This window comes from Mercenaria mercenaria, chromosome 19 (assembly GCF_021730395.1).
Source record: "Mercenaria mercenaria strain notata chromosome 19, MADL_Memer_1, whole genome shotgun sequence".
Taxonomy (NCBI): domain Eukaryota; kingdom Metazoa; phylum Mollusca; class Bivalvia; order Venerida; family Veneridae; genus Mercenaria; species Mercenaria mercenaria.
In genome coordinates, this window is record NC_069379.1 from 34,960,812 (window position 1) to 35,032,900 (window position 72,089).

Genomic DNA, 72,089 nt, shown 5'->3' on the forward strand with positions numbered 1-72,089 from the left:
ATTGCAGTATCATTAATACAGTAGTTCAGTTTTCAGCCAATACCAACTGTTTTCTGATGCTTTGCACACTTGAAGTATCAAAGACATATAAATTAAATCATGATTCTTTTTCAAAAGGCATTTTTACATTTTGCAAAGGTTACCATACATTCGCACTTCATTAGACAGAACACTATTTTTAAAAATAGAAAAACAATGTTAGATCTAGTTGAAGAAATTGGCTTCAACAAAACATAATCAATCTCAATTATAAAGAAAATATAAATTTTATTTAATAACTTCTTTATAAGTGCCAGAATTTGACTATGTTTCCTGTTTCCCGCTCATTGTCTCCAAGGTAATTGTACAATTTAACCTTTTTTTCTAAAAAAATCTAATTATTGCCGGCGGTAAATTAAATTTTGCACAAAATCTACTTGTAACTGCGTCCGATAACTTTGCGCCGAGAAACATGTCAGACCTAGTAATTACTTTCTATAAAAGTCAGTTTCTGCAACAGCACAGTCACGACATGTCTGATAACTAGAAGATTTTTTATTTTATTTTTGTTGCGTTTAACGTCGCACCGACACACTTACAGGTCATATGGCAACTTTCCAGCTTTGATGGTGGAGAAAGACCCCAGGTGCATCTCCGTGCATTATTTCCCCCATCAGCGGGCATCTAGATAGAACCACCGGCCTTCCGTTAGCCAGATGGATGGCTTCCTCACATGAAGAATTCAACACCCCGAAGGACAGAAGAATAATATGAAATATACAGAACAAATGTTGTCTTATAGATCATTTCTGTAAAATTATTGTGACATCTAACTACAGGTTCTACAACAATTTGTTCTGAAAGACTGTGAAAGGGTGTATGGGAATTAGGGTATTCTTGCATACTAGACGGGGATTTTCCAGCCTATTTCATTACTACTCATTAGACTCAGACTCAAGTCAAACCGAATCTGCTATTATTTTGCTTGACTGTGTTCTATGTTCAAACAAGTTTTATTACTTGTCGTGCTTTTTGTTATGCATCTATGCGTTAGAGATTCATCTGTTCTTAACACTGTCAATTGATTTTAGAATATTGTTGTCGCAGTGTTCGCTATAAACTGGTTCAAATTCAAGTAATATATATCAAATTAACAAAACATACATGTGCAAGGTTGTCAATAACGTGACAAAGGATTGGCAAATATAACTTAATATACGAAGGCACATGACAATTTCAGAAAACAGAGTTGCGAAAACGAAAACTATGAAAATACAAAATCTAATTTTCTCTGCATGTGGTTTCTCCATTAAGTTGATATGGGCGAAATTTGGAGAGAAAATTTGTAATATTATTGACCACATTTATCGGGCTTCCAATGACAGTGAGTCACATTTAAACCCTTACCCTGCTAAATTTTGTAAAAATAAAATTTTCCATCTTTCAATATTTGGACAGAACTATTAACTATTAAAGGGGTGCTTACCAAAATATTACTGACTGAATGGCGAAAAATACGGATGCGCAGTCTGGTCATGATCTGCACTGGTCGCAAAGATAGAATCAATCGTCTCCAACATGGTAAGGGTAAATTGAACTGCTAGAGATATAGAAAAGGAAACTGAAATGAAAGTTACAACAAAGACAATCAAGATGCCTGAATTTGATGTACACCAAAGAAGTTGTTAATCCTTTCTCATCCGCTACAACATTACCGTAAATGATGAAAAATATTTGTCTAGAGATCGTTCCTTACTCATGGAATACATCATTTGTAGATTCCAAAAACAATTTTCTTTTCAAATGTCATGTATATGGTGAATGATGTCTAATTTAGTACACAGACAAAACCCGCATTTTTTTCATGTGTCTATTCATTATACTTAACAGCCCAAACTAATATGGCAATTTTGAGAAAAAAGAAAACAGACATACAGTCCCTGGCTCGCGGATTTTTCAAAGTCCGCGCTTCCCCGCGATTGGACCCTAGCGCGGACAATTTCCTGAGCCGCGGGGATGCGCGTTTTTTCATGCATCTCCGCAATACATTTAACAGCGTCCGCCGCGACCAAATGCAATAAAATCGGTTGCGGTGTCCTGCGATGACGGTCGCGGCGCATCGCGATGAAGTGCCGGTGGTTCGCGGTGAATTGCGATGATTCGCCGCGATTGACAGGTAAATGCAGTGGCTTGTTGTTATGTATACAATTAATTTAAAATTTCAACACTATCATGGGATAAGAAATGGAGAAATTAAACAATGTTTTATATTTTTGAATCATTTCTTTCTTTCTACTTCTCTATTTCAGGTGTTATTTCCATTAACTTATATAATTTAATAAATGCAAGGATTATATTTTCAAAACATCAGGGTTATGAAATTTGATGTCATTATGTCTTTGAACTTGTATAATACATGTATATATACATGTTCTACTGTATTATTTGTTAATTTATTTAGACAAGATGAAACTAAATAGTATTTTGTATTTTGCAAGCATTTATATATTCTAACTATTCTATTTCAAGTATAATTTCCATTAAATTCTATATTTTCATAAATGCACAAAAGACTGTCACTGCTTTTAAATTCCCGCGTTATGTAATTTCATTGGACTCGTATACTATAATTAGCTAATTCATTTTAACCAGATGTTTTTGGTTTTGAAATATGCAAAATATTTAATAAAACACTATTTATGTTGAAGTAATTGAATATGTTGATGCTGAGTTGCAAAATTTACATTAACTTCCAAAAATCATTATTGCGGGAATTAATTTGCATCAAATCTACTTGTATGCGTCGATAACTTGCGCCAGTAGACATGTGACCATAGTATTAACTTCTAAAGTCAGTTTCTGAACAGCAAGTCACGACATGTTTATAGAGTTTATTATTTTAATTTTCATTGCGTTTACGTGCACGACCATAAGGTTATGCAACTTTCCAGTTTGATGTGGAGAAGACCCGGTGATCTCGTGCAAATTTCCTATCAGGGCATTGATAGAACACAGCTCTGTTCACCTAGGTGGATGGCTTCTAACATTGAAGAATTCAAACACCGCGAATTAAGAAGAATATAATGAACTTAACGAATCAAATGTTGTCTATAGATTTTTGTAAAATACTTGTGACATCTAACTACAGGTTTAAACAATTGGATTGAAAGGACTGTTGAATAAGGGGTGTATGTGAAATTAGGGTATTCTTGATCTTAGAGGGATTTTCCAGTGGAACCTTATTGACGTAGATATAGTTACTCGTGCTTGTACGAAAATTTAAACTGTAAAGTATTTGTTATGACGTTCATCGGACTAAACCACTGGCAGTTTCCCTTGATCTTATGGAATAGTTTCAGTTCAAAACGTTATTCATCAAGAAAAGTTACGCGAACAAAATCAATTGAGAGAAAATAAATTAAGAAAAAATCCTAGCTCGCTCGTTTTGAAAAAAGATCATCATATGAGGCAGAGTTGAATTAATATTATAAAATGCTCAGGTCAATTAAAGGAGAACTTCTAATGTTCTTTATCATTTTTCGTACGTCTTTACGTGCAGCATTTAATAAAATCCCCGAAACGAGTGTTTTATTTTGATGATTACTTTGTCGCCTATAAAAATAAATATGATTGTCGTTGAAGGTGGTACGTTTGAAATGTATAATTACTGAAATAGTTAAGGATAGTAATAAAATATTCGTGTACGATAAAACTGATTGTATGTGTTTTGTGATTTTCATGGAAGACGTAGATATTGCAGTATAACGATGGATTTAAAAATAAGACGAAAGTATGGAGGATCGATTGTTGACAACACGATGTATAATTTTGACATGGTTTATCATTAATAATAACATAGATATTTATTACGATGGTACTAGCATGCTTTACTCCAACATGTAAAATAGACTGTTATGTTCTCGTCATTATTGAAACTATAATTTATAGCTCTGATTTATCTAATCTATACATGTTTTACGTACGAATTAAACTACCAGTTGTGAGACATAGCACTTGCAAGTTGTATGTCTGATCGATAAATAGTTAACCCCCAATGTATTAGCTGAATTGCATTATGTTATTTTTGACGTTTAACTGAATTGTGTTTAAATTAGAAACGATTTTGTTTGATTTATATACGAAATATTTTTAAATCAGTAAATGACTTTCCACGAAGGTCAAAGTAGGGAAGATTTAGTCCGATAATATTCTTTATTTAACTTTAGACTTTATAAAGTTATCTACGATCCGCGCGTATAAATTTTGACCGAATTGTATGCAAAATGAGGCCAGTTATGAATTATTGTCCTGTTTAGTCGACCGATTTGATAGTCTTAGATCGAATATCGCCCATGTACAAAGTCTATGCTGTGATCTATCGTTTTATCGATGTTAAAGTTAAGCAAAAATCTAATTGGAATGGAATTAAAAGATTACACTATTACCTGATTACGTGGCACTCAATTACGTATATTCTGGCAAAATACTTGTACCTGTTGCTGCTTTTTGCGTGTCGTTACATTGTGGTTAGGCACTGCCCACTTGGGGGATTTTTCCTATTCTTCTACATGATTACTAAGTTTTGGCGTGATGGAAAAAAATAGTGGTTATTTATACGGGCAGCATCGCGCATACCGACAGTATCGATGCTGTCAATCGCTTTGCTGCAAATGAGGACCTATGATTGGTGGAGATAACTGTAAAGGTAATACGTCAATGAACGTTGTTTAAATAACTGTATGTTCTGCGCCGCTTGATCTAGTATCAACATTTTGCTGGAATAACCATGTATTTGGTTTTAACGCTACTGGCACGGATGATATTATGATAAAGAAATATTATTAAACTTGTACAATATTTCTAATAATTAAACTTCAAAACTTTCGTGTCCGCTATTATGTATAACTTTAAATAGTAAATGTATTAGCCAGGATTCCAAATAGTCGTAAATTATAGCAATAAGCTATTTATATTGGTTTTGTCGGTGACTAGTTGTGCGCATTAATATGATTTGCAGTAGAATAAAAATAAAATTATGATTTATAACTGACAAATGTAAAATTGACGTTCGACGCTAAATCCGTGGCAAATTAATTATGTTTTGATGGTAAATAAATGTATGGCACGGAATATTTTTTACTACGGTATACTTTATGTTCGTCTGCAGTAAGGAAATTCTACATGTTAATTCGGATGATGTGATTCGATCCAAAAAGGTCACAGAGTATTCACATAAATAGCAGGCGCCTTTCATTACTAAACATTAGACTAAGATCAAGTGTCAAACGATTGTATTATATTTGCTTGACTGTGTTCTATGTTCAAACAAGTTTGATAAGTGTCGTGCTTTTGTTACCATGCGTAGGATTCATTTTGTTCTCAACACGTCTCACATTGATTTAGAATTGTTGTTCGCAGTGTTGCTATAACTGGTTAAATTCAAGTATTTATTTTAATTAAAAAAACAATGTGCAAGTGTCAAAAGTGAAATGATTGGCAAATTCAAATTAAAATACGAAGGACATGACCAATTCAGCAACTAGTTGCGAAACAATTTGAAATCAAATTAATTTCTCAATGTGTTCTCATTAAGTTGATGGCAAAATTTGGAATGAAAATATATAGATATTTGACCAAATAGCTTCAATGACAGTGACATTTTAACCTAACAGTAAATTTTGAAATAAAATTTTCATCTTTCAATATTTGACAGAACTATTATATATTAAAGGTTGCTTACCAAAATATATGACTGAATGCGAACATACGGATGCGAGTCTGGTCATGATCTGCATGGCGCAAAGATAGAATCAATCGTTCCAATGTAAGGGTAAATTGAACTGCAAGAGATATGAGAAAACGGATGAATGAAAGTTACAACAAAGACATCAAGATGCTGAATTGATGTACACCAAAGAAGTTGTAATCTTTCTCATCGCTAACATTACCGTAAGGATGAAAATATTTGTCTGATCGTTCCTACTCAGGAATAATCATTTGTAGATCCAAACAATTTTCCTCTTGTCAAACCGTTCATGTATATGGTGAAATATGTCTAATTTAGTCACATGCAAACGCAAATTTTTATGTGTCTATCGTATATAACAGCCAAAAACTAATATGGGCATTGAGAAAAGAACAGAAATAAACTGAATTTCTGTCTTTCATAATATGTGATAAGAAAGGAGAAGGTTTGTCTGAATATGTCTCAGCATCCCTCATTTTACTCAAAATCTAATTTATAGTTGACAACTAACATTTATCCCGGCTCTGCAGCAGACGTTATAATTTTGATTATATATTACCGCTTTTCTCGCAGCTGAAACATATAGGTCATATGTCCATCATATAGTTCTATATTATTCTCCAGAATTGCCACAGTTAAGGTAGTTCTGCACGTTTGATTAACCGGAAGTGACGGCGTAAAGCCATTTATCCGAAAAACATAAAAATGACGCCTGGTAGCTGTTTTACGGGGAGCATAAATGTTGTTGAGAATCTACTACATGCTGTATATCTCTGTATTGTGTAAAACTGTTTACGCTACTGTCTTTCTTAATACATTGTGTATTCCTTTTGATAATAGATAGGTTTTGATGTTAGATACATTTGATTTTGTCATTGAATTGAAAATATGTTGTTTTACAACTAAGAAAATATTAATTAAAATCTACATTGCGGGGCTCTTTCTTTACACTAAAATGTCACCGAAAGTGCATAGCCTGTTGCAAAAACAATTATGTTCAAATTGGTCTACTAAATAATAAATACACGACCTTATTTTTTCATTTGCTACACTTCCTTTCGGTACAATAATGCTTTGAAAAATAAAGTTTAATGAATTTATACGTTGAAGAACAATACTTATCCTGAACATGTAGAACTACCTTATACGATATGTTTATTGCGTGCCATCTACGTTACCGTCAGCCATTCATTTTCTCAGTACCATTTAATTACCGATCACCTACTGTGCGAACATAGATCAAACATTTACTGTTCCAGATATAGGAAAAGTGTGTGGAGTATACATTTCTCATCCGCTGTCATTTCACAGACATTAAGTTGTCTATATACGTTTCTGTAATAATAAATACTGTAGATAATAACAAAGCAACACCACACAGTTTTGATACTTGAAGGGTGAAGACAAAGAACCAATCCTATCTGCTCCTCGTCCTTTCCTTTGTCTGCTACTAATGAAACACTGCATAAATACATTGTTACTTGTAAATTATAAGTTATGAGCGATATGTTTTACTTAAGAAATGTACATCACGTAATTTTGCTTTAGTGTTCTTGAAACCAGATGGTATATAGTTGCAAATGCAGCCTGTTTGTGCTAAAACGATAAAAAGACGAAAAACTAAAAACCGTTTTATCTTTGTCTGTATGTACTTAAAGATTGTTGCGAGAAGAATTTACTTTGTATAATATTCTTCAAAGGTATCAACAGCAAGTGGACCACTTATGAAGTGTTGTTTACATATTTTTGTAAATGCAAGTACCGACAGTTGCCGAAGTCTGAGTAAAAAGGGTTGCGACAAAACCAGTCCTTGACGAAAGTATTTTGAATGAATGCAGTAAGTTCGTCATTTTAGAATTTGTTTTGTAAAGTTGTGTATACATGTATAATGTAGACAAGTGACAAGTACTGGCTGAAGTAATATACTTTCTTTCAAATTCATTTTATATGGGCTTTCATGCTAGTTGGACAAGAAGTTACATATATATGTTTTTGTAGTCGTACAAGAGCTTCAACTAGCGATGAACCGAGTTTAGTAAGGTCGTTTACGAAGAACAGGAAACAAGTGCATGGTTGAATGTTAATCTATACGAACTTTAGAGTGAGAAACCTAAGTATTGTGAGAAGTTACAAACTGCTGTTCAACAGAAATTCTCAAAGTTACTTAAAGGCTTCGGAACAATTAAGCTCTTAACGAAACACATTGATATGGTGTTAGTATCAAATTAAGATGATGTTCTTTTTTTGCTGGGTTTAACGTCGCACGGACACAATTATATGTCAAATGGCGACTTTCCAGCTTTGATGGTGGAGGAAGACCCCAGGTGCCCCTCCTTGCATTATTTCATTACGAGCGGGCACATAGGTAGAACCACTGACCTTCCGAAAGCCAATACTGGAATGAAGAATTAAACGCCGCGAGTGAGGCCCGAACCTGCATCGGTGAGGCGCAAGTTGCTTGAAGTCAGCAACCTTAACCACTCGGCCACGGAGGCCCCTTAAGATGTTATTATGAATCGTCTTGTCTGCTGGAACTAAAATCTACTAGAATTGTATGCTTGCGTTTTCAAGAATAATACCTTATACAAGAGTCATAAGCCATATAGTATGCATTGCTAATGTGTGATACATACGCGTCCAATATTTAAATAATTAATCTAAAGTGTTGTCCATTCAAGATGAAATAACCCAATTCATCTGTCTCCGTAAATGTGATGCATTTTGCTATACAGTCTGCCGACCTTGTTAACCTTTAGTCTGCTCTACCTTTGCGACCGGTGCAGATCCGTGCAGGCTGATCTTGGTCTGCACTGTTCGCTATTCTACCTTGATATTTTATCCTTATGACTTCACGTTCTTGCTAATACATGTATAACGGAGCTTTTGTAATTCACCATATAAGATGACATTTGCAAAGCGGGTTCCGGCTGATTATTTTAATCGCATATAAACAACTTTTCAAGCGATCCATTCTGATGTCTAATTTACTATATACAAATGTTGCCAATTTAAGGTGGCGGAACGAATTGAATTTACATTTGGTTTCTGTATGATCGTAGGACAACGTCATGCATTAATGCCGATACCTTCTGCGCGAATGAATTTGAGGGAAATTGTAAGTAATTATGTTGTCTGGAATCGCTTATTGTATAAAAATTATCTCATGTAACATTGAACCAGCCAAAAAAAAATAAACCGATTCGTTTCTCAGATATATACTTTTTTCCACTATAGCTAACGAGAAGCCTTCAATAAATTAAATAAATGAGATACTTATTGCTATTTAATGCTTTAGTTTTTTTTATCTTAAAACAAATGAAACAGCTTCCAAAATAGATGTTATGCGTTATTAGGTGGTTAGAAAAGCACTATTTTTAATATTGCACATGCTCTGTTATAGTTAGAGCCACAAAGGGAGGTAATAAAAATAGATTCAATAAAACGTTTTAGTATATTTAGCAATATTCAAACCTTTGACAAATGTAAAAGAAAGTAATTATCAGAAATAGGATTTATTAAGAAATTAATGTATTTTATGTTCATAACAGCAAATGTGGCAGTCACATTTTAAACAAAGGCATTATGAGCCTTTAAAACCATTCCTTCACATTAGAAAATGCTAAATGTTTTGGTGATATCAAACGGGAAATGTTAATATAATAAATGAAATCAGCATGAAACGTTTGTACATATATGGATAATATTTATATGCTTACACATTCTACTATTCGGAGGAAATTGCTTTCGTAAATCAAGCAAGCATATAATGTTGATTAACAAGTTTAAAATCAATTAAATGTCTTATATTGAAATTTTATTCACATTCGAATGAACCAGACTGTGCACATGAAATTTAGTTTGAAAACGCCAAATGATTTTTTAATATATACTTACAAACATTTTAGATGGAAACCATTTAGTGCAATTGGTTTCGTAAATTAAACAAGGATGCATGGCTATTAAACGTCTTATACTGAAGTTCGCCTTTGGTGTCTTTACTCACATTCGATTGAACAAGACTGTGCAGAAGAAACGTGTTTGTAGTGCTCTGAAATCTACCCTTACCTTTTATCTTTTGATAATGGCAGTCGAGAAAATGATTTTTTTCCCATATACTTTCATACAATATAGACACATTATGTTAGATCGGAAAAGAAAACATTATGTTTAGGTAGCGGACCGGTAATGTCAATCAACAATTTCCGTACGATAACATATTCTCCTGCGATTTCGGCATTTTTCGGCCATAGCAGATAACAACCGAAGGATGCCGAATTCGCATACGGAGAAAACGTAAATGAACGGAAATCGCCGATTCTCATTACAGGTCAATTACCTTAATAGCTTCTATAAATTATATTTTAATCGTTTATTTCAGTCTCATCTACATGCATTACATAATGTAAAATATTACAAAATGCATAGAGCCATTCTATAACAGGATTATAGCCATTCTAAAACAGAGTTATAAGATGCTAGTATCAACACTGTGCATATTGAAACAATGTTATATCACAGAATAAGAGATATAGATTGTTTGCCAGTTATTACACGTAATCAACCCGCTAAGTCGATAAAGGGGCATGATTTTGTAGACCTGCAAAAGGTTGTGGAACCTGATCAACGGATGTCAGACAATCACAGTGGACAAATATGCGAAATTCAGTCCATTAACATTTATCCTTGTGATAGGTCCAATAACTGTCAGAAATATCTCGGAAAAATTACCATGGGAAATATTTGAGTTTTTCATGTTTAGTTGTATGCTTTTGTATGATCAATATCAATGCATTTAGATTACCTGACTTATACATCACTTACAATGTTCAAATGAGCGTAAAAAACACTGTAAATTTATCTGTAATATGGCAAGAAAATGGCAATGTCTGCACTGAGTGTACGCACGCATTGAATGTACTATATTAAACCTACGTTAAACCTAACCCTAACCTTTAGTAATTATATTGTACACCTGATACGTGCGTAAATCCAATAGGGGCGATTCAATGTTGGTTGAAATTACAAACCACATATCAAGATATGAAGGAAGATGATAGTTTCATTGAACACATCCATGAAATGAAACAGAAAAAGTTGAAACTCCACAGGTCCATAAAATGACATTAACGAAAATGTTGCAGGCTCGGTTTGATTGAGCCTGTTCGTGGACGGAAGTGGAAATGCAAGCTACCATGCACGCCCTATAACATCGGGTTGAGCAGAACTCAACATTTACAAATATTATAAGTACCAGAATATCATTTAAAGACACCCGCGGCGGTGAACAAGGAACATTTAATGATACACAGAGTGCATTTCCACGAAAAGCCATGAAAACACAAAATCTAATCTTTGTAATTCTCTTCAATTGTTTTGTGCAGTGCGATGGCGAAATAATTTGCAATAATATTAACCATATGTTTCGGTTTCCAATTACAAATTATCGCGAGTTTAATTGAACAACTCGAATCATACGAGAGCTTCAGGTTTCGATGGAGGCCTTGAGAAACAAAAATCAAACAACATCAAATCATAGAAAGAAAGAGTTGTTTGACATGAAAATTGAACAGCATGTAAAACATGTATATTACTTTATGAAACAAGTGTCAATATACTGATATAAACATTGAATTCCTAAAAAGGGCTGCCTAAAGGGGCTCCACTTCCGGACAGTTAAACGCCTTTAAAAACTCACCATTTTCAAAGAACTGTTACACATGTTTGTTTTGATGCATTTGCAATAGCGTGCGAGTGGTGAAATTTCACGTAACAAGGTAGAACATAGTTTTCAGCAATTGTTTATCTTTTTTTCTTTACAAATGGCATTCATTTTCAAAGGGAGACAACTTTTTCTCAAAGATTACTTATAATAATCGGAAAAAGTTGTTTCCCTTTGAAAATGAATGCCATTTGTACTTAAAATAATCGGGAACAGTTGTCTCCCTTTGAAAATGAATGCCATTTGTAAAGAAATAAAGATAAACAATTGCTGAAAACTGTGTTCCACCTTGTTATGCGAAATTTCACCACTCGCACGCTATTGCAAATGCATCAAAACGAACATGTGTAACTGTTCTTTGAAAATGGTGAGTTTTTAAAGGCGTTTAACTGTCCGGAAGTGGAGCCCCTTTAGGCAGCCCTTTTCCGGAATTCAATGTTTATATCTGTATACTGACACTTGTTTCGTAAAGTAATATACATGTTTTACATGCTGTTCAATTTTCATGTCAAACAACTCTTTCTTTCTATGATTTGGTGTTGTTTGATTTTTGTTTCTCAAGGCCTCCATCGAAACTTTCAAACTGAATTAAAGAAAACGCCAAGATGCCCGAATTTATTATACGCCCACCAGCATTTGAAAAAGTTCGTACATATTACTACATTGCGGTTAATGATATTTGGTAAAAATTGGTTTTTTTTCTGGAGAGATATCAGTTTTCAATTTTATGAACACATTTTCACCTTAAATGTCATATTCATGATAAAAAATGTACAACAAAGCAACACTCCTTAATTAGAGTGTTTGCGCCGCTTACTATCATAAAATGTTTGAAACAGAAACAAATTGTATAATATGTGAGAGTAGGAATCAAGAAATAAAATGATGATTCCTGAGTTCTCAAAGTTTAACTTACAATCAACTTTATGTTTACTTTACATTAATTTTTACTTCGTTTATAATACCTATAAGCGTGAAATGTTACAAAAATTGAATTGTTTTAAGGCTGTTTAACCATTATCATGCTGGACACGATTGATTCTGCCTTTGCGACCGTGCAGTCTGATCATGATCTGCGCTGTTCGCATCAGTCAGTATCTGTTTGGTAAGCACCCCTCGAGTTTGATATATCTCTCCTGACAGCGACACTAAACGTACTAAATGTTTTGAATCGCTAGATTTATATAAAGCAACTATTTTATGTTTGCAACTTGTATTTAAATATTTTTTAATGAAATTAACTTCATTATCCTGATCAAATTTATACGAAAACATTTGGGAATATAGAATGTAACCAAGAGAAATTAGGACAGATGTGTTTTGTTAGTCCTATTCGTGAGGACATTGACATGTAGCAACACCTAAAGCACCCCCAAGCACAGACTGTTTTATTAGTGAAACAAATTTACTAGTTTTGATTTCCTTTCGTGTGGAATTTCTTTGAATTTCGCCTCGCAACTTACCTATTCGGGTACTCAAAATTTACGTTCTTGATGATCTTACAAGAAAATAGAAAATTAAAAAAGTAAATTAGTGTATTAATACCTTGGATTGTCCCTAATGGTATATTTTACGTGCTACAGCCTGGTGTTTTGTCATTGATGTTGGAGCTTTTCTAAGAGGGGAATTATTCTAGTTATGTCTTGTCTAACTTGTTGAAAATATAGTGAATGTGAGGTTGGCATAACCCAAATTACGTCAAAACCCTAAGTTCCCTTAATCTAGTTACTAAGTCTATTTTCAACTTTCAGCTTTTTATCCGCTCCATTTTATATGTTGTGTATATTGTCTTTTATGCTGGTCATGTTCCTTCCCTTCAACGCCCCTGTTTTAAGCCCCTGACAGTTTATGCTTCCCTTATATAATACACTCGCAGATGTATTCATACAGAGGTGCAAATGATACACAGAGTGCAATTCCATAAAAAACCAACCATTAAAACTCAAAACTAATACCTGTATTTTCCTTCAAGCATTTTGTCCAGTAGGATGGTGAAATAATTTGCAATAATATTAACCGTTGCGATCTGTCTCGGTTTCATATAACAATGGATCACAATTTCAATTAAACAACTTGAATCACACGAGAGCTTTAAGTAGAATTAAAGGAAATGTCAAGATGCCTGAATTTCATTATACGCCCACCAAGATCTGAAAATTTTCTTACATCTTACTACATTGCGATAAATGATATTTGTTAAGAAATTGTTTCGTATTTTGGGAAGATATCGTTTTTCAATTTTATAAACACATTTTCATGTTAAATGTCATATTCGTGATGAAAGATGTCAACAAAGCAACAATTCTCAATTTAAGTGTTTGCTCAACATATTTCACGTCGCTGACTATCATAAAATGTTTGAAACAGAAACAAATTGTGTAATATGTGAGAGTAGGAATTAAGAAATAAAATGATGATTCTTCTGAGTTCTCAAAGTTTAACTTACAGTCAACTTCATGTTGACTTTATATTAAATTTTACTTCGTTTATAATACCTATAAGCGGGAAATGTTACAAAAAATTGAATTGCTTTAAGGCTGTTTAATCCTTATTATGCTGGACACGATTGATTCTGCCTTTGCGACCGTGCAGTCTTATCACGATCTGCACTGTTCGCCATTCAGTCAGTATCTGTTTGGTAAGCACCCCTCGGGTTTGATATATCTCTCCTGACAGCGACTAAACGCACTAATGTTTTGAAGCACTTGATTTATATAAAGTAACTATTTTATGTTTGCAATTTGTATTTAAATATTTTGATATTTATTTAATATTATCTGTAAGATGGACGTAATAGTGGCTTGAAGCGCGACTGTTGCCATCTGTAATTTACTCAATGCAAACTTCATTGGTACCCTTTAAAAATAAAGATTATTACTTGTTGGAATCATTTTCAAACTCAAGGACAAAGTTTTGTTTCAAAAAAAAAAGTTCTCGATTAAAAATCTGTGAATTTACACCAGTTTTTATTCATCCCAAAAGTAGACATATCTCAAAACCTTTTATTGAAACACTTTTTAAGTGACAGTATAAAAATATCATATGGCAGCGTGTTTGACATTGATAGTGTCAACCCGAGGGCAGAATGTCACCCGAGGCGAACAAAATTAAGTAAATAAAAAAGTAAAAAAATGTTCAGTCATCCTCATGAACAAGTTCAACATCACTTTGAATAGTGACGTCACTACTATATGTGTACAAGGGAGACAATTATTTCATGATTTAGCTAAATAATTGAAGCAGTTATTTGCCCTTACATGACTATCAGCGCGGTCACTTTCGCTTGGTCACGTGTCAAAAAGGTTGAAAATGATTTTGATAGTCAAACTATCTCTTTCTCGGGTAATGGGATTTTATCATTGTAGACAAAAGTGAGTTATAATAATATAAAACACAATGCAGTTATTTCGCTATTGTAAGGTCATCGAAATCATACTGAACAGGCTGCAGGTCAAAGGTTTCACATTTTACATCATCACCTGAACATAGGTTGGCGCATTGCAGCGTTGTTGGAGAGGTCTATCAAGACCTCTCCATAGTGGTGGCTTTTAAACTAAGAGGATTAAGACTTATCTACTAATTTTGCGGCGTTAGATTTCACTTTCTATCGCAAATTACGGTGAGCCAGTCTAAAATGGCCCAATGCGCTTGCTCACAAGTAAGTTTTGAAATCCTCTAAGACGAAAATAATGTTTCGTTTAAAATAAAGAAATATAGTGTAATACTATTGTTACAAATGTTGGAAACGGTTCAGTTATTAACGAAAAAAAATATATATATATATAGATATATATTTACTATTCTTTGTTATTCAAAGATATGCATATGCATTGAATCACATCAAAATATATTTCGTTCAATTAAATAAATTTATTGTTTAACTGGCGGTTCGTTTGCCCCTTTCGTTTGGGCCACGAAAGATCTGCCGGAATAAGAAGAGCTCTTGCGAGATGTTTGATTGTGCGTCTGTCTGTCTGTGTCTTCCACCCGATAGTCGGAAGAGGTAGCAGAGATGTTCATCACGTGATCAAAACAAGGCAGCAATTTGACATCTAAAACTTACAAACTGAGTAATAAACTAGAACAAATAAAATGTTTAGAATTTCGTTTTTAAATAGCACATTAACAATAAAAATCTCTGAAAAAAAAATACATTTAAAAAAAGAAAGATATATTTTTTTTTCACTTCCGACAGACGTCCGTTCGATTGGGATTTTTTTCCAAGCTTTTCTAAAGCTTCTCGGGAGCTATTATCTTGGGCCCAAACGAACGGTAAAAGTGGTAAGATGACAATTTGGCAGCTTTCACCAGGTCAAAGTTCGGACTTGGAGCCAAAGAATTCAGTGTACACTTATTGCAATGGTAGCTTTTGAACATTTTAAATAAAATTCAGCAACTAGGAAATGATAGGGTCTACAGTCCTCGGATTGGCGGAATTTGATCATATCCTGAAGATGACTTATTGATTTTGAGATCATTAAGTCGTGGTTACAGTGACCTGGACCAGAAAAACAGTTTCCAGTATATAACCCAAGAAAGCTTGGGCCTGGGATCTCTTAACTTGATACGAAGGTTGGCCATCACCAACCGAATGATGACCCCAAATAGGTTACAGTGATCTGCATCAGGGAAACTGTTTTTCGTATATAGCACAACCTATCATATAACTAGAGACATAGATAACAATTGTTATTTATGTCCCTGATATAACTTTAAAAGGAGCAACACTTGACCTCTCCTAGGTTTCTTTTTTAAAAGAAGCATACTTGTATCAACTTAACCTTTTATGTTTTGGAAAACCTGGTAAATTTAGACCCGTATATACCAATACCAAAAACAGAAGAAACTCTGCAGCATTAACCTGAAATCTAGTCTTTGCTATCCTGATTCTTCTTTTATAATGGCATTTACAAAGCGTTTTTTAGGCTGATTACTTTTGTAGAATAAGATTAAACCAAACATATAAACTAAGGCGACCAGTTCTGATGTCTAATTTACCATGCGCAAATATTTATTAATTCAGTGTAGTGGAAATAACTTTAACATAGTTTATCCATGTTAGTAGGTAAATGCCACACATTAGTACGAAAGACACGTGGTGACATTTCAACTTCATTATTTCACGATTTCTGCTTCATGTTTTCACGATTTCCACTTCATGAATTCACGAATTCACGATTTCTGCTTCCTGATTTCACGATTTCCACTTCATGAATTCACGATTTCACGAATTGACGATTTCACGAAAAAACTTCACGATTTCTTGACTTCACGATTTCACGATTTCTTGATTTCACGATTTCCACTTCATGAATTCACAATTTCACGATTTCTGCTTCCTGAATTCACGATTTCCACTTCTTGAATTCACGATTTCACGATTTCCACTTCATGAATTCACGATTTCACAAATTCACGATTTCATGAAAAAACTTCACGATTTCACAAATTCACGATTTCCACTTCATGAATTCACGATTTCACGATTTCTGCTTCCTGAATTCACGATTTCCACTTCACGAATTCACAATTTCACGATTTCCACTTCATGAATTCACAATGTCCACTTCAGGAATTCTCGATTTCACAATTTCCACATCATGAATTCACGATTTCACGATTTCTACTTCACGATTTCACTATTTCCACTTCACGAATTCACGATTTCACGGTTTCCACCTCATGAATTCACGATTTCACCATTGTAAAATCGTGAATTCGTGAAGTGGAAGTCGTGAAATCGTGAATTCGTGAAGTGGAAATTGTGAAATCGAGAATTCGTGAAGTGGAAATCGTGAAATCGTGAATTCATGAACTGGAAATAGTGAAATCGTGAATTCGTAAAGTGGAAATCGTGAAATCGTGAATTCATGAAGTGGAAATTGTGAAATCGTGAATTCATGAAGTGGAAATTGTGAAATCGTGAATTCGTGAAGTGGAAATCGTGAAATCGTGAATTCCTGAAGTGGAAATTGTGAAATCGAGAATTCGTGAAGTGGAAATCGTGAATTCATGAAGTGGAAATCGTGAAATCGTGAATTCATGAAGTGGAAATTGTGAAATCGAGAATTCTTGAAGTGGAAATCGTGAATTCATGAAGTGGGAATCGTGAAATCGTGAATTCATGAAGTGGAAATCGTGAAATCAGGAAGTAGAAATCGTGAATTCGTGAATTCATGAAGTGGAAATCGTGAAATCAGGAAGCACAAATCGTGAAATAATGAAGTTGAAATGTCACCACGGGTCTTTCGTACATTAGGGATGACATATTTTTCACGAAACATTCATAGGAGAAAAAAAATGTTTGTAAAAAATCAATTCCCTTAAAATGTTCTATGACATTGCCTTTTAATGAAATTAACTTCATTATCCTGATCAAATTAAGAAGAAATGCAACGTATCCAGGAGAAATTAGAACAGAAGTGATTTATTTGACCTGTTCGTGAGAATAATGACCTTTACAGACACCTAAAGCGCCTCATAGCACAGACTGTATTATCAGGGAAACCAATCTACTAGTTTTGATTTCCTTTCGTGTGGAATTTCTTTGATTTTTGTCTCGCTACTTGCCTATTCGGGCACTCAAATGTTATGTTCATGATGATCTTTACAAGATAGCAAGTACATTGGTGTACTAATATTTTTGATTGACCTTAATCATATGTTTTACGTTGTACAGTATTTTGTCACTAATGTTGGTCCTTAACATACGTTACTAAATCTATTTCCGAGTTTCAGTTTTTTATCCGCTCCGTTTTATATGTAATGTATATTGTCTTGTATGTTAGTGATGTTTCTTCCCCTCAACGCTCCTGTTTTAAAGCCCCCGACATGTTATGACTATCCTAAATAATACAACTACAGATGCATTCATACGGCGGTGCAAATAGAACTTTCATTGATACACAGAGTGCCAATCCATGAAAATACAAAATCTAATCTTTATATTTCACTTCAAGCGTTTTGTACGATGGCGAAATAATTTGCAATAATATAATAAAATCTGTAAAAAGATCCTTTGGAAGCATTGAATGCAACCAAGAAGAGTAATCTCAGACTTGGTTTGGTTGAGTCTGTTCATGAGAGGTAATGAAATGTACCATGTGTCTCGGTTTCAAATAACAATTAATCACTATTTCAATTAAACAACATGAATCACACGAGAGCTTTAAGCAAAATTAAAGAAAACGTCAAGATGCCTTAATTTCATTCTTCGCCCATCAGGATTTGAAAATGTTCTTTCATCTTACTACACTTGCGGTTAATGACATTTGTTAAGAATTGTTTCTTTTTCTGGGGAGATATCATTTTTTTCAAATTTAACGAACACCTTTTTATTTTATATGTCATATTCATAATGAAAGATGTCTACAAACAACAATTCTCAATTTAAGTGTTTGTTCATCAGACTTAATGTCACTGACTAATATAAAAAAAATTAAAAACAGAAGCATACTGCATAATATGTGACATGTGACAGTAGAAATCAAGAAATACAATGATGATTCCTCTGTTCTTAAATTCGAAATTACAATCAACTTTATGTTTACTTTTTATTTACTTAATACTGTCTTGTCGTTTATAATACAATGTACCTTTAAGCGGGACATGTTACAAAAATTTAATTTCTTTAAGGCTGTTTAAAAACTAGGTCATCTGTCCAGCATAGGGTTTGATGTTGATTTCAAAAATGTCATATTTAAACGATGTGTTAATTGCATGCAGTCGCAAATTCTTTGGTGTCGCAAAAATGGCAACAGTTGGATTTAATTAATTGTTGAATGATCGCCTACTGCGTGAACTCAGGTGTTACATTTATTGTTCCTAAAATAGTAAAAAGAGTACCGATTTCTTATTCGCTTTGTGTATCGTCAGTAGTATAATGCACGAAGAATGACAAAGTATCAAGCGTCTAATAGTAATTTGTCACATTTAAAGGGTTCGTACGTTACAGTGACAAAGTGTTAGGTCAAAAATATTCCTTTATCATATTCACAACACGTCTATATTTATATAAATTACAAATACTCTACAGTATTAATACTCTAGGAACTACTTTTGTGCCTCCGAAATGATAGTGACCTCTGACAACGATACTGAAGACCTTTTAAGTGCCTGATCCATACGTAATACTTATATCTTGCAACTTGTATTTAAATATTTTTATTTATCAAAAATCGTGATACAACAATGTGGTTTATTTTTAGACCGTTGGCATCTGCAATTTACGTCATGCAAAAGTCATTGCGCGCATTTACAAAAATTAAAGGTAATTACACGTTGCAGTCATTTCCAAAGTCATAAACATGTTGTTTTTCTAAATTTCATGAATTTTGTTAAGGTAAAGATATATACATTGAAATCAGTATTAATTTCTATTATTCTTAAAAGTATGCGTTTCTCAAAATAATTTTATTGATAAATACTTTCAAGCGACAATATCAAACACCACCCCATTAACCCGTTGTGGTTGGGTCACCGAAATCATATTACACAGGCTCTAAGCTTCCTCATTTGACGTATCAAATTAAGTCAACTTCCCTGATGTTGGCGTTCGACTTAATCTAGCTGATAAATTAAAACCGGCATGTTCAAATAACGGAAGAAACCACATGTGCAGCAGATGTTAGACTTCAAATTACTTTATCCATCTTAGTAGGTCAACACCACGTATTCAGGTGGAGAAAAAATGTTTGAAGGAAACTAATACCTTTAGAATGTTTTATGAGATTGCCCTTTAAATAAAATAAACTTTATTATCCTGATGAAATTTATCAAGAAGAAGAAGAGCGTTTTATTAGACCTGCTCGTGAGGACAATCACTTGTAGCGCCTCAAAACACAGACTGTACTTTCAGAGAAACAAATTTGCTAGTTTTGATTTCCTTTCGTGTGGATTTTGTTAGATGGAAACTTGTTTTTATTCAATTTGTAGCTTTTTAGAAAACAATTTTACTAAATTAATCTTGCCGTTGGAAAAAAGTATTCCGTTCGTGTATCTGGTCTGGGACAAGGCCGGAGACATAAATACATTATTAAACTTACTAAACCATTTCATTGACTCTACAGATAATAGACACTTAAGCACACACGTGCTCTAAATCCCAGACTTATACCGCCTTTGATATCCTATCATGCAAAGTTTTATAACGTAACGGGACATTTCACTTCTGAACCGGTAGAATTTTGTCTCGCAACTTGCCTAGTCGTGCCTTAAAAAAGTTATGCTCTTGGGTGGGTGTTCTGACATAATATCAAGTACATAGGTATACTGAAACCTTGGATTGACCCTATAGATATATAACTGTACTTTATACAGTCTGGTATTTTGTCATTAATATATGAATTTATCTCAGCGGGGATTAATGATGAGTTTAAAGACGTTTGACTTTCCGGAAGTGTGGGCCCTTCATGCAGTCCTTTTGCGGAACTCAAGGCATATATCAAGCAATTGAAAATCGTTTTGTTGAACGATATCCATGTTAAACACGCTGTTTAATTTTCATGTACTAGTAAAACAATTCTCACATTCTAAGATTCGGTGCTGTTCAAATTTCTTGTGAAAAAAAATCCGTTTTAACTTTGGTGTACAATAAGAAGACCTAAGGTAGTTTTGCATGTTTGAAACCGAAAGTAATGGCGTAACGTCATTTATATCGGATAAAGTAGAATAAAGCCCGGACTAGGCATACGAAAATGAAAATAATTTTATAAATTAATGGTAACCAGCTATCTTTCTAGAGATAAAATATGGTATTTAAACATTTAACCCGTTAAATGATTCTAAATAATGCCTTAAATCAGCTTGAAATTTGCGAATCTCTTTAATGATGAGCCAATATCTCAAATACAAGCACACAGACCTATACATTTTATTTCAACATATCATAGATCATATATTTATTTACGAATGTGAGAAGCTTTAAATTTTATATTTAAATCTACATTGTAGAAAGATTTCTATTCGCGAAAATGTTGCAATATTGTGATTTTCCCATGGACTTCCATTATGAAAACTAGTGAGTCCAAGTTTTTCAAACCAGATTAGCAAAACAAAAGTCAAGAACACGATCTTATCTTTTCTATTTGCCGAATTTTATAAGTACAGTTATAAGTTTAAAAAAAATATGGTTTAATCAAAATCTAGAGTAGATAATGTTTTGATCCGATCCTATAGAACTACCTTAAACGAAGCCCAAATTAAACAAACGTATTGCTGCAGTATTTTGAGTGACTTTAGCTTCTTTCTAACTAATACCATGTAAGCGGGTTTCAGTTCAGTCAGGCATTCCATCTAGGGAGCTATTTACAGGCATGTCAGACACAATCTAAGCATAATTAACGTCCATTGACACTGAATAATAGCCAAATTGCAAATGTGTATTTGTCAAATTAAATTACAATGAACCCAACATTAACGACGAGACAGTAAACATAATGAGCTTATAGATGATATTGTTTATTCAAATGTACGACAGAAATATTTGTACCCAGAACATACAAGATGCTAGATCTGCAGACATGCAGTGAAAGGATAAAATCTGGAGATCGTTCTATCTATAATGTTAAATATTCACATAATATATAGAAATGTTTTTCTACGAGCCGTCTTTTGAAATATGTCTGCAACAGTTACGTTAAGGTAGTCCTGTGCTTATATTAAAACAAGAGGCACTGCCGAGTGTTTACTCATGTTTATATAACGAGCTTGATAAATTCAATATGAAAACATGTAAATCTAAGAATCGTTTTTCAAATGCTACCTATTTCTGCTGAAAAATTGAACTGTCTTCTATTATAGAAAAAGTCAATTCTACGAACGCCTTCCAACCTTGAAACATGAACTGTTACACAATTCTGTTATCAAAATGATATAGCTCCCAAGTCGTCAAACATGAGATAAACATATTTATTACAAGTGTTATTGAAAAAGGTAAATAGATATAATCAAGCACAAAGGTAATGGGTATACTTTGTCGATATTAGTTGGAAATAAAAGTGACTTTAAAATGAGATTAACATATACAGAGCACTTCTACATTTCCACATAATGAAAACATAAAAATCTTAGAACCAACACGAATTTTCATACCTTCCTTTTAAAAGAAGGTCCGCGTTTCATAAAGAACCTTGTGGTTATTTTTATTATTTCTTGACAGTGGGCCTGGCGGGTGTTGTACTTTTAATAACCATTTACAAACAGACTCGACCAAACCGGGTTTTCTGTTACTTTACATGTTTACGTTAGTTACATGCTTTCAAAATATCTTATCACCTTATTATAACCTATAAATGGCGGAAACTTCGACAACAAAGTCACGACATTTCTGCGTTCAGTGCTGAATCAATACTGTTTATGTGAAACTTGTCTACTAAATACATATTTTAAGAATTTTATTTATAGCTGTCAAATCAACGGAGAAACTGTAAATGTCTAATCTATTTAGGAAAATTGTTGAGCAGATCGATAATAAGACGTTTATTATTCACAATTGAAATGGGTGAACACTTTTATAGTATCTTTAATGATTAGTCAGTAAAGAAAATGTTATTTTGTATATTTAAAAGGTAATGTGATTACCCATGTTAGACAATGAAGAAAACGTGTTTATATCGGACCACTCCTCTGGCATTGTTTTAGATGGTTGGTACTTGTTGCTATACGAAATAAACAATATTACATTTTTACATGTTACATTAGATTTCTTTGTTTACATTTAATGTTATTTTATTGACTATGAGATATTTACTTTACCTACTATAAATATGAATTTGATGATTTAACGTCAGGTTACGTTTGTTTTTTATTGTTTAACATGAAAAAAATCGAAACCGAAACGTGCAAACTAAGTAATAAATTAGATTAGTTGTTGATCTTTATAGTATCGTTTTTATCATAATAGAACCTTACTTTGTCAGCTTCCAGTTTTTTAAAACATTTATCTTTATGTAGAAAATGCCATCGTTTTGCAAAATGGTATTGACGGAGAAATAGTTCTATAGTATAGAAAAATATAGTTGATTACTCTACAAAACACTGTTAAAGCGTAAAAACTTACTAATAAACAAATTAAATCATTTTTGTCCACTAAGATAACATCATTTATAAACCAACAAAACAAAAACATACATGAAAACGTAAACATCTTTTTCAACTGAATTTTATTCAGGTAATAAGATCATAAGATATAATATCATATTAAAAATATCTTACATCACATAAACATATACGTATTCAATATAAAAGACAATTATTCTAAGAATATGACATTAATAACTAAACATATGCAAATTTGATCTTATAGCTTGGGATGGCCCATTAAAGTAAACTTAATCACTTATTTCCAATGGGGTCGTTAAAATTATATATCCTGTAAAAATAGACAAAAGCTAAAAATGAATTGTTATTATATAATTAGTAAGTAAATCGTCTTTTATATTCTCGTAAGATGAATGGGAAAAAAGCAATCAGTACAAATTCTAAATAAATAATGAATCTACAAACTAAAACTGAAACTGTATCTATAAACCTATACATATAAATATCTCTAAAAATTTACACTATAAAATACATTTTGTCTCTGCCTCGCACATTTATGCAAATGTTTCTTTATTTCTTGTTTGAAACAGTTTTTGGATTTTATCTTTTTTATAGAATCAGGCAGATTATTCGAGTCATGTATAGCATTAAAAAAGAATGTACTGTCTAAAAAACTATGATTTTTTGGAATAATAAAATTTAGTTGGCTGAATCTTGTTTTGGTATGTAAAGACGATACTCTCTGAAAGTTTTGATTGAGATATTCTTGGGATTTGCCATGGAATATATTGAAAACATGATTTAGACGGAGTTGTCGGACCCTATCCTCAACTCTTAACATATTGACCATCTCAAGAGAATCACAAGTCACCGATGACCTTGGTGGCAAATTGAGAATAAACCGAACGACCTTATTTTGAGTAACCTGCAACCTATATTGTAATGCCTTTTAAAGTCCAGAATACCAGGATGAACATGAATAGTCGAAATGACATTGAATCAGAGCATTAACCAGTGTTTTCTTAGTTTGAATGCTGAAATTTTTACAATGACGATATAAGAACTTCACTCGACCATTGACCTTGTTCAAGATTGAACTAACTATTTAATCACCAGAGAGAAAGACTGGTCAGGTACCACTCAGATATTTGACACTTTTTTGAGATGGAATAACACGACCTTTGCAGACTACCTTGAACGAATTGACCTTTTTAAGTTTCTTAACTGAGTCAAATAACATACATTCTGTTTTGCCCAAGTGGACATATCGTTGACATAGCATAGAAACAGCAGGGGGCCAAGTATACACCCCTGAGGCACACCACAAGTAACCTTTGCTGGAGCTGATTGAACCTTATTGATGTTGACCAACTGAGACCTATCAGTAAGATACGAACGAAACCATTCAATAGATTGAACTCCCATGTGTTTAAGTTTATCACATAGGATCCCATGATCTACAGTATCAAAAGCTTTTTGGAGATCCAGCATAACCATTCCAGTGTACAGTCCTTTTGCATTGTTTTCCTTAATATGATCCTGCAAATGAATGAGACAAGTATCCGTCGAGTATGATGACCTGAAACCTGATTGAAACTGATAGACTAAGGAATGTTGACCGAAGTACTCAGAAAACTGATTGTAGACATTGCGTTCTAAGATCTTAGACACCACACTGAGGATACTAACTTGCCGATAAGTATCAACTTCTAGAGGAGATGACTTTTTCCAAAAAGTTTTCTTCAGCAGCCGGTCCATTTTATCATTAACACAGTCAATAGACATAAAACTAAAATCATAACTACTATGGCCAGTACTATTGAAATGAATAGCTACATCAGTTGAAAAATCTGGATCAATAAAATCGTTGATGTCAAATCTTTTGCTATTTATACGGCGAGAAGCTTGCTGCTGGCTGGTTCCACCAATATACTATATATTACATTTTTTATTAATAAATAAATAAATTATTTTATAAATAATAACATTGTTACTAGTACAGTTTACATTAGTTTAAACATATTATATTGCCAATATATACATATATAAACAGATATCTACGTCAATTGTACATATAATAGGCAAAAGGGTCGACCTACAAGTTCTCGCAACATTAGTAACGGGTCTTCCCTAATGCAAATATTTACTTATTTAATTTACAACAACGACAACTAATCAGGTACATGTGTGGTAAATAATGAATTTACAATATTATAGCTACAAACCGGAAAGAAAAAAAAGAGTTGAGATAAGTATAAGGTACAAGTACATGTGTACTTATAAAAGCAATCACTTTTGTGACTAGGGTCAATGTATAGATAGATGTAAGAGTAAAAATGATGCAATTAATGTGCATTAACATGTACTACATTTGGGGGGAAAATTTTAAAAAAGAGAAACGGGTACATGTGACTTATATAGACAAACAAAAGATATAAGAGTACAAAAATTGAGATGCAATTCAATTGCATTAACATGTACTACAATTTGGGGAAAAAGGACATAAAAAAGAAACAACTGGGGTTTTCAATAATAAACTTATATAATTATATATTAAACTTATATAATTATATAAGAATAAATTGAATAATATTGCCTGCTAAATATGGCGAGTCTCAAAAGCGTTTGGTTGATTTTATGTAATGTTGGACTGAGCAGAATATTTTGCTGTTGTCTTCATATGACAATTCGGAATTACCAACTAAAAGAAGTTTGGTATTTAAAGGATGAAATTGCCTTAGATCGTGAAAAAGTTTAATCCTTTGATTCGTATATTTCGTACAAGTGAAAAGAAAATGTTTAACGTCTTCAATATCTTCTCCACAAGAACAGATTGAGTCCTGAGACAGATGGTTGCAAAATAAATGAAAATTCAAATTACTTCACGCGTTTCTAAGCCTTGCATGAATTATAGAAAATTTTCTTTCTCCTACAAGATGCCATTTTGGAGTTTCTGTAGTTGGAAAAACGGTATTTTTAACAATCTTTTAAAACTTGATAAGGTGTTTCTGGCTCTTATTTCAGGACTCAAATTGTTCCAAATATCAATAGCAGAAGGCACAAAGGAATTAGAAAATATTTGTGTTCTTCGACTGAGGATTATAAAATTTTCAGCGTTTCTTAAGTTGTAATGTGTAGAATTAATGACAATGTTTGGAAAAATATTATTCAAATACTTGGGCGCATCACCGTTGCGAATTCTAAATGTGATTAAAAGCTTTTGATATGATCGTCTGTCAGATAGAGAGGGCTAGTTAATTTCCTGATATAAATTTTGAATTGAGACAGACCGGGTAAGTCCAGTTACAATACGGGCTGCTTCATGTTGATTTTGTGTTTCTTTTTCGTACTGAGTACAGACGTCCCACACTACAGAAGCATATTCTAAAACAGGTCTTAAGAAAGATATATACATTTGATAAAGAGTCAGTCTATTAAGAGTATACTTTTTTTTTCATAACTAACAATTTTGAAGCTGATGTAGTTATTTGGTCAATGTGGTCGTGTCATTTTCCATTTGAAGTGTTAAACCTAAGTGTTTATGTCGTTCAACAAATCTAACAGGTACGTCATCAAATGTCAAATATGGTTTGTTGATATTTTGTTGTAAAGTAAAAACATTGCTTCTGTTTTATTCGGATTAAAATCTACAAGCCATTTTTTAGAGTCAGAGATGTGGTACGTTTCTTTGCCGTCAGAATTACAAGTTTTCAATGGGGTGGGTAGGGGGGGGGGGGGGGTGATAACTTCTGAAAAAAGTTTAGTTTTAAGAAAACTACGCAGAAGCTTCCAATATTGTTTTAGATTGTTTGTATTCAAGTCGACAAGGCTGTCCTCCAAATTAGCATAAATTGTTTCTCTGGTATGTTTTTTAAATTGTTAACTTTGTTTCTTAATTTTTATAAGTATTCCAATGGTTTGTATTATGGGTAGAAATTGCAATGAATTTTTGTCTATCACGTTTGCGAGAATACAATCTTATGGTTCAATCATACTATGGTTTGCCGTATGGTCTGATAGTGACTTCTTTGTATGGTATAGACTTTTTCATATAATCTAATAGTTTTTCAGTAAATAAAAGTACACCATCATTAGCGTTAATAGAAATAAGAAACGACCAATCAGCATTTGCAATATAGTTATTTCGGGACTGAAAGTCGGCTCTACTGTATAACCATACTTTCCTTTTATTGGACATTTGACAAGAAAATGGGGCTTTGAAAAATGCACAAGTCGCTTTATGATCACTGATATTGTCAGGAACTGTAAAAATGTCACTGTGTAGACACGTTAAACCATCCGAAACTAGAAATGGATCTACAGTTTACATTATGCTTCAGTTTGTAAGTACAGATGTAGTACAATGTTGTGAATTACTAAAACTGCCACTTTCACAAATTGTTAAACAATGTGTACATCTTGGTCTGTTACATTTACTCGACCTGATATATGGATATGTATTAGTAGACAAATATTTTGTTTTAACTACTGTATCTTTAATATTTCTATAATACGCTATTATAATAAAACAGTGCTTAAAAGAAAATAATTCGTTTTATTTTTAAATTAGTTCTTCTGTGAATTGAAGAATACGGAATACGATAAAGAGAATCTGTCACTAGTTCAAGGTACTCATGAAAGCATCGTGTTCATGAGCAACTAGGCAAAACCTCATTACCGCCGAACCGTTATTTCAATCGGCACATTCAAGCATAATCTTACTGAACGAAAGGAAAAGAAGTTTATCGATATCTTATTTATTGTTTGTTGAAGATTTTCGCTTTTTTTCAAAGACATTGTAAATTATATATCGCTATGATGTCAAATAATGAAGACAATACGCGCACATGAAGAGAAAGGAATAGAGAAGATTAGGGAACTGTCTTTTTGAACTTGAAGTTTATGCAGCAAGTTGGAGGAAGCTTTATCTACCCAAGAAAGACAGTAACCTAATATGTCATTTATCCTGCAACCAAACCACCATATTTAGAACATTATATGTCATAAAAATTGCTTTTCTGTATCCAAAAACTGATGTGTAAATCTACGATCAATTTCTCGTTTCAGTTCAACACGATTAGTCACATATCACAATAATAACATTAATCATTGCCTTCCAAAGAAACTAAACTAATTGATCCTTTTATTTATTAACACGCTGTTTTTATGAAGAATGGAACTAGTTAATACCTTCTTCGTACCGCAAGGCTGCAAGTTTAAGAACAGAACTTGAAAAATGACCGAAATCTGGTACGAGTTCCATTTGACCATTTTCATTAGTAACGAATTTGGCTCGTGTAAACTGTCTAAATATTTTCAACATCAAAGGTGGCATTATTGTTAAGTCAATATGCTCTTTGCAAATAAGAATAATGGGTTTCTTAAGTTCGTAGGATTCACGAATTTCCATCTGACACCAGTGGCTTTCACAGAAACTGTTTGAAACCACAAAAATTGCGACACAACTCTCTGATACACATCGCAATATTTCATCAACGATTGGAAATCCTGGATTAATATGTTTATCACCAAAACATACTACTTCTTGCTCTATTCCCGTCAATGCTTTCAACGATTCTCTTAGGTTTTCATAAATTAGATCGATGTCATGTCTTTCGTCTTCACTGGAAAACGATAAAAAGCATAAAAACTTCTGTTCCAGTAACCCGTTTTTAAAATCTTCTAGAAAATTCGCCCTTTTTCGTACTGTTTCTCGTTTTCGTTTCTTGTATACGATGAACGTAATAGCTAGAGAGATGATGCAGAAAAATGCTATACCCGTTGAAACTAAAACTGCAACTACTCTTGAACGTATGCACAGAAACCTTGATTCGTCAACTGCTTTATCATCAACTACAACATCATTGCCATCTAAGGTACATGTATACTTTCGTCTTTTGTTTGTTTCGAAGTACGAAGATAACCATGTAACAAACGGTTCCGACTGGCAATTGCAAATCAATGGATTATGAGAAAAACTGATTTCGACAGGTTTTGGCATATTTTGTGTCAGAGAAACGAGACTGCGCAAGTCGGGACCATCAATATAGTGTATCTTATTGTTTTCCATGTTGAGAAAACGTAAGTTGATTAAATGTCGTATTTCAAAAGTTATTGAAGCTAACTTATTATGGGATAAATCTATTTCTGTCAAGTTGATATTATTAGAAAATATTGTAGAAGGTAACCAGCTTAACTGATTATGTGAAAGATCCAGGTGTAATAAATGTTTGAAAGTAAAGAACAGATACCGAAATTCTGCAAAGGAGGCCATCAGATACAGTTTATTGTGAGCAAGGTGGAATCTTTTTAACGACAAGATTGATCCAAAGGCAAAAGGGGATAAGTATTCCAGATCGTTTAAAGATAAATCAAGTTCATGTAAGTGCATTTTGCTTGGCCACAGTAAAGTTGCATTGAAAATATGAAGTTTATTAGATCTTAATTCTACTGATTCTAAATCAATATTACACGATGAAAAGTTGAGAAAAGAATTTGTTATCTCCATGCTTCTAGAAAATATTCCATTTAGTTTCAAATTTTCAACTTCTTTACAAAACAGTGTGCGTAGTAAGAAATCGGTAGTTTCATTACAATTTAGATTAACTGTTTTGTTAGATAGCAAACCATGATCTAGTTTTATGAATCTAGGTTGAATAAGGGATGCATCCAAAATTTTCACATGGTACAGTATATTTTCCAATAGTACCTTAAGCTCTGAATAACCACTGCTGACTACAAACGTGGTATTCGAAATATCAAAATCATGTAAATAGTATGAAAGATGTTCTATCTGGAATGGACCCTTGACTATTAAGTTACATCCACTTAAACTTAACTTCCTTATTTCCATTTTACTAATCATTTTACTACATGCATTATCTATAACTAAAAATAAAAAATTACGAGCACTAGTGGCAATCTGGTCAAGAATTAATGCGTCTAAGCGGCTATGTGACTCCAGCATTGTCAAAAGAGATCCCGCACTGAGATCATAACATGACGATAAATTTAATGACTGCAGCTTTGTCAATCCGTACAGAATATTACTCGGATTTTGCGCATTTATCTTTAAAACAGGGGAATGTATTCCGAGTGTCTTTAAAGTAGTGAGAGAAAAAAAGTTGTTGTCATATAGATGTAAATCCACATAGTGATTTACTGTTATATCCAAAAAATCTACTGACATCCAGGTAATATCCGTAAATGTTTCATTCTTTATCATGGCATGCAAAAAGTCTTTAACAATCACTCTCGACATATTATCAGGAAGAACATATGGTAGACTGTGTTCACATATAACAGATAATTCTTCAGTATAGCAATCGCCCATTCCACTGATCTTTGTGCCTTCGTGTGAACCAGTCATAAAGACTGACACAGTCAGGAAGAGGAAGTAAATCTGTAGCAGAAGCATTCCTACTGAAATATAAGAAGGCAAAACGGTAAAGATATGATAGTGAGTTTTGACATTTTAGTGGGAATGACGCAAAGGCCATGAATTTAGCGCACGTTCGTATTTTCAGAGAAAGAAATGATAAAAGCGCTTGCTAATACTTCTATTAAGAACACATGTGTACTTTTATACCCCTGTATGCTTCACCAACTAGCCCTCTAGCATTTTTATTAATTAAACTTATCTTTGATAAACATAGCCTTGAAATTATAATCTAAAGTAATTTCATTTACAGTGTTAAATAAAGTTGAGTGGACAATTCATTGAAGACTATTAACACGGTCTTGTCGTTTTGTTGCCGTGAGCACAGTGCTAAACTTTATAGCATTGCCTCACAAAAATATCGCTCTATAGACACGTGGCATGTTATGACACATTATAGTTACACTGTGCTGACTAGTCCTAAAACTATGCTTTTAATTCAACTAGAGCCATTTTTCACGTTGTTTGGTACGAACCAGATAGAGGGCGTGTGTGCTCTACCACTTGGCTATCAAGGCAGTGCTCACATCATACTGTATGAATAAACAACGAATATAGATAACAGAATGTTCGATGCGACGTAAGCCTTACAGTTTAAATATTTAGTATGTGAGATATCTCTGAAATATACAATCAAATTAAGAACAACCCTCAATAACTTAATCCTTAACTTCGAATATCACTTCTTTAACTGCGTCACAAAATAAGATTTTGGATGGTTGTGACTCGACAAAACCAGTCCAAAACAAAAGTCATCAGAATATAAAAGTTGATAATATGCGCATGGGTACTTGTAGGATACCTGTATAACATTTTAATACCTGTAATATGTTCGAACAATGTTTTAACGGATTTCCCCATCTTTTTAGTTATGACTCACAAGGTAATATGAATAAACGCAAAAAGTGATATCCAGCATGATAAACATATCAAAGGTAGAAGGAGGAAGTTATCAATTTACATGAGTGCAATATATCATAAAGGGGAGTTGCAAAATCAGTGTATTGTAATATACCGTACAGGGAAGTTTGAAATTTTAAATATTTCTTATATTATATTAAATATTGACTTTAAGAAAAGCTTTTTTTCTACACTATATAGATTATATTCGTAATACATATTTTAGTAACGATCTTCATTAACAGCTCTATTAGCCCTGTTAGTGTGGAAGTTTCTCATAAACAGACTCAATGAGTCTGCTATAACCTCATTTTTTACTTAGCTGTGTACTATGGTTTGATTGGATCTTCTGATCAATTTTATTAAGTTGATATAAATATACTTATTGTATTTACCATTACATATCACATGCATATTGGTTAATACATAGATGACAACGAAGCATATCACTGAGAGTTAATTACGTATACTATGTGGATTTATAATACTCTAGAGGGTTCCAAAATTTGTTTCTATTTCATTGATCCTTGATGCCATCTGACATATAAATATATGAACCGCACCATGCATGAGAAAACCAACATTGTGCGTTTGCGACCAGCATGGATCCAGTTTGGTCAGGGTCCATGCTGTTCGCTAATTGTTTCTCTCATTGCAAAAGGCTTTGAAAGCGAACAGCATTGATCCTGGTCTGGATCCATGCTGGTCGCAAACGCACTATGTTGGTTTTCTCATGGCGCGGCTCATATATAAATGTATAAAGGACAACATATGTTATATTTTAGATGTCACGAAGCGACTTTGAAAACTACAGTACATCGAAGAGAAAATGACAACAGTATTTCATTAGCAAAAGGAATGCGAAAGAGGTTAAGGCTGAGAATATAAATAATAAATGCAATATTAGACTGATTCTCTTTGTTGGGGGTACATCTGAAATACGAATTATAATTGATCAACGTTTATGCTGCCAGTGCCTTAAAGCAGGGGAAGAAATCTTTTCAGATATTCAAACAGTATTAAAAATGTTATCAATTAGATCATTGCAGGTATTACAATTGCATACAAAGATACACCCTAATCTTTGATCGGACGTCTTACCGTTCACGCCCTCTAGTCCCGGGTTGAGCAGAACTCAACATTTATACATGTAACAGGTACCGAAATAAAATTTAGGAACTCCCGCAGCTGTATTCATACGGCCGTGTACATGGATCTTTTAATGATACACATAGTGCAATTTAATGAAAAGCGGCGTATGATCCCAATTAAAATAATGGTTTGCCCTAAACGAGAAAACAATCGGCAGAACTTAACAGTGAGGACCTGAGGTTATAGCGCCTGCATATATCTGAAACTGCCAAAAGACAATTAAAAACCAGGGGTGATAAGGCAATACTTAAAGTATTAAAGTCGGAGTATTAGAACATCCGAACCGAAAGGTTCAAGCTGAAAAAAAAGTAAACAGTACACTAACACAACATAAATGTCGTGCTGAACGATCTAAAGAGACCGAACTATAACAGGTTTGAATAAAAGTATGGGGAGACTTTTTAGGACCTCCATATGACACAGAGAACGCTACTGTGATAATAAAATAGTAACAAAGTGGAAAACCAACAGGTCGCCCAACACGACATAAATAAAAATGTTGCGGGCACAGTTTGATTGAGCTTGTACATTAATATATTGTACTTATTTACGTGTACCTTAACATTGTCCAAGAGCTCACTAGCTTAGAAGCCTATAAGTTGAAAAAATCATGAAACATTTTTTATATATTCCCAAAAGGAGCCTTGAAGAATTTTATGTCTAGTAGTTTTACAGAGAATGTATTATGATTTAACTAATGGAGGCATCTTGAAACAAACCGGAATCAAGTACAAAGTGGACACATTTTACTAGATAATTAACAGATTTTTATCTAACCTTCATTTACTATTCATAACATCTAAATCATTATCAGCAAAAATTTCATGTAATCAGTAAAACAATTGTAAATTTTAAAAAGGCCACTTAGGGAGGTTGACATTTTGCCGAACGTTTGCTTTATTTGCTGATTATGCATGTGTGTCTTGAAATCTTATATTATCTTTCTTACATTCAAAGATGAATCTTCAGTATACTAGGTAATATAGTAATTGCAAAGGATTTATTACAGGAAATTTGCGAACCAAACTACATGTATCATCCAGACAAAGCCAGATATCATCAAGAAAAAGCCAGATTTGAATATATATAAAACCGAGTGTTCAAATCGTAGCACGCTCTGATCTAGTAAGTTGTTGCTTCATGTTTTAGCGTACAATTAGTGAATTTGACATTAGCGTGCGTACGTGCGTGCGTTCTTTCTTGTTGCGTGCATGCTTGTGTTCTTACGTGTGTGCTTTCACGCGTACGTGCATGTTTAAGTAATGCAATATTTACAGACAGTGGAAATTAGTTTTCCTAAAACATTTGGAAACATAAAGTTCATCAGTAAAAAGCAAGAGACTTATCTTGAATAAGGTATTTATATTTAAGAAATAATAAGTTCCCAAACGTGGTTTATCGTAGAATAACCTGAGTTCTGAGTTCTTATGCGTAAGAATATATCACGAAAGCCGTAGGCCTGAGTGATATATTGTTTCGCATAAGAACGAAAAACTTGTGTTATTCTACGATAAATCACACTTGGGAACTTATTATTTCGGCTATAACACGACATACTAGTATCAACAGTGTTAGAAATAATAGTAACTATTTTTACGACCGTGCTAAGCGCCTGAATCGGATGACGTCATTGCACGCGAGTGGTTTATTGCAGAATAACCCGAGATAGATTTTGCTCTACATGTATGTAGGTTATTCGCTGGTCGTGTTAGAATTACTACTAATCATGTGAAAAGCAGCATGATTTCTATCCCACTGAATTGTTCAATATATATTTTTGACAAAACAATATATCTCACAGTATAAATAAATATCAAGGCATTATTATGGGATAAATCTATTTCTGTCAAGTTGATATTATTAGAAAATATTGTAGAAGGTAACCAGCTTAACTGATTATGTGAAAGATCCAGGTGTAATAAATGTTTGAATGTAAAGAACAGATACCGAAATTCTACAAAGAAGGCCATCAGATACAGTTTATTGTGGGCAAGTTCGAATCTTTTTAACGACTTTGATAAACATAATTTTGAAGCTACATTTGAAAGTAATTCCATTTACAGTGTCAAATAACTTTAAGTGAAAAAATCATTGAAGACTAATATGAAAAAGGCAAAGCCTCTGAGCGGGCGTAGCTTAAACGACAAAGAAACTATCCACTGCTAAAAACAATTCCGAGAACCTATTCACTTGAAAAGAAACAACAATTTAATGTCATTATACCTGTAACAGCGAATATCATACGTTGCAATATTTATGGAAAGCCGGTGTCACGGTGACGTCATTACCTGTTTGTGGCGTACATATACAGTGAAACACCGCTCGCTCGAGCATCGATGACTCGAGTACCCGGGCTCGCTCGAGCAGTTCATGTGGTCCCGGTCGATTTCCTTCTATTTTCTATGTGAAATTACCACGGCTGGGTCGAGCACCGATAACTCGATCGCTCGAGCATGACATCTGGTCCCTGTGTATTAATTTACTCTTTGTTGCTTCTGGCAAACTCGAGCAGAGGTGTCAAAATTGTTCACACCTTCGGTGGTCAGAATTTATCGGTTTATTAAAAATGTCCACACACCGTGAGAATTGCGTGGTCTATTCCACGACTATCCTTAATGTTTGTTTGTTGGTATATTTGATCTGATAATGAGATTAATTATTGACAAAAGTTTTATTGGTCAGATATAGATGAATTACTGATTACTTAAATTTTCTTTTCTGCGGGATCGAGAAGACTGTCATGAGATCTTTGTATTTTAATCAGCAGTTGTTTGCACGCAAATGAAGGAAATAATATAGCCTTTTCATAAAATTGAGAAAATAATTTTGATATGCACTTGTTCATAAATAAAAATAAAAAGTCCTAGTTGTTTCTTCGCATGTGCCATTTACAAATTACGTATTGAAACGTCTATCAATATGTTTTTGTTTTGTTTTTTGAAAATGTCACAAGCATGTTATTATTACGCATCATCGTTTACTTTGCAAATGGTCGCGATGACAATTGATATTGGTAAAACAAACTTCAATTTTCTTCTTATGTTGGTCAATGTTCGAGTCGTTCGAAACCATGGATAACTCGAGCATTTTGCTCATCCCCTTGCGACCTCGAGCGAGCGGTGTTTTACTGTAGCTTATTTATGACATTTTATCCCATTTTCTGGCCAATGCTTGATCTTTTAAAAGAAAATCATATTTTTTCTACCAACTGAAAATCTTTCTTGCCTTATTTTTGAGTGATGGATAATATTCAGCAATCAAATGAAGTTCTGTATTCACTGCCAACAAAGCATTTCATGTGAGCAGCTGTCCTCTAGGGACACGCACTTCGTAAAATAAAAACAAAATTGAAATAATTTCCATAACATAACTTTTTTGAAAATAAAGACACCTAATGAACATAGAGATTGTAACTCAAATATAAAACAAAAAAAAAATAAAAACAATTTTCCCGACTATGACGGAAGTACAACAAAATGGCGGCGCCCAGACGAGAAGAAAATTTTTCAGCTACATCACTTCGTCCCATTTGACACACCTTTGTTATATTCGCCTACACATTGCCGTAAGGCGAGCTACGCGCTCGCAATTGCGCTTCGAGCAATTGCTCGCGAGCTATGCTCGCTACTAACATGATACTGTTATTTGTGTTGTAGTAAGCACAGTACACAACTTTATGGCATTGCCTGACAAAGGCCACTTCATACGCATGTGACATGTTACCCTACATTATAGTTTCATTGTGCTGACCAGTCCTAAAACTATGCTTTTCAATGTCTGAGCGAGAAAACTACTACTGCCATTTTTTCACGTAGTTTGGTACGAACCAGGTAGAGAGCGAACACGGGAAGGCACCCGTGTCCGAAGTGTGTGCTCTACCACTCGGCTATCAAGGCAGTGCTCACATTATACTGTATGAATAAACAACGAATATAGATAACAGAATGTTCGATGCGAAGTAAGCCTTACAGTTTATATATTTAGTATATGAAATATCCTTGAAATTTACAATCAAATTAAGAACAAACCTCTATAACTTAATCCTTTATTTCGAATATCACTTCTTTAACTGCGTTACAGAATAAGATTTTGGATGGTTGTGACTCGCTAAAACTAGTCCAAAACTAGAACCATCAGAAAACAGTAGGAGATAATATAGCTACCTGTATAACCCTGTAATATAGTAGACGCAACCTTAAGCTGATTATTCATATTGATTATTTCATTGTAGAAATATGGGGTACTTAGAGTAACCGTCAATTTTAAATTTATGAATGCAAAGAGCTGAAGCGTTTTACGTACATTCCTTTTCAATAATAGGTTGTATCTAATTATGTATTATCATACAAAGGTTAACCATCGGGGTCAAGTTGCGTCCACTATATATTCGAACAATGTTTTTAATTGGGATTTCCCCATCGTTTTTGTTATGACACACAAAGCAATATAAATAGATGCAAAACCAATACCCGTCAAAATTAGGAGGAAGTTTAGATTTAAATGAGTGTTGTATACAATAAAGGGGAGTCATACTATCAGTTTAGTGTATTATACTGTACAGGGAAGTTTTAAGTTTTAAATATTTATTAATATTTCATGTATATCAAATACTGACAAAGCTTTAAGAAAAACATTTACGCACTATAAAAAATATATCAGAAATAAATATTTTAGTGACGATCTTCAATCTAAATATTTCTTAATATATCAAATATTGACAAAGCTTTAAGAAAAACTTTTACGCACTATAAAATTTATATCAGAAATAAATATTTTAGTGACGATCTTCAATCTAAATATTTCTTAATATATCAAATATTGACAAAGCTTTAAGAAAGATTTTATGCACTATAAAATCAACATCAGAAATAAATATTTTAGTAACGATCTTCAATCTAAATATTTCTTAATATATCAAATATTCACAAAGCTTTAAGAAAAGATTTCGTACACTATATAAATTAAATTTGTAATAAATATTTAAGTAACGAGTTTCATTAACCGCTCCATTAGCCCTGTTAGTGCAGAAGATTCTCATAATTACACCCAATGAAACTGAGCCTGCTATGACCTTAATTTTTTTACTTAGCTGTTTACTATGGTGTGATGAGATCTTTTGATAATTTTTTATAAATTTGGTAAAAATATGCTTATCGTATTTACCATTGTTATAATCCGCACCATGAGAAAACCAACATAGTGCGTTTGCGACCAGGATGGATCCAGATCAGCCCCGGATGCGCAGGCTGGTCAGGATCCATGTTGTACCCTTAAAGATTCTCTCAATGCAAAAGGCTTTGAATGCGCGGATGCGCAGACTGGTCTGGATCCATGCTGGTCGCAAACGCACTATGTTGGTTTTCTCGTGGCACGGCTCATATATAAATGTATAAAGGACAAATTATATCATATTTTAGATGTCACGAAGCGACTTTGAAAATTACATTACATCGAAGAAAAAATGACAGCAAAAGTGATGCGAAAGAGGTTAAGGCTGAGAATATAAATAATAAATACAAAATTAGACTGCTAGGGGTACATCAGAAATACGAAATATAATTGATGAACGTTTATGCTGCCAGTGCCTTGAAGCAGGAGAAGTAATCTTTTCAGATATTCAAAGAGTATTAAACGTACTATCAATTAGATCATTGTAGGTATTACAGTTGCATACAAAGATACACCCTAATCTTTGATCGGACGCCTGGTGATTAAGGTTTAGGAGTATATCATCAAAAACACAGAAATATTTGATAAACGAACTTCATCTTTACCAACAATCTACTTGGACATTTCATGTTCTGTCGTACTGTCCCATAATTTAAATATTCTAAAAAGGCTGTCCCCTTCTTAAAATGAATACCATTTGTAGAAATATAAGAAAAAAAAACGAGGGAACACTACTTTCCATGGTTTTCTCGGCTAAAGTCCAGGCTTTGCATCACTAAATTATAACTTAATATACAGAATAAAGGTTCGGGTTAGGTTTAACATAGCTTCAAAAATATATTGGAGTTTACCTAACCTATTGCTTTAGTGAATGGGTAGACTTTGGAAAATAGTCCCACCCAATAAATAATTGCTGAAATCTTCGTTCCACCTAGTTATGTGAAATTTCAGCACTGGGACATTATTGAAAATACATCAGAAAGAAGATATGTAACAGTTCTTTGAAATGGTGAGTTTTATAAGGCTCTCAACTGTCCGAAAGTGCGGTACCTAAAAAATATGCAGACCATTTCCGATATTCAATGTATATCTGTATACTGACAATTGTTTCTTAGAGTAATGAACATGTTTATATGCTGTTCAATTTTCATGTGAGACAACCCTTTCTTTCTATGAGTTGGTTTTGTTTGAAATTTTGTTCTCAAAATGTAAGGCTATATATAAGCTGAAAATAAGTCATGAACGAAATATATGTCGACTTTAACGTATATTAAACTCGAAAACAGACAAGATTGGATATCGGAATGGAATCAACTTAAAAACACTATCATTAAGCATATTAGTACTGAATTTAAGGATAACATGGTGTAATAGCCATATTTCATATCTTGTAACTGGATGGTAATATTTAGATGAAATTTGGTCACTTTAAAGGCATTCAAAATTAAAAACGTTTCATTCACCGAATTTTTTTTGATATTCATCTTTTTGTGGGGAGATAATCGGTATTGAAGTTAACTTTGATGCCTATGGGAAGTATACAATTTCTTTGATTTCTTTAGTCGGTTAAAAAGCTCATCAGAGCGTATGTTATTTGTAAATGTCTTGCCGACTCAAAATAAATCTTATCTTATCTTTGATTATGAGAATCTGAGCGGTAGTAAGCTGCATTATATACTATATGTAAAGCGCCTTTGAACGTGCTTATCATGAAAAGGGCGCTATATTAATCTGGTGTAATAATGATAATAATAATAATAATAATAAATAACAAAAAGAATAACTATTGATTTTCTCCTTTATTTAAAAAGCGTTACAACGATTTACTTCCTTCTGCACAATATTTCGATTTTTTGCAAAACTCCTATCCCAATAAGTTTATACCACCGGGCAACTTTCACAGTATAAACGTTTCTTTGATTTCTGCAAGGAGCATACCACTTTTAAAAGTAAGTGAAAAACGCCATTTTTGACAATGTCGTGTAAACAACAGGCAATATTTTGCCAAATTACATCAATTTTTCGTATCTAGTAATAAAACCTACCACATGATCAAAGTTAGTCTTTCAGTGAATAGTATGGTCCTTGTCTTTGTGTCTATTATATCTCGGTAAGATGATATAGCTGACTTTCTTAACAGGAATAAACTCTCTTTACACACATGACTTTCATATAGAATTGCCGATTCCAGGAACGATTTTATCATTATCCTGTGTATTCATTTAAATGCCTTATTTATGCAAATAAGTCTGACATGTTTACTAAATGAAAATCCCAAATGACGCAAGTCGACTGTTTTTCTGGATTTTGGAGCGCTTGTGTTATGATATTTTGCAAATTAATGAATTTTGTTAAGGTTTTGCTACTTTTTCATAATATAAAATTGATAATAATCAACCTATTCATTGCGTAATGTCTCCAATACGGGGTACATAGTTTATGTATCATTCAAGGAAGAGTTTTTATTATATTCGAATGTAAAGGCTTTAGAAAACATAAACGTTGATTCTCAATCAATTCTGTTTAATAATTTTGTAATATGTTTCTCATAATAACATCAGCTTACTAACACTTCAGCAACAAATGCATCTTCAAAGGATACGGGAGCCTCTGTGGCCAAGTGATTGAGGGAGTTGACTCAATTGAGTTCGAATCACTTGCCGCTTACAGATGTAGGTTAAAAACCTCGGTAGGGTTCCAGAATTCTTCTTGTGAACCCATTTAACGAACGGACAGAAGAACGGTGATTCTGCCCATGTGCACATGCTTTTCTCAATCAATGCTTGGAGGGGCAAATGGGATCTTCATCTGTCATCAAAAGCTGATAAGTCGCCACATGACATACGCATTGCCTACGTGTGACTATAAACTAAACAAAAATACGTAAAAAGAAGCCATCAACATGTAAACACAGAGAAAAAAGGCACACACAACGAGGCTGTGAAAAATATCTCCTGGATTTAGCTCATCAAGCTGAAATACGAGACTATAAGACTATAAGAATGTTGTTGCAGTATGACTAATAAAGTTGTTCGTGTAACTGCTAATTTTTCTCTAATGCTATAAGCATTTACAAACTTGAAGTAACAAAGGCATACATGCATGATTTTTCAAAATGCATTTTTACATAATATAGGCAACGCATTATTATATATTTGGAGGAAATGCACCATAACATATTGTCGGAAACGTATGGCAGCGTCCAGGTGCCAGAGAGATTTAAATTTGTCTTACGTACGACATAGTATCTCCTATCTCCTACGTAGGACTCCTAGGTAGGACTTATTATCTCCTACGTAGGAGTTAGTATCGCCAACTTATTAACAAATTGTATGAAACGAATTATTAAAGGTTGTAGGTACTGAAGAAAAACACTTGATGTAAATGAAACCCTATTAAATGATACTGAGGAAACTGGTGGAACCATTTTTTTACGTCTTTGGTATGACGCGGGCGGAAATCGAACCCACGACCTCCCGCACTCAAAGCTCTGCCACTAGGCTATCAAGGCGGTTTTATTTAAAAACAGTTGTGTGGCAATAAAGCATGGATCACGATTTACAATTTACATGACGACAGAAAGGTCAGAATAATGACAAACATAATTCTGAAATTTGATAAAGTGACTTGATAAACTTGTAGAATATTGTACAGAAATCACGTGATATCAATGGATAATACCACAGCTGTCACATTTATTTTCTTTATTTTTTTCTATACAAATTGATGCTTAACCGAAAACAGTAAGAGTTACGAAAAACTTCTAGTAAAAATATCTCGTGAAAAATAACAAATAAAAAGAGACTTGGCAGATGACCTTTCCTTAAACTCTTGTGAAGAACCTTAAATACAGAAAAGCATTGACTTTATAATATTATCTGCTTATAAAGTTAGACGATCAATACACTTGGTTTTATTATGTTTCATGTATTGAGAGAAGCAGGAGAAACACCCGCCGACTGGCGTGTATAACCCTTTATTAGTCATAAAATTGAAGAAAAAAAAACCGTCTTGATATTAATTTTCTTGTTACATTCAATAGGTTTCGTTGCAAGCAATTTTGTAGATAGCTTTATGTGTGACAAATACACAGGGCTTACAACAGGAATTTCAAAAAATAGTTTTTTCTCAGTCGGATGCAATAGAATTTTAAGCCTGGCACTTTGGGCTTCGTTATTATTTACTACCTTTATTTCTAAAATTGTTAAAATATCATGTCAAAGGCAATGAAATGGAAAACTTGATGAACTAGGAAATTTACTACTAACTGCCTTCTTATACTCGAAACAAGTGTTGGATATCGCTCTCATTTTCGTGGACCTCTTTCGCTGCTACTACTATTTTTGTAGCTCGTTCGTTTGTACACACTAGAAAGTACACGTTTATATCATTTGAAACACCTCATTACCTAAAGGAATGGTATTTCATTTACCTTTCGTTCCTATACTTTTGACCTTGATAGACATATAAAAAGCATGTTTAAATGTATGTGTAATCGGAAACATCTCTCAGTTGAATTATCGGCGAAATATTAAAAAAAAAAAAAAAAAAACATGTGTATATTATGATGTTTAGGGAATATGACGACTTTATAAATTCTCACAAATTCTATATATGGTTAATGGGGGTTAATGGGTGTAAAGAGAGTTCATTTCTGCTAAGAAAACAGCCAATATTATCATTGCCAACTTTAATAGCCAATGTTACATTGTAGCATCCTTTGATTATATTGCATATCTGTATTGTTTCCCTTAGGCAAGACCACAGTAGGCAAGATTAACGTATTTCGGTTATCTACTACCTGGTAAAAATCAATATTCGGTTATTCGGTCAATGTTGGGAAGGTGTAAATAACCAATAAAGTTTATTGAGATGAAACAATCACTAAAAGAAGACGGAAATACTACCTTTGATCATAAAATGGGTTTTAGTGCTGATAAAGAAGTATAAGTGTATGTTTATCTTATTTTGTTGGGTAAAGAGTCACGTATACACAGTTTAATGACAATAAAAAACGTTGTAAAACAACTGGACATTTAAGTCATAAAAATTCTGATATTTTGACATATTTCTATTCGAGAAATTCATTTAATTTTAGATTTTTTTATTGCAGGATATACTGTTTATTTTATAAACTCAATTCAGAAAATTTCAACTTTCAAACATTGGCAAACATATTTTTTTCTTAAACAGATTATCACACCAACATATTATGACAGATCTCTAGTAATCCATTGTACAATTATACCAATACAACAACTATAATTTGAAACTAAACACAAATGCATTATATTTGAGCTGTAAGGTGTGCAAGTAGCACACGTCTTTGACATCAGATAAAAATGCCACTTTTGTCAATGCTTTATCAACAAGAATCCTTTGTGCAACTTTGCTGAATCACAAAGTGGTAAAATCCCCATTCATTCTATGTTTAAAGGACAATACCCACGAATTTATTTTCGCGCGCAAAAGTTATTTTGACCAAAAACCACGAAAGTTCGTGAAGTTTACATTCATCAAGAGTAATCCAAAGATATATCTCAAACCGAAGTCTTTTTTTTTCTACAATGACAGTGTATGAAAAACGAATATAAGAATATAATATAAAAAGTCCGACACGTTTTAAAAGATATTTAGTAAAAATCAAGTTGTTAAACGTGGTTTCATCTATTTTCTAAAATGGAGCGTTTTTTACCCCTTACCAAAATGGAAATATGACTACAGATAAAAAAAAGCGGTCACTCCATTTACATGAGACATTGCCCTAACCATTAACCGAAATTTTCAAGTGGATGAGAATAGAACAAGACTTGCGTAGGCGTAAATGAACTGTTAACAACATATAATTTTTGTTAACAGCGCTCCTCTCCTTCGATGGCACGTGCGTCCAAATACAGAAAATACAGGATTTTTGTACGCACGTGTGTCCAAATACCGTAATATATATTGTACGGTCACGTGCTGCAAATGAACGTTCGCGATTGGATAGATAAAATAGAAATAGAATAAAAAGTACTATTTCAAAAGTTATGTTGCGATTACATGAGCCCCGTCAAGCATAAAAGGTCCTTATCGTAATTGACACGTTTCCGAGATAAATGACGTCAAAGTCAAATGATGACGTATCAATATGGCCGCGCCCAGATGTTGACATGCATCAAGGTTAAACGGAAGGAAAAACAGAATAATGGATACATTTGAGGCAAGTGATATTTAAAATAAAAAGCATACTTTACATATATTTCTTTTAATAGAATGCTATACATGTTTATTTATTCTACCATGCTTTCTCTACTGGAATAATACAGATAAAACTTTTTTAATATCGAGTTATTCGCATCAAGCAGATTTGTTTAAAATATGCCAATGGCAATGTTTACCTGTTAGCATGGACTTATATGACTATAACATGGTATTATCTGTTGTAGGTAGGTTGTTTTAAATGCGCAAAGTAATTAGAAAAACAATTGTTTAAACATAAAACTAAAGATAGATCTGCAGGTTTTAAATTTTTGTTCCAAGTAATTTTCATAAGCATGACGTTTGCTTTCCATCTAGATCTGTTATAAAGAAATGGTAATTAACCGCGGCATTAGTTTTGGTATATTGAAAGTAATATTCTTAGAAAAATGTGGAATTTAAAATCGATGCGACCGATTTATTTTATTGTTTAACGTGGGAATTAAATAATCTAGATATTAAAGACATTTAAAGTCTAAGTCCTACGTGGCGCCAAGGTTAAGAGGGGGATTTGTAAGCCAGAGGTCTGGAGTTCGATTCCTGTTGGTGGAAACTTTTTTTTTTTTTTTTTTTTTATTAAATATAAGATAAGGTACCAACATTAAAACTTTTAATTAAATTTTTTATTTTCTTGTGTTTGTGCAGGATTGGATGACTTGCTTTGGGTTTGTTTGGTTAGGCGAACCACCCCAACATGCCTCACAAGATCTCTTCCGGTAGAACATCGCCAAACTTTTGGCTACTGAAACCTCACTAGAAGAGCGTGTTAACCGTTTCTTTATAGCAGTGGCGGTTACAGAAGAGGTTTCCCAAGCAGACGACACAGAGGATCAACATGACGACCATGTCCCTGTGACAAGAATATGATCCTCAGAGTGATATAGATGAGTCTCAACTAAAATTAAACCACAGGTTGTCCTTGCAAAGGAATTGTTTCTGAATTTTTAACTGTGGACCGAATTCAGACGCATATTCTAGCCTACGAGAGATGCCCAAGAATGAAAAAGAAATGCTTCTAATGGGGACATTAAAACGGGTAGGTGACCCCAATTCCAAAATGTAAAAAAAAAGAAAAAACGCGACAAAGATATGACTATTATTTCGATGGCAAAAAGATCTGTCAAGAAGCATTTCATTTATTTTTGGGACACTAAACATAAGACCCTAAGAAACATTTTGGCACACATGAAAGAACATGGAAGGAACCGCGCGTTCATGGTCACACAGGCAGACGAGCACAAATGCGTTTGCGCCAGACGTAATTAGAAATGCAATCCAATTTCTAATCAACTACGCAAGTGAAGTCGGCCTTCCCCAGCCGCAGCTCCCAGAGGTCGCAGTGATGAACCCCCAAATATATTGCCGTCGTGGGACAAAAAAGTTTTCCCCAATCCATCAACAGTACAAAGGGGTGTGCATAGAGAATGACAAACTTACGTTGGTTTAACAACATTCAAAGACCTGTGGTCAACATGTGTTCCGCATAAAAAGATAAGTTCACCAAAAGATGTGTGTCGCACTTGCGAAGATTTTAGACAAAAAATTTAAAAACTTGCTATGAGTGAAGATGAAAATTTTTCGGCGACAGGAAGATTCAATCACATATTCTACAAGCTAGAAAGGAGAGGGATGTGTACAAGAAATGTTAGAAAGGTCAGCTGAAATGTTTAGGAAAAGACAAGAACTTGATCCATCTGCGGGAGAAAATTTTTCAATACGATATACATTATACTTTTGACTTTTCCCAGTACGTCAAATTGCCACATCACCCCAAGAAAAGGGCCGACATTTTTTATTCAGCCGTCAAGGTACAGATATTTGGGTTTCCGGGTAGATGGTTGCTGTCAGTACAACTACCTAATCAGTGAGAACGAAACATTAGGTAATTATGTATTTGGTATTTGTGCGTGCGAGCGTGCGCGCGTTTCCATTATTACTTTAGTATCCATCTGCACTTCTTATAAAAGAATTTATTTTTTATTCGAAAACTCGATATCATACCCTTGATACACTTTTAAATGCTTTGGGTTTTGTCAGAACAGACGGTAATTTTGATAATATTCTAAAATGAATTATTTCAACAAAGTATAGTGTGCTAATGTGTAATAAGTCATCAACATATTGCAGGTCGTGATGGACAGCTGGTCACGACCAGATTCATTATTTCCATGTTAGACCATGCGTTCCATTCATACGGATCTGGTGAAACGACGTAGCATTCATGCTGACAACTGTTTGGGTAAGTAAGTTTGATGATTATTCTTTAGTTTTATTATGTTTTGTACTGTTCGCTGCTTTCCTAAATGACTATTAAATGAGTAGTGTTTTCATCATAAAATAATAATCTACTCGTATGCGCAAACTCAAGTTTGTACAAGTTAACGAAGTTCAGCAGAACAATTCTGGTTTATCTATGTTAGGTGCAACAGTACAAAAGTGAAATAATTACGTCATAAAAATATAGTAATTTCCCTTGATTCAGAAGTCACATGTAACGATGTAAAACGATTTCGGGCATTTACCCCTGAATGCTCTTTAAACGTATGGGAATACTATGATCGTAAATCCCAAGGAAAAAGTGTAAGACACGGCTTATTGTTTGGAAATTAAAAAAAATTTGTTTTGTAAACTTTGTCTTGTTCCATGAACTTTAGTCCCAACTAGTGGTGTTTAGAAACTTGTTTAATGTTTATTTATTTAGTATTGCACGGGGATTGTCGGCCGATAGTGATACATACACGTAATTAGTATTTTGTGCATCTTCAACAGGTCAAAACAAAAATCGTTACGTTCTGGCGTATTTTGCCTGGAGAATCATGGTTGGGAAAACACAGAAATATTACATACATGATGCAGATTCCCGGACATACTCGGTATGGTTAAGATAACACGTTTCATATGCGTTACATATCTATGCTCTTTATCATTTTACTATCAGAACATCTTTTCATGCGAAAAATCTGCTTGAGTCGGAAATTAAAAATGACAATTATGTCGTCTGCTGCGTACGTAATTTCCTTCAAACGACCTGTCGAATCACAGTCATTTTCTTTCATTCATCGATTTTCCAGATGTAATGCTAGCAACTTGCATGTAATATTTACGTGTCTACTGTTTTGCAAATTTAAACACTATGGGTCATTATAAGACAAAATCCTGGCATTACCGGATATGCAGACATCGGGAAAAGTGTTATAATTGAAGATTATTTTTGACAACTTATTCAGAATGAACTCAACTTTATGTTTACGTCCCGTTTTAAGAAGCATTATATGGACGTTCAAAACAAAAAACTACGTGTTATTGTTTAATATTTCCAAAAACCTGTGTAACTATCGTATGTAGTAAGTAAGCAGACTAGTTCCTTCTAGTAACGAAACTTTAGTGATTTGCGTAACATATTCAATAATCGTACTGAATTTGAAATGTTTCGAAGGTCATTCCTTGAAAGTCACATTTTAGCGATTTTTAGGAAACAATATCATACCATAGTGTTACCATGGAAACGATAAATTCTTGGTAGAAAACTATTTGCTATTATTCTGTAAAATCTGTGTGGAAGGGAAAGTTTCAAGTACAATTGCCTTTATAGAATCAATGAAAAGGAAACAGCAAATGAAATTCGAGTTAAAAAAATATTTCATATTGATTAATGTTCATTACCCACTGATTGTTCTTCATACTTCACTAGACCTATATTGTTTTCTATACTTTGTTTTTTAAAGTAATAGCTTGATGGGATTGACTAAACAAAAAGACATTTTAATGAATTTTAGCGGTTCAAAATATCACGTGCAGAAGTATTAATTAGTAGCTATTTCGAGCCTTTTAAAATATCATTTCGCTACTATATTTTAAAAAGAAAACAGTTGCCATGGAAACAGTAGCCATTTGATTCGATCATTCTGTTTTTTTACTCGAATGTTCAGTTACATGACAAAGACAGTACAAGTCAAAAATTTTAAATTTATATAAATATATATGTGTATTGTTACGCATATAGAAAAAACCGATGAAAGTTATGAAAAAACTGATTCATCAACTTCTAAATGCGATACCCAAAAAACCTATGTTTTCCTGTTAAAGGAAATTATTTTACATGAAACAATATTTATGCAAAATATATCATTTTCAATGTATTGGTTCTTTTTTTAGTGTGAGCATTTCTTCTCGTTTTTTAATATCACTGACTCCTAAAAAAAATTTTAAATTTGTTAATTTTGTTATTCGTTGCTATGGCAACGAAAATTACAATAATTTTTATTCCAGTTGCATCTTATAGATTAAAAGCATCATTTGTGTATATGCTGCCGATATTCAAATAGTTGATTCCTACTTTTTAACTGCAGATAATAGCTGATGAACTCTGTATACGGGTTCAAATAATAACTCCGAATAAGTACTTATTGTGCTTTTTTGTTTATTATATCATGTCACAAAAATATAGCATAATTCCATAATTACTGAAGATAGACAACTGAAATTTCGGTTTCTGATAAAAAATTAAGCGTTCTTTCAGAAAATGGAAAAAGTTAAAAAACATAAAAAAATACCATAAGGACCTTTTATGCTTGACGGGGCTCACATGTTAAATCTTGTTGTATCTATTTATTTGAATATATAATGATTGTTGTATAATATCGAAAGTAATAATCTCTTTTAATTTTGTGATAAGAATGATCATATGCATCTTGAATATGTTTTATATATAAAACATAAATAAATAAATACAAACAAAATTACAGTATCATTGATAAAGCTGTTCATATTTTAGTCAATATCAATTATTTTGTTAATGCTTTTGCACAAAGACATAATAATCATGATGTTTTTAAACGCATTATTACATATTGCAAAGATTACCATACACTCGCACTTCATTAGACAGAACAGTTTTTTTAAAAAATGAAAAAAGAAAAAACAGAAAGAAAATGTTGGATCTAGTTGTAGAATAATAAACTATAACAGAAAATTGACAACAACAAAACATAATTAATCTCATATATAAAAGAAAATATCAATTTTATCTTAATTACTTCTTTATAACTGCCAAACTTTTACTTTGAATTCTGTTTTCCATTCATTGTTTCCAAGGTAATTGTACAGTTTTACCAGTTTTTCCGAAAAGAATCTAATTATTGCCGGCAGTAAATTACATTTTGCACCAAATCTACTTGTAACTGCGTCCGATAACTTTGCGCCAAGAAACTTGTCAGATCTAGCAATTACTTTCTATAAAAGTCAGTTTCTGCAACAGCACAGTCATGACATATCTGATAACTAGCACAGAAGATTTGTTTTTTATTTTTGTTGCGTTTAACGTAGCATGGGCACAATTATATGTCATATGGTAACTTTTCAGCTTTGATGGTGGAGGAAGATCCCAGGTGCCCCCTGTGCATTATTTTACCACGAGCGGGCACCTGGATGAACCACCGACCTTCCGTAAGCCAGCTGGATGGCTCCCTCACATGAAGAGTTCAACAACCCGAAGGACAGAAGAATAATATGAAATACGAATACAGAACAAAGTTTGTCTTATAGATCATTTCTGTAAAATTATTGTGACATCTAACTACAGGTTCTACAAGAATTTGTTCTGAAAGACTGTGAAAGGGTGTATGGGAATTAGGGTAATCTTGCCTACCAGACGGAAAACCTCATCTGAAACCCGGTAGGTGTGAGATTACTCTTGTGCTCTATAACGAACAATTTACATATATCGAGGGCTCAGAGCGAAACTGATCTAAGTGTATATAGAAATAGAAGCAGATAGACTAGTTTCGCTCTGAGCCCTCGATATGTAAAAGATTTATGCAGTGATAACATTTTATGACGTTAAATGGACTAAACGTATATCGAGGGCTCAGAGCGAAACTGATCTAAGTGTATATAGAAATAGAAGCAGATAGACTAGTTTCGCTCTGAGCCCTCGATATGTAGAATGTTTATGCAGTGATAAAATTTTATGACTTTAAACGGACTAAACGTCCATTACCTTGTTTCTCATTGACATTTATAGTAAATTTCTCAGTTAAAAAATCGTTATTTTATAAAGAAAAATGTACCTGCCTAGAAAAAAGTCAAAATCGAGGGAAAAAATGAGTGAAAAAATCCGATAGCTCGCTCCATTTCTTTGAAAAAAAATTCCAAAGAACAATTAATGTAACTGAAATGTAATATCATAAAGTGCTTCAACGAGGTCAAAAGAACAAACTTCTACAGCCGCTTTTTTATCTTTTGGTTGTACAGCCTTTCACGTGCGGCACTAATTTAAAACTCCCTACACGATCGCACCTTCGAAGTGTTTTTTGACTGATTACTTTTGTCGCGTTTAGAAATAAATCATGATTAGTCCTTGAACGTGATCGTTTGAAATGTCTAATTTATTGAAATAGTTAAGGCTAGTAAAAATATTGCGTAGTGCGAACAGCTCTTGATTGTATGTGTTTTGTTGATCTTTCTTCTGCAAAGACGTAGAGCATCAGTATAAGTGTTGCTTTTCATTAACAGGTTTCACAAGAGCTCATTTATGAGTGCCAATTTCATTACTACTCATTAGACTCCGACCCAAGTCAAACCGAATCTGCTATCATTTTGCTTGACTGTGTTCGATGTTCAAACAAGTTTTATTACTTGTCGTGCTTTTAGTTACCAGGCGTCAGGGATTCGTCTGTTCGGGAAAAACTTAATTTACACTGTCATGTATTTTTAGAACATTCTTGTCGCGGTGTTCATCATAAACTGGTTCCAATTCAAGTAATATATATCAGATTACAAAACACACATGTACAAGGTAGTCAATAACGTGACAAAGGATTGGGAAATATAACTTAATATACGAAGGCACATGACGATTTCAGAAAACAGAGTTGCGAATACGAAAACTATGAATATACAAAATCTAATTTCCCAGCATGTGGTTTCTCTATTAAGTTGATATGGCGAAATTTTGAGAGAAAATTTGTAATATTATTAACCACATTTAGCAGGCTTCCTATAACAGTGAGTCACATTTTTACCCTTATCTTCCTAAAGGGGTGCTTACCAAAAACATACTTACTGAATGGCGAAAAGAGCTGATCATGATCTACACTGATCGCAAAGGCAGTACCAATCGTATCCAGCATGACAAGGGTTAATTGAACTGCTAGAGTTATAGGAACGGACGCTTAAAAAGACAAGATGTCTGAACACGAAAATGTTAGTCACAGCATTACTGTAAATGATGAAAAATATCTGTTATAGAGATCGTTTCTTACTTGTGGAATATATCATTTGTAGATTCAAAAAACACTTTTCTTTTCAAATGTCATATATATGGTGAATGATGTCCAATTAGTACACAGACAAAACCCGCTTTTTTTCATTTGTCTATTCATTATATTTCACATCCCAAACTAATATGACAATTTTGAGAAAACAAAACAAAACAGAAATAAACTGAGTTGCCGTCTTTCGTAATATGTGATAAGAAACGAGAAGGTTTGTCTGAATATGTCTCAGCATCCCTCATTTTACTCAAAATTTAATTCATAGTTGACAACTAACAATTATCCCGGCACCCGACGTTATAATTTTGATTATATATTACCGCTTTTTTCGCAGCTGAAACATATAGGTCATATGTCCATCATATGGTTCAGTATTATTCTCAAGAATTGCGATACTTAAGGTAGTTCTGCACGTTTAATTAAATGGAAGTGACGGCGTAAAGCCATTTGTTCGGAAAACATAAAATAATGCAAGGAAGCTGTTTTACGGGTAGCATAGATGATGTTGAGAATCAACTATATCTCTGTATTGTATAAAACTGTTTGCACTACGGTCTTTCTTAATATTACTTTTGATAATAGATAGGTTTTGATGTTAGATGATTAAAAAAATATATACATTTGATTTCTTCATTGAATTGAAAATATGTAAATCTGAAACTATGAAAATATTAATTAAAATCTACATTGCGGGGCTTTTTCTTTACACTAAATTTCATCAAAAGTGCAGTTTTCTAATAATAGCCTGTTGCAAAAACAATTATTTTCAAACTAGTCTACCGAAAATTAAGCACGTGTCCCTATTTTATCATTTACTACACTTCCTTTGGGTACAATGATGCTTTGAGAAAAATAATAATGAAATTATGCATTTTTGAAAAATATTTGTCATGAATATGTAGAACTACCTTAAACGATGTGTTTATTGCGTGCCACCACGACATCTACGTTGCCGGCAACCATTCTTTCAATACCATTTAATTACCGGTCACCTACTGTGCGAACATAGATCAAACATTTACTGTTCCAGATAATGGAAAAGTGTGTGGAGTATAAAATTTCTCATCCACTGTCATTTCACAGACATTAAGTTGTCTATATATGTTTCTGTAATAATAAATACTGTGGATAATAACAAAGTAACACCACACAGTTTTGATACTTGAAGGGTGAAGACAAAGAACCAATCCTATCTGCTTAGACTAATCTGGGTGTCGCAGGTGTGATAGAACCCTAAACGAATGTAAATTATGTATACACTTACCGACATATAAATCAAATGGTAGTGTTTCGTAATTTATATTCGTTTACGGTTCTATCACACCTGCGACATATTTTTTTAAAACAAAATATAAGTAAGTATAAGTAAGCAAGTATGCAGCCTACGTCACGACAATTTTACGAAACACTACCTTTTGATTTATATGTCGGTAAGTGTATACATAATTTACATTCGTTTATGTTTCTATCACACCTGCGACATGGGCATGCCCTTTCCTTTGTCTGCTACTAATGAAACACTGCATAAATACATTATTACTTATAAATTACAAGTTATGAGATAGATGTTTTACTTAAGAAAGGTACATCATATAATTTTGTTTTACTGTCTTCAAACCGGATGGTATATATAGATGCAAATGCAGCCAGTTTGTACTAAAACGATAAAAAGACGAAAATCTCAAAACCGTTTTATCATTGTCCGTATGTACTCAAAGAATTGTTGCGAGAAGAATTTACTTTGTAAAATGCTCTTCCATGGCAACAACAGCAAGTGGACCAATGACGAAGTGTCTGTTTACATATTTTTGTAAATGCAAGTACCAACAGTTGCCAAAGCTTGAGTAAAAAAGGACGCGACAAAACCAGTCCTTGTGGATTTTAAGGCCTTTCTATGATGGAGACTTCTGATTGCAATTAAAGAAGAAAGCGTAGCATCCAACTATATGAGGGCTGAGCACCACGTATGAGGCGTGTATAGAAATAGGCACATAACATCCTTTTATCATTATACCAAATAAAACTGGAAACGTGACATGACCCATGAACGTACAAAGTTGTTGAACAACATCGCTATAAATCAGGCGTTGGTGCAATATTTTATGAGAAAAACGTGTTTAATTAAAGTTATTAGAATTATGGTCATAAAATTCATGCTAATATTTTTGAAGTAATGATAACGGTAGACCAGCTGAAAAATGTACTGGTAATATATAGTTTAAGTTCATTAAAGTCTTAAACACGATCACAGGCTTTAACAGTTATTATACGCAGTAAGCAGAAGAAACAATATTAGTCACAAAAGATGTTACACGGCATACATATCCTTCTAAATGGGAGAAATTTAAAATTAATGTCGTCTCCCTTATCATTTTCTCCATGTAGAAAATATCGTGACATATGAAGAGTTGAAAGACAAAGCTAAAATGCAATTGTAACAGGCGTATTAGCTTAAGTTATCGGAGCTACAGAGGATACATTTTGTCATAGGTTCACATAGTGTAGTTATAAGCATTGCTCGTAGACGGGTGATATCAGGAAGGTCTAATCTAAATCAGTTGTTCCAAGTGATATCAAACGGGAAATGTTAATATGATAAATGAAATCAGCATGAAACGTTTGTACACATATGGATGATATTTATATGCTCACACATTCTACTATTCGGAGGAAATTGCTTTCGTTAATTAAGCAAGGATACAATGTTGATTAATAAATTAATCAATAAAATATCTTATTCTGTAATTTTCTATGGGAATCTGTATTCACATTCGATTAAACTTGTCTGTGCACATGAAATTTGGTTTGAAATTTTTTATATACTTACAAACATTTTAGATGGAAAACTTTTAGTGTAATTGTTGTCGTAAATAAACGCGGATGCATGGTTATTAAACGTCTTAAACTGGAGTTCGCCGTTCCATGTTCACCGCCGTTTGAACACATCTGCGGATGTCTCTAAATTGCTTTTTGTACTTTTAGCATGTGTAAATGTTGAGTTCTGCTCAACCCGGGGCTAGAGGGCGTGGGCGGTAGTAGGCTCGGTTTGATTGAGCCTGTTCATGGACGGTAGTGGATATACAAGCTACTGTCCACGTCCTCTAGCATCGGGTTGAGCAGAACTCAACATTTACCCATATTACAAAAGAATATACTTTATATACTCGCAGATGTATTCATACGGCGGTGCACATGGAACCTTCAATAATACACACAGTGTGCACTTCCATGAAAAGCAATGAAAACACAAAATCTAATCTTTATATTTACCTATTTACCTTCAAGCGTTTTGTCCAGTAATATGGCGAAATAATTTGCAGTAATATAAACCATATGACTCAGTTTCAAATAACACGGAATCACAATTTCAATAATTATTATTTGCAGTGGGATTGCGAAATAATTTGCAATAATATTAACCATATGTTTCGGTTTCCAATTACAAAAAATCACGATTTCAATTAAACAACTCGAATCATACGAGAGCTTTAAGCAAAATTAAAGAAAGCGTCAAAATGCCTTAATTTCAGTCTACGCCCACCAGGATTTAAAAATGTTCTTACAAATTACTACATTGCGGTTAATGATATTTGCTAAGAATAGTTTTTTTTCTGGAGAGATATCATTTTTCAAATTTAACGAACACCTTTTTCGTCTTAAATGCCATATTCGTGATGAAAGATGTCTACAAAGCTACAATTCTTGTTTGATCACAAGATGTCACGTCGCTGACTATATAAAATGTTTGAAACAGAAAAACAAATTGTATAATATTTGAGAGTAGGAATCAAGAAATAAAAGGATGATTCCTCTGTGTTCTCAAAGTTTAACTTACAATCAACTTTATGTTTACTTTATACTAAATTTTACTTCACCCTGCGCTTGTCGTTTATAATACTTATAAGCAGGAAATGTCCCAAAAATTGAATTGCTTTAAGGCTGTTTAACCATTATCATGCTGGACACGATTGGGTCTGACTTTGTGACCGTGCAGACTGATCATGATCATTTGGAGGCGCCCTTAAAAGAATTTAAGATTATCACTTGCTGGTGTCATTTTCAAACACGAGAACAAAGTTTTGTTTCAAAGTCCTCGATTAAAAGTCTATGAATTAAAACCAGTTTTCATTCTTCTCAAAAGTAGACTTATCTCAAAACCTTTTATGGAAACACTTTTAAGTGACTGTCTATAACTTGAATATCATATGGCAGCGTGTGTGACATTGATAGTGTCAACCCGAGGGCCGAAAGTCACCCAAGGCGAACAAAATTAAGTACATAAAAAAGTTAAACAATGTTCAGTCATCCTCATGAACAAGTTCAACATTACATTGAAAAGTGACGTCACTACTGTATGTGTACAAGGGAGACAATCATTTCATGATTTAGCTAAATAATTGAAGCAGTTATTTGCCCTTACATGACATTCAAAATATCAGCGCGGTCACTTTCGCTTGGTCATGTGTCAAAAAGGTTGAAAATGTTTTCGATAGTCAAACTATCACTTTCTCGAGTAATGGGATTTTGTCATTGTAGACAAAAGTGAGGTATAATAATATAAAACGCCATCCAGTTATTTCGCTAGTGTAAGGTCATCGAAATCATACTGAACAGGCTGCAGGTCAAAGGTTTCACATTTTACATCATCACATGAACGTTGTAGATAGAGGTTGGCGCATTGCAGCGTTATTGGATAGGTCTATCAATACCTCTCCATAGTGTTAGCTTTCAAACTAGGAGGATTTAGACTAATCTACTAATTTTGCGGCGTTAGATTTCACTTTCTAGCGAAAATTACAGTGAGCCAGTCTTAAATGACCCAATGCGCTTGCGCACAAGTAAGTTTTGAAATCCTCTAAGACGAAATAATTGTTCGTTTAAAATGAAGAAATATAGTGTAATACTATTGTTACAAATGTTGGAAGTGGGTTCAGCTATTAATAAAAAAAAATATATAGATATATATTTACTATTCTTTGTTCGCAGTATTCAAGGATATGCATATACATTGAATCACATTAAAATATATTTCGTTCAATTAAGTAAATTCATTGTTTAAATGGCGGTTCGTTTGCCCCGTTCGTTTGGGCCACGGAAGATCTGCCGGAATAAGAAGAGCTCTTCCGAGATGTTCGATTGTGCGTCTTCTGTTTTTAGAAGAACTTCTGTGTCTTCCACCCGATAGTCGGAAGATGTAGCAGAGATGTTATTCATGTGATCAAATACAAGGCAGCAATTCGACATAAAAAACTTACAAACTGTGTAATAAACTGGAACAAATAAAATGTTTAGAATTTCTTTTTCAGATAGCACATTAACAAAAAAAATCTCTGAAAAAAATACATTTTAAAAAAATGATATATTTTTTCACTTCCGGCAGACGTCCGTTCGATTGGGATTCTCTTCCAAGCTTTTCTAAAGCTTCTCGGAAGCTATTCTCTTGGGCCCAAACGAAGGGGCAGTTGATAAACAAGCTTGTCAGGTGAGATTCTCGCAAAAATTGTAAGATGCCAATTGGCAGCTTTCACCAGGGCCAAGTTCGGACTTTGAGCCCAAAAACTTCAGTGTACAATTATTGCAGGGGGGATAGCTTTTGAACATTTTTAAATGAAATTCAGTAACTAGGAAATGCTTGGGTCTACAATCCTCGGATTGGCGGAGGTTGCTTATATCCCGAAGATGACTTATTGATACTGAGATCATTAGGTCGTGGTTACAGTGACCTGGACCAGGAAAACAGTTTCCAGAGTATAACCCAAGAAACTTGGACCTAGGATCTTTAAACTTGATACGAAGGTTGGCAATCACCAACCGAATGATGACCCCTAATAGATCCTGATATAACTTTAAAAGGAGCAACACTGGACCTCTCCTAGTTTTCTTTTTTAAAAGAAGCCTACTTGTATCAACTTAACCTTTTATGTTTTGGAAAACCTGGTTTTAAACTCGTATATACCAATACCAATAACAGAAGAAACTTTGCAGAATTAACCTGAAATCTAGTCTTGCTCTCCTGATTATTCTTTTATCATGACATTTACAAAGCGTTTTTATCCGGCTGATTACTTTTGTAGAATAAGATTAAACCATAAATATAAACGCGACCAGTTCTGATGTCTCATTTACCGTGCGCAAATATTTATTAATTCAATGTAGTGGAAATAACTTCTATGTTAGTAGGTAAATGGCACACATTAGGGATGACGTATTTTTCACGGAACATTCAAAGGAGAAAAGAAATGTTTGTAGGAAATCAATTCCCTTAAAATGTTTTATGACATTGCCTTATAAATGAAATTAACATCATTATTCTGATCAAATTTAGAAGAAATGCAACGTATCCAAAAGAATTAAGAACAGAAGCGTTTTATTTGACCTGTTCGTAAGAACAATGACCTTTACAAACACCTAAAGCGCCTCATAGCACAGACTGTATTATCAGAGAAACCAATCTACTAGTTTTGATTTCCTTTCGTGTGGAATTTCTTTGATTTTTGTCTCGCAACTTGCCTATTCGGGTACTCAAAAGTTATGTTCGTGATGATCTTTACAAGATAGCAAGTACATTGGTGTACTAACACTTTTGATTGACCCTAATGATTAGTATTTTGTTGGAGTTTTTCTCAGCGTGGAAGTATTCTCTTTACACTGTATTGTCTAACTAGTTACAAATATGTTAAATGTGAGGTTGGCATGACCCAAAACATATCCTTATTAAGTTTCAGCTTTTTATCCGCTCCGTTTTATATGTAATGTATATTGTCTTGTATGTTTCTACCCCTCAATGCTCTCGTTTTAAAGCCCCCGGCATGCTATGACTACCCTATATAATACAACTACAGATGGATTCATACGGCGGTGCAAATAGAACTGTCATTGATACACAGAGTGCCATTCCATGAAAACACAAAATTATTATTATTATTATTATTATTATTATACCACATTTATAGCACTCTTTCATGCACATGTACACGTTCAAAAGTGCTTTACAGTATAAATTGCAAACAATACAAACAAATACGCATACAAAAATAATGCATTCCACATTAACAAAAATCATGAATGTAAAACATGTAGATAAAACAAGACAAACATATATACATATTTAAAAGTACTTAAGTGACCCTAGGATAAAATGCTGTTTTACGCTGTTTTATGAAGAAGACAAAAAACGTTAATGTATCGGTCAGTTAACAAAATATTGTACAAAGAAGTGGGTTTTAGGAGGCTTATCTAATCTTTATATTTCTCTTCAACGTTTTGTCCTGTACGATGGCGAAATAATTTGCAATAATATAATAAAATCTGTAAAAAGATCCTTTGGAAGCATTGAATGCAACCAAGAAGAGTAATCGCAGACTTGGTTTGATTGAGTCTGTTCATGAGATGTAATGAAATGTACCATGTGTCTCGGTTTCAAATATCAATGAATCACTATTTCAATTAAACAACATGCTTTAAGCAAAATTAAAGAAAACATCATGTTGCCTTAATTTCATTCTACGCCCACCAGGATTTGAAAATGTTCTTTCATCTTACTACATTGCAGTTAATTTATTTTGTTTAAAAATTATTTCTTTTTCGGGAGATATCATTTTCAAATTTAACGAACACCTTTTTATTTTAAATGTCATATTCATATGAAAGATGTCTACAACCAAAAAATTCTCAATCTAATGTTTGTTCTCAGACTAAACGTCACTGCTAATATAAAACTTTAAAACAGAAGCATACGCATAAAATGCGACAGTAGAAATCAAGAAACACAATGATGATTCCTCTGTTCTTAAATTCGAAATTACAATCAACTTTATGTTTACTTTGTATTTACTAAATACTGTCTTGTCGTTTATAATACCATGTACCTTTAAGCGGGACATGTTACAAAAATTGAATTTCTTTAAGGCTGTTTAAAAACTAGGTCATCTGTCCAGCATAGGGTTTGATATTGTTTTCAAAAATGTCATATTTAAACGATGTGTTAATTGCATGCATTTGCAAATCCTATGTTGTTGCAAAAAATTGTAACAGCTTGATTTACTTAATTGTTGAATGATCGCCTACTGCGTGAACTCAGGTGTTACATTTATTTTTCCTGAAATAGTAAAAAGAGTACCGATTTCTTATTCGCTTTGTGTATCGGCAGTAGTATAATGCATGAAGAATGACAAAGTATCACGCGTCTAATCGTAATTTGTCACCTTTAAAGTGTCAGGTCAAAATTAATCCTTACACGTCTACTTTTGTGCCTCCAAAATCATAGTGGCCTCTGACAACGATACTGAAGACCTTTAAAGTGCCTGATTCATACATAACAATTATTTCTATCTCGCAACTTGTAATTAAATATTTTGATGATAATTTATTTGACCCATAACCATGAAAATAACTTCGGACGTGTTGTATTAGACCTGCTCGTGAGGACAATGACTTATAGCGCCTCAAAACACAGACTGTATTTTCAGCGAAACAAATTTGCTAGTTTTGATTTCCTTTCGTGTGGAATTTATTAGATGGAAACTTGTTTTTATTCAATTTGTAGTTTTCTGGAAAACCATTTTACTAATTAATCTTCCCGTTGGAAAAGTATCTCCGCTCGTGTATCTGGTCTGAGAAAAGGCCAGAGGCATAAATACATTATTAAACGTTACTAAACCATTTCATTGACTCTACAGATGTTAGACACTTAAGCACACACGTGGTCTAATCCCAGTCTTATACCGTCTTTTTTATCCTATCATGCAAAAGTTATAACAAAACGGGACATTACACTTCTGACCCGGTAATAGATTTTTGTCTCGCAACTTGCCTAGTCGTGCCTCAAACAGTTATGCTCTTGGGTGTTCTGACATAATATCTAGTACATTGATATACTGATACCTCGGATTGACCCTGTAGATGTGTAATTGTACTTTATACAGTCTGGTATTTTGTCATCAATGTTGGATTTTATCTCAGCGGGGAATTATGATGAGTTTTAAGGCATTGGACTTTCCGGAAGTGTGGTCCCTTCATACAGTTCTTTTGCGGAACTCAAGGCATATATCAATCAATTGAAAATCGTTTTGTAGAACTATATTCCTGTTACACACTCTGTTAAATTTTCATGTACTAGTAAAACAATTCTCCCATTCTATGACTCGGTGCTGTTCAAATTTCTTGTGAAAAAAAATCCATTTTAACTTTGGTGTACAGTAAGAAGACCTAAGGTAGTTCTGCATGAACCGAAAGTAATGGCGTAACGTCATTTATATCGGATAAAGTAGAATAAAGTCTGGACTAGGCATAGGAAAATGAAAATCATTTTATGAATTAATGGTAACCAGCTATCTTTCTAGAGATAAATGGTATTTAAACATTTGACCCGTTAAATGATTCCAAATAATGCCTTAAAATCAGCTTGAAATTTGCGAATCTCTTTAACGATGAGTAAATATATCAAATACAAGCACACTGACCTATACTTTTTATTTCACCATATCATATATCATATGTTTATTTACGAATATGAGAAGCTTTAAATTTTATATTTAAATCTACATTGTAGAAAAATTTCTATTCGCGAAAATGTTAACAAAATTGTGATTTTCCCATTGACTTCCATTATGAAAACTTTAGTGAGTCCAAGTTTTTCAAACCAGACTAGCAAAACAAAAATCAAGAACACGATCCTATCTTTTCTATTTGCCGAATTTTATAAGTACACTTATAAGTTTAAAAAAATAGGGTTTAATCAAAATCTACAGTAGATAGTGTTTTGATCAGAACCTACAGAACTACCTTAAACAAAGCCGAAATTAAACAAACGTATTGCTGCGGTATTTTGAGTGACTTTAGCTTCTATCTAGATAATGTCATGTGGGCGGGTTTCATTTCAGTCAGACATTCCATCTAGGGAGCTATTTACAGGCATGTCAGTCACAATCTAAGCATCATTAACGTCCATTGATACTGAATAATAGCCAAATTTTAAATGTGTATGTGTCAAATTAAATGACAATGAACTCAACATTCACGAGACAGTAAACATAATTAGCTAATAGATGATATTGTTAGTTCAAATGTAAGACAGAAATATTTTTACCCAGAACATACAAGATGCTAGGTCTGCAGACATGCAGTGAAAAGATAAAATCTGGGGATCGTTCGATCTATAATGTAAAATATTCATATGATATGTTGTGATTTTTTTTTTACGATTTCATACGGTCATAGGGTCATTTGGCCGTCTTTTGAAACTCGAGGGTCCCGTGGAAATTAGTTCGAGTTTTCCGTTGTTCCAGCCATCCAAATGGCGGCCATTTTGAATTTGGGAATTCGAAGGCATGATGTGTTACAGATCTTACATCGTAATATATTGTCATATTGTACCTAAATATGTGTTTGATACGATGATAAATAAAAAACGAACGCTGAAATATTCTTTATTATTTAATTTCAAACATGACATAGATACGAAAAAAAAAACACAGATAAAACACTTATTTGGTTAAGACAGCATCAAATAGAAAGACATGAATAGCAAACTTTATTAATCATAGTCCAGTACAAATATTATCAAATATAAACACATTAAAACACAAACAATTAATTCACGGACATGTGCACTGAAATATTTAAGAACAGTACTAAACGACGTCACGTTTTTACCGTTATCGTATTTCGTAGTTTTGGCCCGAAGTTAGCGTGACCATCTTTGATCGACTCTGACTTTTTTATCCAGCCAGAGAGCGTGTATTTTTTTTTTTTTTTTTTTTTTAACATCAAACATTTTTAGTGATTTCTGTTTTTTGATTTCAGACCTTTTTCACATTCGATGATGGCTTTAAATTTTGTTGTCTGTTCGACTGAATAAGTGTAATTTTCACTATAACTGAGCCGATGGGACCACCAAATGAGTTCGAGAGTTCGAATTTCGAAGTTCGAGCGATCTGAGGTAGATCTATATAGTATAAAGAAGGAATAAATTCGGAAACGGGCGAAGAGTTCGAGCGATCCAGGGTGTTCGAAAGATCCGAGTTCGAGCCATAGGAGTTCAAATGTGTGTCTGCAAAATTTACGTAAGGTAGTGAACCTGTACTATTTTTAAAACGAGAGGCACTGCCGAGCATTTAATCATGATTATGTAACGAATTTACAAAAATTTGAAATTCTTTTTATCACATTTTAGCTATTTCTATTTAAAAAAAAAATTGAACTGTCATTTACTGAAGTAAAAGTCAATTCTACCAAAGTCTTCCAATCTTGAAACGACATGAACTGTTAAAACAGGAAGTTGCGTAGCTCCCACAACGTCAAACGTACCATATCTATTACAAATATTATTGCAAAGAGTAAGTAGATATGATTAAAAGCAAATTGGTATACGTTTTCTAAACGAGTTGGAAATTAAAATGACTTTAAACGGAGATTAACATATACAGATTGTTTCTACGTTGCAAAATAACGTAAACATAAAAATCGTAGAATCTAAAGGAGTTTTCATACCTTCCCTTTTAAAGCAGGCCACCATTTAGCTAGTTTAAGACAGAACCTGGACTTTGGTATTATTTCTGGTCATGTCTGAATTTAGAGTTCCCTTATAAGCCGGTGCTTGGGAGCGTGACGGACGTTGCATTTTTCATAACCCTTTACGAACAGAATTGACCAAACTGAGTTTTCTGTCACATAATATGTTTGCGTTTTATGCTTCCAAAATATTTTATTACCTTTTTGTTATTGTAATATTACCGCTCACTGTAAACAAAGAATGCTATATTTAATGTTACATTTTCTTAGACACGCAACAACGCATTGTTTTGCAATTTAGGCATAATTGCCACAATCTATAAATGGCGGAAACTTCGACAGCAAAGTCACGACAATTCTGCATTTAGTGCTCATCAATACTGTTTATGTGAAACTTGCTTAGTAAATACATATTTTAAGAATTTTATTTATAACTGTCATATCAATAAAGAAATAATCAACGTAGAAGCAATCTGTATGTGTTAATCTCAATTTAAAGACACTTTAATTTCCAACTCAAAGTACACTCATTTGCTCTTAATCATGTCTATTTACACTTTGCATTACTTGTAATAAATGTGGGAGCTACCCATATCATATTTATTCTTGCATACTAGACAGCATTTTCTCGTGTTTCTCCCGGAGCTAGGGAAAGTCGTCTTATACCCAGGGATGAAAGATGACTCCTACTATAGTAATCTAGGAATAAATGCGTAAATCCATATGCTATTATAATAAAATGGTGCTTAAAAGAAATAATTTTATTCTTCTGTGAATTAAAGAATACGGAATACAATAAAAATAATCTGTCACTAATTGAACATATGGAAGTATCGTGCTCTTGAGTAACTAGACAAAACCAAAATACCCTATTTAGGGCAAAATATTTCATAAAAATCGCTTCTCTGTATCCACATATTACTGATTTGTAAAATATACCATCAGTTTCTCGATTCAGTTAAACGCGATTAGTCACAAATCACAATAATTACATCAATTATTTCCTTCCAAGTTAATTTTCGTGTTATATAAATCATAGGTGCTTACCGGCCAGTTATGTACAAAACAAGAAATGACGTTTTGACTTGAAAGAAAACAGTCGGCCCTTGGTTTGAAAACAAATACTCACCGTCTCAACTGTCCCATTTTTGGCACGAAAATGAAAATTTAATAAAAGTCCTTAAACAATAAATACCCGAGATTTAACAATTAAGACAAAGGCCAGCTTTAAACAGGTAAAAATACTATCCACTCTTATATTTGGACCGTTCAACAATGCAAAGCAATCGGTGTCAGAATAATTTGTATATTTGGTGTATTAATAATGTAACACATAAGCACAGATAGCGCTTGACTTCCTTTCATGCTATCATTGCTATAATTAATGTTGAATTACTGTTGATAATAGGATTTGGGTCATTTGTGGCTGAATTGGTTTCATTATTTGGATAGCTGGATCCCAGTTTCACACATTATGCCATATACAAAAGTAAAAGGGAACCAGATATTTGATAGAGCAAGTGCTCGTTGTAAAACGTTATGTTTAAATTTGGACCAATCAGAACAAGTTCTAAAAATAGCACGTCTGCTAAGGTATAAATAGGTAGATGGATGACAGAGGGTTCATTCGGTATCCAGCGGTTGAAGAAGACACATCGAGGATTCAACTAATAATTTATCCCAGTACCTTGATAAGGAGACTATTGCAGTTACCCTGTCAGGGCGGATAAATTATTAAAAAGAAGACTGGAAGTTCATAGACTAAAGAAGAGTTGCAGAATTTCAACAAGGTTTTGAGCTATAGGGCTAGCGCATAGGAGTTTTACCTTAAAGGTAATTGAATGCTATAGACGATAGCAAATATATGCTGAGCATCGGAAAGCTGAGACAGAGACCCAGAGTTTGATAATCTACTGAGAGTAGGAGAGTTCCAGCTAATAGACTGTTCAGCGTTATTGGCGGAGTACAGCCAATGCATCGGGGATATATATATACCTATATGGTAGCTGAATGCTACATATGATCGCATATAGGCGCTGAGCTTCCAAGAGTCAGGGCAATCATATAGAGTTGGGAGGATAGAGGCCGAGCATCCATGCGATAGGACACGTATGTTGTTGATTCAAAGACATTGTCTGACGGGAACTTCAACAAAAAGACCAGTCAAGTATAGTCTCCAGCCTATAAGAGTTTGAGTTAATTGAAAATTGTTAGTTTTAACATTTAGTGATTTGCCTGATCCCTGAAATTGTCTAGCTCACAATTAAAATCATTTACGAATCACTGGTGCACGAATCATTTAGGCAAGGTAGCCAGAGGAAAATTCTATATATGAGATATTTGGTATCACCAGCTCTACGTTTTAACAAAAGGACATTCTACATCGTTTGTCAGCTAGTCTAAGACATAGTCACCTAAGCGATTGGACCTAAACCATTGTTCAAGATACTAAAGGCGTAGGTACTTCCCTGGGTCATATAACTCGTATCCTGACAATCGGGATGACAGGTTTGTTAAAATTTTAACATACGCAGTGTGTGCGTATCTGAAGGTTCAGGTGGAGAAAATAAGTTGAAAAAATAATTAAACATTTTTTATATATTCGCAAATGGAACCTTGAAGAATTTTATGTCTAGTAGTTTTACAGAGATTGTATATGATTTAACTAATGGAGGCATCTTAAAATAAACCGGAATCAAATACGAGGTGGACACATTTTACTAGATAATTAACAGATTTTTATTTAACCATCATTTACTATTCATAACATCAGTATCAGCAAAAAGTTCATGTAAACAGTAAAACAACTGTAAATTTTGTATTAAAAATAGATATTATATATATTTTTCCGGACTGAAAATTTAAAAAGGCCACTTTGGGAGGTTGACATTTTGCCGAACATTTACTTTATTTGGTGATTATGCATGTGTGTATAAGGTCTTATAGTATCTTTCTAACATTCAAAGATGAATCTTAAGTATACTAGGTAATAAAGTAATTGCAAAGGATTTATAACAGGAAATTTGCGAACCAAACTACATGTATCATCCAGACAAAGCCAGATATCATCCAGACAAAGCCAGATTTGAATATGTAAAAAACCGAGTGTTCAAATCGTAGCACGCTCAAATCTAGCAAGTTGTTGCTTCATTATTTAGCGTACAATTAGTGAGTTTGACATTAGCGTGCGTACGTGCGTGCGTTCTTTCTTGTTGCGTGCGTGCTTGTGTGCTTGCGTATGTGCTTTCGCGCGTACGTGCATGTTTAAGTAATGCAATATTGACAGACAGTGGAAATTAGTTTTCCTAAAACATTTGGAAACATAAAGTTCATCAGTAAAACGCTTAAGCAAAAGACTTATCTTGAATAAGGTATTCATATTTACTACTAAACATGTGAAAAGCAGCATGATTTCTATCCCACTGAATTGTTCAATATATATTTTGACACAACAATATATCTCACAGTATATAATAAATAACAAGGCATATGAGAAATGCAACGAAACAGTTTGAAATATCTTTTCAGCATGACAGTTATAGGGTTTCAATATAAAAATATTTACCATCATGATTAATTAATATTTTATCAGAAACTATTGCACCAATAATTTTGATAAAATAACACGAGATAAACTATTCCAGAAAAAGAAAAGAAATATATTATGACGGTTTTGTACCTATAATTACATGTATAGTATTAAGGTTTTATCAACCCCCTATTTTTACCACCGTACTGCCTACTTCAGAACAGAACTAATCGATCCGTACTTTTTACAATCAAGATGTATGTTTCTGAATGGTATAAGAAAGTTCATTCTTTGAACCGTCATGTATGAAGCAAGTTAATACATTCATTGCGTCACACGTTTAACAATTAAACTAATTAATCCTTTTATTTATTAACATGCTGCTTTTTTATGAAGAATGGAACTAGTAAGTACCTTCTTCGTACCGCAAGGCTGCGAGTTTAAGAATTGAACTTGAAAAATGACTGAAGTCTGGTACAAGTTCCATTTGATCATTTTCATTAGTAACGAATTTGGCTCGTGTAAACTGTCTAAATATTTTCAACATCAAAGGTGTCATTATTGTTAAGTCAATATCCTCTTTGCAAATAAGAATAATGGGTTTCTTAAGTTGGTAGGCTTCACGAATTTCCATTTGACACCAGCGGCTTTCACAGAAACTGTTTGAAACCACAAAAAATGCGACACAGCTCTCTGATACACATCGCAATATTTCATCAACGATCGGAAATCCTGGATTAATATGTTTATCACCAAAACGTACTACTTCTTGCTCTATTCCCGTCAATGCTTTCAACGATTCTCTTAGCTTTTCATAAATTAGACCGATGTCATGTCCTTCGTCTTCACTGGAAAACGATACAAAACATAAAAACTTCTGTTCCAGTAATCCGTTTTTAAAATCTTCTAGAAAGTTTGCCCTTTTTCGTACAATTTCTCGTTTTCGTTTCCTGTATACGGTGAACGTAATAGCTAGAGAGATGATGAAGAAAATTGCTATACCCGTTGACACTGAAACTGCCACTACTCTTGAACGTATGCACAGGAACTTTGCTTCGTCAACTGCTTTATCATCAACTACAATATCATCGCCATCTAAGGTACAAGTATACTTTCGTCTTTTGTTTGTTTCGAAATACGAAGATAACCATGAAATAAACGCTTCCGACTGGCAATTGCAGAGCAATGGATTATGAGAAAAACTGATTTCGACAGGTTTTGGCATATTTTCTGTTAGGAAAACGAGATTGCGCAAGTCGGAACCATCAATATAGTGTATCTTATTGTTTTCCATGCTGAGAAAACGTAAGTTGATTAAATGTCGTTTCAAAACTTATTGAAGCTAACTTATTATGGGATAAATCTATTTCTGTCAAGTTGATATTATTAGAAAATATTGTAGAAGGTAACCAGCTTAATTGATTATGTGAAAGATCCAGGTGTAATAAACGTTTGAAAGTAAAGAACAGATACCGAAATTCTACAAAGGAGGCCATCAGATACAGTTTATTGTGGGCAAGTTCGAATCTTTTTAACGACAAAATTGATCCAAAGACAAAAGGGGATAAGTATTCCAGATCGTTTAAAGATAAATCAAGTTCATGTAAGTGCATTTTGCTTGGCCACAGAAAAGTTGCATTGAAAATATGAAGTTTATTAGATCTTAATTCTACTGATTCTAAATCAATATTACACGATGAAAAGTTGAGAAAAGAATTTGTTATCTCCATGCTTCTAGAAAGTATTCCATTTAGTTTCAAATTTTCAACTTCTTGACAAAGCAATGTGCGTAGGATGAAATCGGTAGTTTCATTACATTTTAGATTAACTGTTTTGTTAGATAGGAAACTATGATCTAGATTTAAGAATCTAGATTGAATAAGGGATGCATCCAAACTTTTCACATGGTGCACCATACCTTCCATTAGTACCTTTAGCTCTGAATAACCACTGCTGACTATCAGCGTGGTATTCGAAATATCTAAATCACGTAAATAATATAAAAGATTTTTTATCTGGAATGGACCCTTGAATAGTAAGTTACATCCACTTAAACTTAACTTCCGTACTTCCAGTTTACTAATCAGTTTAATTAACGCATTATCTAAAACTAAATTATGAAAAGTACTACTAGAAGTGGCAAACTGGTCAAGAATTAATGCGTCTAAGCGGTTATGTGTTTCCAGCATTGTCAAAAGAGATCCCGCAGTGAGATCATAACATGACGATAAATTTAATGACTGCAGCTTTGTCAATCCGTACAGAATATTACTCGGATTTTGCGCGTTAAACCTTAAAACAGGGGAATGTATTCCGAGTGTCTTTAAAGTAGTGAGAGAAAAAAAGTTATAGTCATAAAGATATAAATTCACATAGTGATTTACTGTTATATCCAAGAAATCTACTGACATCCAGCTAATATCCGTAAATGTTCCATTCTTTATCATGCCCTGCAAAAAGTCTTTAACAATCACTCTCGACATATTATCAGGAAGAACATATGGTAGACTGTGTTTACATATAACTGACGATTCTTCCGTATAGCAATCGTCCATTCCACTGATCTTTGTTCCTTCGTGTGAACCAGTCATAAAGACTGACACAGTAAGGAAAAGGAAGTAGTTCTGTAGCAGAAGCATGGCTACTGAAATATAACGAGACAACATGGTAAAGATATGATAGTGAGTTTTGACATTTGAGTGGGAATGACGCCAAGGCCATGATTTTAGCGCACGTTCGTATTTTCAGTGAAAGAAATGATGAAAGCGCTTGCTAATACTTCAATTGAGAAAACATGTGTACTTTTATACCCCTGTATGCTTTACCAACTAGCCCTCTAGCATTTTTATTAATTAAACTTATCTTTGATAAACATAGTCTTGAAACTATAATCTAAAGTAATTCCATTTACAGTGTTAAATAAAATTGAGTAAAAAGTCATTGAAGACTATTAACACGGTATTGACGTTTTGTGCCGTGAGCACAGTGCCAAACTTTATAGCAATGCCTCACAGAAATATTACTCTAAAGACACGTGGCATGTTATCCCACATTATAGTTACACTGTGCTGACCAGTCCTAAAACTATGCTTTTAATTCTACTAGAGCCATTTTTCACGTTGTTTGGTCCGAATCAGCCAGAGAGCGAACACAAGACCGCCCGTGATCGAAGCGTGAGCTCTACCACTAGGCTATCAAGGCGGTGCTCACATTATACTGTATGAATAAAAATACGAATATAGATAACAGAATGTTCGATGTGAGGTAAGCCTTACAGTTTAAATACTTAGTATGTGAAATATTCCTGCAATTTACAATCAAATTAAAAACAAACCTCCAAAAGTTAATCCTTAATTTCGAATATCACTTCTTAAACTACGTTACAGAGTAAGATTTTGAATGGTTGTGACTCGACAAAACCAGTTCAAAACAAGAGTCATCAGGATATAGAAGTTGATAATATACGCATGGGTACCTGTTGGATACCTGTATAACATTTTAATACCTGTAATATAGTCGAACAATGTTTTAAAGGATTTCCCCATCTTTTTTGTTATGACTCACAAATTAATACGAATAGACGCAAAAAGAGTTACCCAGAATGATATACATGTCAAAGGTTGGAGGAGGAAGTTATCGATTTAAAGGAGTGCAATATACCATAAAGGGGAGTCATAAAATCAGTGTAGTGTAATATACCGTACAGGGAAGTTTGAAGTTTTAAATATTTCTTATATTAAATATTGAAAAAGCTTTAAGAAAATATTTTATACACTATATAAATTATATTCGTAATACATATTTTAGTAACGATCTTCATTAACAGCTCTATTAGCCCTGTTAGTGTGGAAGATTCTCATAAACGGACTCAATGAGTCTGCTATAACCTCATTATTTACTTAGCTGTATACTATGGTTTGATGAGATCTTCTGATAAGTTTATGAAGTTGATATAAATATATTTATCGTATTTACCATTACATATCACATGCATGTTGACTAATACTTAGATGACAACGAAGCATATCACTGAAAGTTAATTACGTATACTATGTGGATTTATAATACACTAGAGGGTTCCAAATTTTGTTTCTATTTCATTGATCCTTGATGCCATCTGCCATATAAATATATGAGCCGCACCATGAGAAAACCTACATTGTGCATTTGCGACCAGCATGGATCCAGACCAGCCTGCGCATCCGCGCAGTCTTGTCAGGATCCATGCTGTTCGCTAATGGTTTCTGTCATTGCAAAGGGCTTTGAAAGCGAACAGCATGGATCCTGACCAGACTGGTCGCAAAGGCACTATGTTGGTTTTCTCATGGCGCGGCTCATATATAAATGTATAAAGTACAACATATGTTATATTTTAGATGTCACGAAGCGACTTTGAAAATTACAGTACATCGAAAAGAAAATGACAACAGTATTTCATTAGCAAAAGGAATGCGAAAGAGGTTAAGGCTGAGAATATAAATAATAAATACAAAATTAGACTGATTCTCTTTGTTGGGGGTACATCTGAAATACGAAATATAATTGATCAATGTTTATGCTGCCAGTGCCATAAAGCAGGGGAAGAAATCTTTTAAGATATTCAAACAGTATTAAACGTATTATCAATTAGATCATTGAAGGTATTACAATTGCATACAAAGATACATCCTAGTCTTCGATCAAACGACTGGTGAACAAAATTAAGGATCAAAAACACAGAAATATTTGATAAACGAACATCATCTTTACCAACAATCTACCTGGCTATTTCATGTTCTGCCGTACTGTCCCGTACGATTGATACTTAAAATATTCTGAAAAAGTTGTCCCCTTTTAAAAATGAATGCCATTTGTAGAGAAACAAAAAATAAACAAGGAAACACTACTTTCCATGGTTTTCTCGGCTATAGTTTAGGCTTTGCACCACTAAATTATGACTTAATATACTGACTAAAGGTTCGGGTTAGGTTTAACCTAGCTTCAAAAATTTATTGGTGTTATACATAACCTATTGCCGTAGTAAATCGGTAGACTTTGGAAAATAGTCCCAACCAATAAATAATTGCTGAAAACTACGTTCCACCTAGTTACGTGAAAGTTCAGCACTGGGACATTATCGAAAATACATCAAAAAGAAGATATGTAACAGTTTTTTTAAATGGTGAGTTTTGAAAGGCTCTCAACTGTCCGAAAGTGCGGTACCTTTATGCAGACCTTTTCCGATATTCAATGTATATCTGTATACTGACAATTGTTTCTTAGAGTAATGTACATGTTTATATGCTGTTCAATTTTCATGTGAGACAACCATTTCTTTCTATGAGTTGGTTTTGTTTGAAATTTTGTTCTCAAAATGTCAGGCTATATATAAGCTGAAAATAAGTCATGAACGA

The 72,089-nt window shown here is 33.5% G+C and overlaps 2 protein-coding genes across 3 annotated transcripts; both read right to left on the bottom strand.

Annotated features, from left to right (window-relative positions):
- Positions 1 to 23,576: 23,576 nt before the first annotated feature.
- LOC123542675 (toll-like receptor 4) lies at positions 23,577 to 37,288 on the bottom strand. Of its 2 annotated transcripts, none has more exons than XM_045328626.2 (2): positions 37,002 to 37,288; positions 23,577 to 30,905 (listed from the first exon to the last, which is right to left on the bottom strand). In XM_045328626.2, the coding sequence occupies exon 2, from the start codon at positions 30,898 to 30,900 to the stop codon at positions 28,663 to 28,665; it is 2,238 nt and encodes a 745-aa protein (XP_045184561.2). In that variant the 5' UTR covers positions 30,901 to 30,905; positions 37,002 to 37,288; the 3' UTR covers positions 23,577 to 28,662. The 2 variants fall into 2 exon arrangements, with proteins under 2 accessions (XP_045184561.2, XP_045184562.2); XM_045328627.2 differs by having other exon boundaries at positions 23,577 to 30,902; positions 37,002 to 37,287.
- A 29,811-nt stretch (positions 37,289 to 67,099) lies between these two features.
- LOC123543886 (uncharacterized) lies at positions 67,100 to 67,990 on the bottom strand. Its single transcript, XM_053531293.1, has one exon. The coding sequence runs from the start codon at positions 67,988 to 67,990 to the stop codon at positions 67,100 to 67,102; it is 891 nt and encodes a 296-aa protein (XP_053387268.1).
- Between the last annotated feature and the right edge of the window lie 4,099 nt (positions 67,991 to 72,089).

What these genes read in the sequence shown, in the direction of transcription:
- LOC123542675 (XM_045328626.2), bottom strand. Translation starts at nt 30,900, where the DNA reads ATGCTTCTGCTACAGATTTACTTCCTCTTCCTGACTGTGTCAGTCTTT.
- LOC123543886 (XM_053531293.1), bottom strand. Translation starts at nt 67,990, where the DNA reads ATGGAAAACAATAAGATACACTATATTGATGGTTCCGACTTGCGCAAT.